Source organism: Macaca nemestrina, unplaced genomic scaffold (assembly GCF_043159975.1).
Source record: "Macaca nemestrina isolate mMacNem1 unplaced genomic scaffold, mMacNem.hap1 Scaffold_64, whole genome shotgun sequence".
Classification (NCBI taxonomy): Eukaryota; Metazoa; Chordata; class Mammalia; order Primates; family Cercopithecidae; genus Macaca; species Macaca nemestrina.
The window spans coordinates 278,223-349,380 of record NW_027257805.1 but is presented as its reverse complement, the minus strand read 5'-3'; the positions used below and the strand labels follow the sequence as shown (position 1 = coordinate 349,380).

General features: G+C 48.8%; 1 long non-coding RNA gene across 1 annotated transcript; it reads left to right on the top strand.

The window, feature by feature from the left end:
* The first annotated feature begins 34,374 nt into the window (after positions 1–34,374).
* On the top strand, positions 34,375–66,020 carry LOC139361577 (uncharacterized). Its single transcript, XR_011619132.1, has 3 exons — positions 34,375–35,731; positions 58,900–59,017; positions 59,744–66,020. It is a non-coding gene; the product is annotated as an uncharacterized lncRNA (long non-coding RNA).
* The last annotated feature ends 5,138 nt before the right edge of the window (positions 66,021–71,158 follow it).

Here is a 71,158-nt window from a genome sequence, read left to right as displayed (position 1 = left end):
CCGGGTAATTTTTGCATTTTTAGTAGAGATGGGGTTTCACCATGTTGACCAGGCTGGTCTCAAACTCGTGACCTCAAGTGATCCACCCGCCTTGGCCTTCCAAGGGGTTGGGATTACAGGCGTGAGCCACCGTGCCCGGTCTGTCTGCCTCTTAGTTAGAACCTGTGTATTTTATGTTTTACATTTCACTTTTCTGGGTCAGAACAGTAGTGTTTCTTTTTCGTAGTGTTGCTATGAATGTCCTTTACGATTAGGAGACTGGGTTGGCTGCCCACTGGAGAGTGGTATCACTGGGTCACGGTCACCATCTGCTGCAGCAGCGTCCAGAGTGTTTAGAGTCTTTCCTGGACGTAGACACCCTTTTGTCTGACATTCAGATAAAACCAATCACCACATTCAGATAAAGAGGTCAGAGCTGGGAACCGTTAGTGCACATCCACCTCTCCCGAGAGTGTTCACGCCTCTTCCACGCGGGGCTAGGCTGCTGCTGAGCATGGTTCTGCTGGCTGTGGCTGTGGCCTCTTTCCTCAACCACAGCCATCGCAGGCCTGCCACAGTTTTTATTCTTCTAGAAGAGAATAGGCAACACAAGAGAAGCAAGGTATGTTAGATATGAAACCGTTAAAAATTATTTCCTCAAACATTGTATATATTTTTTGCCCATACCTAATTTGATAGCAATTTTAAAAAGATTAAAATGAAAAAAAAAATTCCCCTATATTAAGTCTTTGAAAGGCATCCAACTTAGTTTTCATACAATTATTCTCTCTTTGGAGTCATACTTTATTGGTTTCAGTAATGTGTAACAAATGCACCAGCATAAACAGATTTAGGAGCAAACAACTGCTTCGTAATTATAGTTCAGCTCGCGGGGCCCGGCTGTGGGGGTGCAGCCTGCGCCTGCCTGTGCGCCAATAGGGCTGGTCACCTTGAGCATCTGGGAGTGTCTGGGTAAGTGAGGTCTGGGCAAGGCAGCATCCACACACCTGCGTAGTTCTCACTTTGTCCACGTTATCCGGCAATGCCACAAAATTATCAAGTAAGTGTTCTCCAAGCGCATATTCAGTTAGTGTTTGGAAAGTGCATAGGTACCTCATACAGCACCTTTAAAAGGAACTAGGAGCCCAGGAATGAGAGCGGGTGTGAGGCCTGTACTCTCTTTGCATAGATAAAATATGCATGTGCATATCTGAGGCCAGAAAGTTAGATTGGGGCCAGAATGTGGAAGTCCTTACCTGTGGGATACTAGGGAACCACTGAGGGTTTCGGAGAGAATCGTGTCTCTGATGTGCGGCATGCCGTGGAGCCGGGGGGTGACAGGGCAGGCTCATGCAGGGCACTCGCCGTGGCCGGAGGAGGAGAGAAGGCAGCCAGTGAGCTGAGCAATTCGGTGCCTGGGTCAGGAGGGGAAGAGGGAGTACAGGAAGGCGGATGAAGCTGCGAGTCTGCACCCCGAGGTCGCCGTTGCGCTTTGCCGGAAATCAGGAGAAGCAAGTGTGGACCTGACTCAGAGATACTTAGAGACACCACTGCAAGCTGCAAGTTTGGAAATACAGGAGGAGGCTTGGGGAAAATCTGGAGCAGGGAGCATTTGGGAGCCTCTTAGGTAGAAGTGCAGGTCAAGTAGCCAGAGTGTGAGGCGTGCATGTCTGGAGAGAGGAGGCCAAAGGAAAGCCCACATTTGGAAATGGAGGAAGGGTTGGAAGACCCAGAGAAGGCCCTGCTTAGAGTGCAGAGAAGAGCTGGATGGCGCAGTTCACGAAAGCCCAGAGCCGAGAGTTTCCAGGAGAAAGTCCCAAGTGTTGCTGAAAACCAGGGGGCAGGACTCCAGTTGGAGCCTGTGAGGGGAGCCTGGCGGCCCTGATCCCTGAGAGCAGCCAGAGCCTGGGTGTCATGGTGGAAGTGGGTGGGAAGTGCAGGAAGCAGGTGGAGATGGTCCTTCAAGGCCTGGTGCTTCACACAGGTAGCCAGCTGTGGACCGAGACACAACTGGAGAGGGGCCTGAACCCGGAGCATCTCCAGGTGGAGGAGGGAGCCAGGAAGGGCAAAGGTATCTGGAAGAAAGGGGGCAGGCATGGAGCCAGGTCCCCAGGGAGGCTGCAGTCTTCTTTCCCTGTTCATGGACTGGTTGTTGGTTATTTTGAGTTCTCAAAGTCGTCCACTCGGTGCGGTCCAGAGAAAGTTCCCAGGGTCTCAAGCCGGAGCAGGCCTTGTGCTTTTCCGAACACTGTGCGTGTTGACTCAGGGTTACCGTCAATGGCTAATTCTAGCGTGTCTTTTGTTGAAGTCTGCAGAAGAGCCTCAACCAGCGCCGGCTTTTGAAGAACTTAGAAAACTTGTGTTCTTCTGATTCTGGGATTTTTGCCTGAAATGCCTCGTATATTTTTGGCTAGGTGTTGTTAGCACTTGTGTTACAGCATTTGGAGCTCTGTATTTTTGTGATGTGCTAGCTGTGAGGATGTTTAAAATTAGATTCCTAGAAATCAGGTTATAGGAGCTCTCGGCCATGCTTCATGGGTTATGTTTTGACCCCTCATAGTGGACCCCGTTGCAGTGGCTATTCTTAGTATTTGTGGAACACCTGACTGGTGATGCTAGGAGAATGTGATTTGTTTTCTTTGTAAGTCTAAAGTCTAACGACCTTGTAGAGTCTTTATACCTATCTCTTATAAATCAGCTTTAATATACTTGAAAATGTCCTCATTGTGCCCTTGAAAAGCAGGCTCACATTTTAAAAGTCATCCTTTTAAAATCCTTTTCTGCAGCCTGTGCCCTTTGTCTGTTTTGTTACCTTCACTGCAACATCATGAAACAGGGACAAGGGCTATAATCTATTTCATACACAGAGCTTGAAACAGGGACAAGGACTAGAATCTCTGTTTCATACACAGAGCTGAACTGTGCTGAGCGACCTGCTATGCTGACGTCTGTTTCTGTCATGAGAGGGAACCCAGGCCTCTTGACTTTTCCTTTTGTACATTTTCAAAAAGAATACTTTTTCCTCTCTTGGGTCCATTCCATTGTGGGATTCTCTCCTAAGGCTGTTTCTTTGCGTTCCATTTTGACAATTATGATTTATTTCTGAGATGATGAAAGGGCAGTGAAAAGGCCTGGGAAAGAGAAAGCAGGAAGAGAAGGAATTGTCTCATGATTTTAGTCAGAAGGAAATCACTCAGACAGAAACGCTATTCCAAATGGGTCAGATCCCAGGAAGTGGGATTGAATAAGTGACATGATATCGCACAACTGTTTTACATTCTTGCTGTTGCCAGGGGTAACGAAAAGAACGAGTATATTCATTCCAAGGTCAAATATATATCTTTGCTGACTCTGACTATAATTAGCAGAATTCGTTCAGTTCAAGTTTGAGAATACCTTTACAGAAGAGGGTCTTCGTGCACGTGTGCCTATTTCTATTTATATGTTCACACGTATTGGAGTATAAATGTGTGTGTGCTGTGTGTGAGACCTCATTATTTGAAACAAGAAATGTGCAGTAGAGCTTATTAATTACGGGAAGATACATTTGGGGGATAAACCACTTTGTTTAGAATTGAATAATGGGGTCTTTGAGGGATGTATATATGTATGTGTGTTTGCATTTATGTGTATGAAAGTGTGTATTGCATGTATATGTGTTGTGCATGTATGTGTGCCTTTGTGTGTAATGTACATGTGCATGCATGTGTATATGTGTGCATGTGTATTTGTGTTGCATGTATGTGTGTGCATGTGTTACATGTTTAGGCACGACTGCACATATGTGCAAGTAGGCATGCATGGATGCTCATGTGTATATAGTTATACATGTATATTTGTGCATGTTATGTCTACGCACTTACGTATGTATGTGTGTCAGAATGTGTATGTATATGCATGTGTGTTTGAGTGTTGTGTGTATGCTTGTGCGTGTGTGTTTGAGTGTTGTATGTTTGTGTGCGTGTGTTTGAGTGTTGTGTGTATGTGTACGCATCTGTTATGTGGTGGTATTATGTGATTATGTGAACGTGTGTGCATGTGTGAATGTATGTATTGCATATAGGTGTGCGTGTCCATGTGTGTGTGTGTGTGTGATATGTGTCTGTGCATGCATGCATGTGCACATTTGATTTGTGAATCCTCTCTGGGAGGGGCATGTTCCTGGAGACAGTGCATGGGATCCTCCGCTGTCCTCTCAGGGAGAGAGACATTGTGAAAGTTCGAGCCATTAGGTAAACATGCCTGATGTTCTATAAAATATATATTTAAATATACCACTGGGGTTAAATATATGTTAAATGGGTGCAAAGCTGTTATATTGCATTAAAAGTCATGTTAGTACTTCCTGGTTAAAGGCTTTGTGAATGATTTCCTGTACATGGGACATAATACACCACCCAGAATTACAGCGGGTCAATGGTATTTGCCAGGAGGTCTGGCTTATGATTGGTATTTCTAGTTGCAGACATGCAGGTTGAGCTTTGCTGGACTTAGAGGAGGGTCATTGACTCTGCCCACTGAATGATACCAGCGTCTCTGCTGCTTCCTTTTTCTGCCGGCTTCATCCAGAGCTGGGACAGCTGCTCTCAGACGCATTGTACTTTCTTCTACATAAAAATCTGCAGCATTTGTTAGCAGTCCAGTAGCAGACCGAGTGGCAGGTCCAGGGGCAGGTCCAGCGTCAGGTCCAGCATCAGGTCCAGCGGCAGGTCCAGCATCAGGTCCAGGAACAGGTCCAGCAGCAGGTCCAGCGACAGGTCCAGGGGCAGGTCCAGCAGCAGGTCCAGTGTCAGGTCCAGCGGCAGGTCCAGCCAACTTTCCACATGGCCCATGTGAAAATGTACCCTCTCCCTTCCATTTTTTAAAGCAGTATCATTAGTAGAGCCTACTGCCATTTCTCCTTGAGCTCCTCACAGTGGATGGTAAGCATTTGCTTTATTAAAGCAAAGTTCCGTGCTCTTTGTGCTAAGTCCCCTCTGCCTTTCTGTGAGAGGCTAGAATTGGGATCGACCCTCAGCTGTGCCAGAGCCTTGGTACATGTCTCAGTTCTGGAATCTACTCTGTGCTTGTTGCCTTCCATCCACCGACAGCCGTCTGTCTTCCTGTCACTCCTTCAACATGGAGTCCAGCAGAGTGCACACAGGTGAGCCTGTGTGAATGCTGGTTTTGTAGGATCTTATCGGGACCTTAGTCATCTTTTCACTAGGAAACCAGACACTGCAAAGGACTTAAAGAAAAGCCCAAAGAAGCCGTATCAGTAGAATCATAGAGACAGAATTCTACAACCATAGGAAATGGCATTGATTATCATGAAATGTGCATTTATGTGAGGCATAGTAAAACATCACATTTCTTACTGGGTAAGAGCTTGGAAAAGATTATGAAAGTATAACTGACTCTACTCTTGTATCGTAGAACATGGTAAAATGATGCAAGGTATTGTATAGAATGGAACAAACAGAATATAATTATATAGAGTAGCGCAGAATAGAACAAATAGCATAATGTTATATAGGGTAGCATAGAATAGAAGAAACAGTGTAACATTATGTAGTGTAGTATACAATAGGAAAAATCGTATTACATGGTCTAGAATAGAACAAGTGGGATAGTATTGTAGAGTATTCAGTTGAACTAATGACGTAGTATTGCATAGCATAATACAATCTAGATTAGAACACACAGCATAGTATTAATATTACGTAGTGTGGTGTGGAATAGTAGAGTCGCATGGCACAGAACAGAGAGGATAGTGTTCTGTAGCACTGATGCAGGAGTTTTGCTGTTTAGCTCAGCTAGGTCCAGGTTCTTGTCTCATGACCAGGAAGAAACAGGCACGGGGACATCGAAGAGTGAGTGCAGTGGAACTCGTTAAGCTAAAAGTTAAGCTCTCAGCGAAAAGAGGGGTCCTGAGAGCAGATTGCTGGTCGCCCCCTTCCCAGTTGACTACAAGGGCTTTTATATAGAAGCTGATGGGGCTGGTCTCGCTGTCTAAGGAGCAAATATCTGGTGGTTCCACCCCATTCCCTCGTGTGCGTGGGGACATTTAGTCTGCTGTGAGCATGTTTAGGAGGGCCCCCCCGTGCAAGTCCCCCTATCTGCACAAAACATGGGCTGGAGGCTCTCTGGGACCCTTCCCTTACTGTCTGCCTAAAGCAAGCTGGCTAACTCCTTTCTGTATAGAAGAAAATAGAATAGAATAGAACAGATAGTACAGCATTTTATAGTATGGAGTGAAGCTGTAGTATTCTATCATAGAGAATGGAATAGTATAGAATAGAACAAACAGATCGTACTAGTGTAGTATAGAATAGTAGCCTCAGGCAGCACGGAGCAGGGTTGTGCTCCCTATGTACAGAGTGTAACCACCAGGAGAGCGTTCTTCAGTGGGGCGTCACTGGCCCTTCATATTTCTTTGGTTCTGCGGAAATGAGGAGAGGAAGTTAATAGAGGGGGAGGAGGTTGGCTTTCTTACTTTTAAGGCGCTCATTACTTCTTGGGGATCATTTGATGGTCCCCTTTGGTAGTATTCTGTGAAGCAGTCTCTGTACTCTGTGTAGGGTGAAATGTGGGGCAGTCTGTGGACTCTGTGTAGGGTGAAATGTGGGGCAGTCTGTGGACTCTGTGTAGGGTGAAACATGAAGCAGTTGAGAAAGGATGAAGTCAGAAGTAGCTCAGCAGAGATGCACCAACTCTTACCTGGGAGACTGTGGAGCAGTCTGTGGACTCTGTGTAGGGTGAAATGAGGTGTTTTGTGTGAATTGTTGTCTCATGCCTGGCACATGGCAGAGCCTCCGTGGATCTTGCCGTCGTGAACCCTCTGATAACTTCTCTACAGTGCCGTCCACGCTATAAATACCACACACTGTGGGAAGTCCAGGCCTTTTCAAAGGCTGGGTTTCATTTTAACAAAATTGTTATGCCCTGCTCATTTGGAATGGCCAGATCATCCTGCACTTCTGACTTCACCTGTCCAGCTGGGTACACCTCCCTGCGTGCTGCCAAGGTTTACGGCGGAATTCCCTGACGCCACTACCCTCACTGCCTGCACCTGAATCTGCTGTGGGGTGATTTCCTTATTGGACTTGTCTGGGGACCTCCTGAGGGGTGGATGGGTGAGGACTGGGTTATCTGGGGAAGGTGTTCATGGCATTCCTGTTTGCAGTCTGTGTCTCTGTTGGAAGAGATGCTTTTAGCACATCCGTTAATCCAGACGTGATTAGCAAGGAGTGTCTCTCCCAGGTAAGAGTTGGTGCATCTCTGCTGAGCTACTTCTGACTTCATCCTTTTTCAAGTCTGTTACAAAGAGAACTTTGGTTTCTCAAGGTTTAAGAATTGATGTCAAAGAGCAATTTAGTGTTCTTTTTGAGTCACCAGCCTTGCTGTGGATGATTCATGAGTCTTTGGTGGTTAGGGCCACAGCACAATCGGTGGGCCGTCTGTTCCCCACCCTGGTGGATACTTTCTCACCCAAAGAAATGTATTCTGTTAACATGTCTCAGTTAGAATATTTTAGTAGGAGACAGAGTTATGGCTCTTGTTTTAATTTGTAATAGATGATTACTGTAGCAGGGTCAAGGTTGAGACTTGCAGTGTAGCTCATGGAAAACATTGATTAGAAACACCCAAAATATATCACCAGCTTTGTTGCTGCAGCTCCAAGGGACTAGGAATGCATATATATTTTTTCTTTTGTTATTATTTATTGTTTTTATTTTTGAGACAGAGTCTTGCTCTGTCACCCAGGCTGGATTGCAGTGGCATAATCTCAGCTCACTGTAACCTCTGCTTCCAGGGTTCAAGAGAATCTTGTGTCTCAGCCTCCCAAGTAGCTGGGATTACATGTGCCTGCCACCATGCCCAGCTAATTTTTGTATTTTTAGTAGAGACAGGGGTCTCACCGTGTTGGCCAGGCTGGTCTTGAACTCCTGACCTCAAGGGATCTGCCAACCTTGGCCTCCCAAAGTGCTTACATTACACACATGAGCCACTGTGCCTGGCCACCATGATCATTTTAAATGTGGCACTCAATATCTGCCTTTTTTTTTTTTTTTTTTTAAGAAGTGCAAATGTTACCTCTCACACCTCTATTCTGTTGCTGGCCTGGGCTGGCCAGCAGGGTTCCCAGGCTCGAGGCCATGTCTGAAGTGTTGTTGGACAGTGTGGATCTGTGACCCCTTGGTCTTTGGGGACATGGGGCACCCCGAGACACCCACAGTCTTGCGAGGGCTTACGGCTCTGTGTGTGGCTGCTGTGAGGCAGCCTTCGGTGGGGAGGAAGGAGAGCAGAGCCCATCTGTCCTGGTGCGGAAAATGCCCAAGAAACCAAAGAAATGGTACAAAAAAACATCATCTGCCCTGGTGCCATTTCTGTAAAAAAAAAAAAAAAAAAAAAAAAAAAAAAAAAAAAAAAATTCACTCTGAATGTGGTTCTGTGCTTGAGGAGGATAGAAAATACCTGGAAAGGCACAGAAAGTGTTCTTATGGGGTCAGCGCCGGGAAGTGGGATGGGAGGCTTGGGAGTGTGTGCAAAGGAGGAAGTGGCATATTTTATTCTAGTTTATTTGGTAGAGCAAGTGATGAAAGTGAAGCTTGAGTGATCAGAGCAGCTCGGCCTGGCCATGGGTAGATCCCAGCGTGTCCCGCCTCCCGCCTGCAGCTGCAGCTCTGTTTCTCAGTCACAAATGAGACAAGTGGCCTGAGGTTGTGGGCCGAGGAGGGGCAGCTCGGTGTCCCCAGCACCTGACTGTCCAGGCTGCTCTTGGGCCAGCCTGAGGGAAGGGGCGGAGGAGAGCTGGGAGGGTGCACAGTGCGTCCTCCTCCCCCGCCCTGGGACTGAGGTAAGCCCAGGCTGCTGTCAGGATGGAGGAAGATGCCCTCAGGACGGAGGAAGAGGCCGATGGAGTTTGGTCAGCAGCCAGTGTGGTCTTTCCCACAGGGGATTCGCAGTGCCCCAACTAGCAGGAAAAAACTCTGCTTTAGTTTTTAAATTTTGCTCATTCTCTTTATCGTGCTGGTCATGGTAAGATTTGGATATTGTTGGTAGGAATCAGTGTCAATTGCGTACAGTTGACTCTTGTCCAACACAAGCTTGAGCTTTGCGGGTCAACTTATAGGTGGATTTTTTCAACCAAACTCAGGGAGAAAATACAGTGTTCTGCCACGTGAAACGCATGTCGGAGGGCTGATTCTTTGTACACGCAGAAAATACAGTGTTCCTGCCATGTGAAACGCGTGTCGGAGGGCCGACTCTTTGTACACGCAGGTTCGGCAGGTCCACCTGTGGGGCTTGAATGTGCCTGGATTTGGTGTCCATGGGGTCCTGGAACCGACTCCCTGAGTCCAGTGAGGCTGGCCCCGGGATCGACTCCTTGAGGACAGCGAGGCTGGCCCCGGGACCGGCTCCCTGAGGACAGCGAGGCTGTTTCTAGTAGCAGGTGGTTTATTTTGTGTTTTCCCCCTGGCTCCACACCCCGTTCTCAAAGACACGGCTGTCACAGGGGGACCAGCTGGGGCAGGGGAAGAGTGGAGGGCACCTGGTAGAAGTGGCCGTGGACTCTCTTAGGAACGATAACCGTGACACCTACCGTAGACGAAGATGTTGTTGGTCTGCACTCTTCTCGTGTTGGTCTGGGGCATACAGTGGCCGTGGGCTGGTGTGGTCCACAGCCCCGGTCTGGGGCATGCAGTGGCTTTGGGCTGGTGTGGTCCACAGCCCCGGGCTCCGTGGTCCCTGACCCTGAAATCCCATCCGGTCCTGTGTCACCTTGGGCCAGCTGTCTCCTGAGGGGAAGGGAACAGGGAACAGCCCTCCCCGCATGGCCTCCCCAGCACCACCCACCCCCAGGACCTCCAGTGTTGACCCTGCTGGGGGCTCCTCTCTCCTGGGGGGACCTTGTCCCAACAAGAGGACTCCATGGGCTGCAGGAGGTGTCGAGCTATTTTCTCTCCTGGAACTGGGTTGCTGGCAGCTCCCAGATGCAGGAGGAAAGGCTCAGAAGTGCCTTCATAATAAGGAGTTGTTGACGTGAACTTTGGACAGCAAACACTGCTTACATTTCCTTTTCCATTTTGATGCGTTAATGGTGTGCGGCAACACCGTGACACACGGGGATGCAGGTGATGGGTGACCCCCCCGCAAGGGGGCCATGCACCTGTTTGATAAGAAGGCATGCTTCTCTTACTGCAAATAAAAACTTTTAATGGTTTTCTGCCAGAAAGACCCTGTCCTTTATGTAGGATACATAGAGGATCATTTGGCCAGGGATTGGGGATTTGGGGTTAAACTAAAAACAAATTAATTTCATTTTGTAGCACTCTGAACCCATTTGAGTTAATTATTCATTGAGAATTTGAATAGCACACATTGTTCTGACTTCCAATTTCCCCCTAATGAACGGCATTTGCTGTAACATGACAAAACCTTTGGTCTTAGAATTACTGGGTAATGTGGAAAAAGTCAAAGTTGGTTCTCTGTTGTTTTGCTTTAAGGAAATTATATTACTTTGCAGCCACTTAGTTTTCTCCTTTCCAGTAAGAAAAATTGCTTTCTTACTACCTGAAAATTCGTGAAGGTCAAGGGGACACAGGCTGCAGTGCATTAAAAGCCACCATCAAATGTGGACGTGGACCGAGTTTTCCCCTGTTCTCTCCCACCATCAAATGTGGATGTGGACTCAGTTTCCCCCTGGTCTCGCCCATCATCAAATGTGGACTTTGACCCAGTTTCCCCGTGTTCTCGCCCATCATCAAACGTGGACGTGGACCCAGTTTCCCCCGTTCTTTCCCACCATCAAATGTGGACGTGGACCCAGCTTCCCCCTGTTCTTGCTAACCATCAAATGTGGACTTGGACACACTTTCCCTCTGTTCTTGCCCACCATCAAATGTGGACACGGATTCAGTTTCCCTCTGTTCTTGCCCACCATCAAATATAGATGTGGACCTAGTTACCTTCTGTTCTCACCCACCATCAAATGTGGGTATGGACCCAATTTCCTTCTGTTCTTGCCCACCATCAAATGTGGGCATGGACTCAGTTTCCCTCGGTTCGTGCCTACCTTGCCACCATGGCTCATTTCACAATCACTCAGGAAAGGAAGAAACATTATTTTTAATAGGCATGAAGGCAGTTGTTTTTAACCTAAGGAACAGGACATAATTCCAGCAATGGGAATGACCAGCCGAGTGGGTCTGTGTGAGGTTTGGAAGAAAAAAAGGATTTTAACTTCCCCTCTCTGTGTGTGCCCACCTCCCCCAGTTGAGGGTCACAGATTTAATTACTTTAATTTTGAGCTTAAAATAATTTGACAACCTAACAAAAACTACTACAGTCCTATAAAATTCTGCTGTGTGTTTGGTTTTTCAGTTGCTTTTCTGAATATGGTAAATGAATGCATTATGAGTTGTTATTTTAGTAATTGCTGTAAAAATTAATGTATGTTATAACCAAGTGTTATAAAGTTAATTTAGCACCAAAATAAAGCTAAAGCTGCATTGATTTCCCAGTGTAGTTGTGCATAACAACGGCTCCATGAGGCAGGGGCTGTGACCCTGCAGTCTGGTGGAAGCAGGTGCCACCTGGCTGGTGCGTTCGCTGCCCGTCCCCTCTTGCTGCCAGGCAGCTTTGCAGTTTCCAGGCTATGCGGGAATTGAGGCCGGTGGTCAGTAAGAGACGGTGGGGAGTTGGGTGGTGCAGGTTGGCGTGGGGTGGAAGGAGGCGTGGAGAGCCTGGGGAAGCCTGGACAGCAGCTCCGGTACCTGCACAGGGGGGCAGGGTGCAGCGGCACGGGACAGTGAGTAGCTCCTGGAAACAGCCGTTGGGGTTTTTATAGATGAGTCTGTCTTCAGCTCTGCATCCCTTTCCTGCTGAGTCCGGGTGGAGGGTGGAGGCGTCGAGCGCTTGTTTCTCCAGGTGAGGGCCCATCGGACACAGCCAGTGTTTCCTGGAGTCCCCTCACCTGGGAACGTGCCCCTGCTCTTTTCAGAACAAAACAAATCTTAGTTAAACTTGACACATCACCTTTCCAGAAGGTGTTTAAGTCTGTATGCCTGTTAAGTCACCTAACTTTAAAGAGTAATGATACAATATGCTTCTTTTTTGGGGAGAAAACCGAGCTGATTTAAAAGATAAAATCAGAGGTTGGGGTCGCAGCATTTTGGAGGAGACTTGGTTTATGTCCTAGTGGGCAGCAGTGTTTCCTCAACTGTGGTGTTTGCTCTATTATTACATTACAGAGGTGACACTTCAAGCATAGGGAAATGGAAGGCAAAACAGCGCCCCCATTCAGAGATAAACGTTATCAACATATTCATGCACTTCCTTCTGCTGTTTTTGCTCTTCACTTTTTGTTTTAAGACCACGTTCGTAGGATGGATATATAATTGTTTATGGTGACTTTAAAAGCACCTTTCTTGCTAAAAAGAGTATTTTTTCAGTCTGGAAAATTTAGACAACATGTTTTGTTTAAAAATTAATTATAATACCACCGTGAAGTCATCAATGTTTTTATACATTTTCTTGGTCTCTTTATGGACTTAATAGATACAATTTAACAAATTGGAAATAACGTAATATTATGCATAAAATGTTTCTTGGCATTAGAGATGGAGCAGAGAGGAGGCACAGGGCTTCCCGCTGGCTGAGGTCCTCCCAGGGTGTGACCAGCAGCCTCCCAAGTTTAGGGTCTGCACGGAGTAAGATTTCTAAATTGCCTTACACCACAACCCCTGCAGCCACGCGTCCCTTTGATAAGGGGGTGTACTCTGATAGATTTTTCAAGACAAGAGTTTGCTGGATCTGAGGCTGTTTCAGCTGCTTCTGGAGACGGCAGCTCTGGGACGTTTGTGCCAGCTCTCCCTCAAGACCCCACGGATGCCACATCCTCATCTTTTGGAACCCAGTGTTGTAGAGGAGAAATCTGAAGCCAGTTTGATTTTTGCTTCTTGGTAGGAAACTGATGTTTTCAGGCTTTTCCCCTTTATTTCCATAATGAAGATGATGTCCCACCTCATCCAGAGCTGTGTTTGTTACCTTGTCGGGAATGTCCAGCCCTTATGTCCCCCTTCAGGCCCTCAGTCCCTTTCTCAACTTCCTCGCAATCCTCCCCATCTCATCCATCTTCACTGTAATTCTGTTATTTTTTTCATTTTTGTGCTCACTTTCCCATGCGACTTTTGTTCTTGTTTCACAGATGCCCGTGCCAAACTTTATGTCTGGGGCTCGAGGGCCGTGTTTTATTCTGTCTGCCTCTGCATGTACTTTTGAGAAGTGGGGTTGGAGGTTGCCCCCCAGGTGCTGTTTCAGCTGGGCCTGCCCAGACTCTGTGAATTGGGGACGTCGGGCAAATCCCATGTGGCTCTATGGTGGGCCGTGCCGCTGAACCGTACGTCTGAGGTTTGGGGGCCGTGTTTCATTCTGTCTGCCTCTGCATGTACTTTTGAGAAGTGAGTGTGGGGGTTGCCCCCTGGGTGTTTCAGCTGCACCTGCCCAGACTCCCTGAAGTGGGAACGTCGGGCAGAACCCGTGTGGCACTACAGTGGGCTCTGGTGCTGACAGAGCAAGAAGCCGCACTCCCAGGACGTGCTTGCAGCTGTGGGCAGGACTGGGATTGTGACAGGATCATTTCCTTCTCTAAAATACATCTCAACAGTTATCCAGAGGGTTGGCTGTAGGCTTTCAACAGCTTCACTCTTCTTAGTTACCAGGAGACAATTCACTAAACAGAGTTGCTGTCAGGGTTTAATTAGGAATTTCTGCGAGAGGCTGGTGGTACAGCTCCCTCTGCAAGCCTCCTGCAGCCTACCCGTCCCCACTCTTGGGCCCAGCCACCTGCATTGGTCTGTGGAGACTGCACATTCTCTGTTCTCCTAAGGGGCTCCTGGACTTCGGGACAGCCTTGGTAAGTTGATGTGTAACTCCCAGTCTCTTCTCTCTTTAAGTAAGTACGTTCATGGAATCCTGATCTTCGAAATTGTTTCATCTTTGTAAAACAGCCATAGTTTCCTAAGCCACCTTGTGTCTGAGTGTGAATCACTTGTTATTTTTCACTGCAGAATGAACAGAACTGGAATCATAAGATTTAGAGGGTGATGAAAAGACAGAGGTTAGCATATTCCATTTTCTCACCTTTTCCTTACACTTTTTCCTTAAATGCACCCCTCGTATGTCTGTGAAGTTCTTCCCAATTCTGTAACGTCACTCCATCCGCAAGTGGAACATTTGTGAACAGTAACAAGTATTGATGTATACACCTCTGCAACCCCGCTGGAATTAATGCTTTTTATTTATGAATGGATGGTCATCAGATGGCCAGAGGGATTCCCTGTGAATTGCGGGGGTCCTCATGCCTGCTTGTGAGTGACATGCACATGGCGAGGGCTAGGGAATCTGAGTCTCTGTGATTCGAGTAGTGACATCGTTTACGCAAGGCAGGTGGATGACTCTTTGAGCTTGGCATGCTCCTGGGTGGCACAGCACAGCTGACATGGAGTGGGGCAAGGGCTTGTTCCACGAGTTTCTGTGTTTTTGTTGTTGTTGTTGTTGTTGTTATTTTTTTTGAGATGGAGTCTCTCTCTGTCACTCAGGCTGGAGTGCAGTGGCGCGATCCAGGCTCACTGAAAGCTCCACCTCCCGTGTTCACACCATTCTCCTGCCTCAGCCTCCCGAGTAGCTGGGACTACAGGTGCCCACACCACGCCCTGCTAAATTTTTTGTATTTTTAGTAGAGACGAGGTTTCACAGTGTTAACCAGGATGGTCTCGATCTCCTGACATTGTGATCCACCCGCCTTGGCCTCCTGAAGTGCTGGGATTGCAGGCGTGAGCCACCGTGCCTGGCCTGTTTTTGTTTTTTTGAGACGGAGTCTTGCTCTGTCATCCAGATTGAAGTGCAGTGTCATGATCTAGGCTCACCGCAACCTCCACTCACTGCAACCTCTGCCTTTCAGTTCGAGCAATTCTCTTGCCTCAGCCCCCCTAGTAGCTGGGATTACAGGCATGTGCCACCATGCCTGGCTGATTTTTGTATTTTTAGTAGAGACAGGATTTTGCCATGTTGGTCGGCTGGTCTTAAACTGTTGGCCCCATGTGATCCACCCGCCTTGGCCTCCCAAAGTGCTGAGATTACAGGCATGGGCCACTGCACCCGGCCCTGTGTTTGACTCTTAAATCTTCTTTTTCTTTTTAATATTTCTGTTTCTGGACGGCCACTCAGTGGATATGGAGGAAGAGTTCACAGATGTCCGTATTACATTTCTTACTTAAATTAGCCTCCCTTGAACACTGCTATAGGGTACAGATGCATGAAGGGCTGAAAGGGTGGTTGCGTCCCAGTAAGTGTGAGCGTGGAGCTGGTCTGTGAGACCCCGGTGCCAGTGAAGGCACCCGTGTGAGATGGCCTGGGATGGGGGTGTTCAGAGCCCTGACCGTGGCACACACCCTTCAGCTTTGATGTTTCAGGCCATTGCTCTGGTCATCAGTGAGCAGAAGGTCTAACAGCAGTGATATTTATCACTAGCTGTGTTGGCCAATGTGTTAGGAGGGTGAACCTGTTTGACTTAAGCTGTTTGACGGGTTTGCATTTAAATAGACAACTGGTGACCTGGTGCCTGGACGCTTGCTCTGTGACTTGCCCTACGTGGCTTCTCCCTCTGGTATGCGTTAGATGAGATGGGCGTGTTTAGGGTGGTGTGGCCCTAGACTAGAAATGCAAACCCTGCCTCACCCCAGATCTGCCCCACCCCAGTGTGACTTTTGGAGGTGGAGGCCCAGCATCCTTCACCTGCCCTCCAGGGTGATGCTGAGGATGCTGAGGTTTCAGAGCGCTGCTTTGTTGGCACTCCAGCAAGTCCTGCTTAAAGAGGCCAGGATCTGAAATGGCAGGTTACCAAATTGTATAGCAGAAAAATAGAAACGTTTCCTTAGAATGGGCGTAGGAAGAAAAATGATTTCCTTCACCATATCTGGAAAAGATTTCAAATTAGCAGGCACTATTTGGAATTATTAGTGGTCTCCTGTATTTCTTATCCTTTTTTTTGTTTTTTCTTTTTTCTTTATTTTGATACAGGGTCTCATCCTGATGCCCAGGCTGGAGTGCAGTGGTGCAATCTTGGCTCCCTGCAACCTCTGCCTCCTGGACTCAGGTGATCGTCTCACCTCAGCCCCCTGAGTATCTGGGACCACAGGCACGATACCATACCTGGCTATTTTTTTTTTTTTTTTTTTTGTAGAGACGAGTCTTGCTATGTTGCCCAGGGTGGTCTCAAATTCAAGCATTTGTCCTGCCTCAGTCTCCCAAAATGCTTCTGTACCCCTGACCCAACAAGGAAGGACAAGAGGCGTGAGCCACACTCCTGGCCTCCTGTCTTTCCTTGTTGGAGCAGGGATGTAGAAGCACTTGCCGCAGCTGACTTGAGTATATCTCGTTTTGCTTTGTTTTCGTCACAGGTAACCTGGCAGTGCTGTGCACCAGTGCTGCTGGCCAGCTGTTTTTTCGATGGACTGGCAGAAAATCAAACTGAGACCCGGGTTCCTTTCTCCCCGGGTACTGACCAGGTGGGAGAGGAAGGACGTTATCTGAGTATCAACTTCATGAGGGCTGGTGGGGAAACGTCAACTTTAAGGTGCCTGGGATCTAAGGCATGGAACCCAGAGTGCAGCGGAACATAGGGGATGTAGCCTTGGGAGCAGAGACGTGCGGGCCAGTGCCCTCGTTCCTGGCAGGTTCTGAGTGCAAGAAAAGGTTAGTGACCCAGCCGAAGTCACGGAGCAACCTGCCAAGACCTGCCTGGATGTGTGGCTGGCATCTGTGCTGGCCCCAAAACTGCCCATTTGGGGATTCCTTGCAGTTTCAGACCCATCTAGGGGTCCGGAGAGGGTCCCAACCATGACCTCAAAGAACGAGGTGTTGCCTTGAGATCCTCCAAGGTGAGGGTAGGAATTTTTTTTTTTTTTTCAATTAGCAATAATTTGTTGTGAATGATCTTGGACCTATTTTCCACTTCTTTGTATAGGAAGAGAGACAGAATAAAAAGTCTCAATGTGCCAGATGCCATGTAATGAAGTCGTGGGGTTAACATTGTTGATTATTATGTAACATCACGTTAAGTGGAACATATTCACACGTGTCCACAGCGTGTGCGTGTGCCCAGTCCGATGAGCACGTTGGGTTGGGGTCGCTGCTGGTTCATGCAGCCCCTCTGGGTGGTGCTTTCTCTGTGACTTGCCCAACACCGTTGCTGCTGCCTCTGTTGGAGTTCAGCCTTGACCGGCCTTGCTGCCACCAGGTTCTCGGGGCCTGTGCACCCTCTTCCCCGCGCGCACCCTCTACCCCGCGTGCACCTTCTTCCTGGGGCACACCCTCGTCTCCGCGAGCACCCTCGTCCTCCGTCCTGCCCACCCGGGGTCTGCTGTGTGTTTCTACTCAGCCCATGCCTGCCTCTTGCTGTGAGCTCAGTTTATTGAGGTGCGGTGAGAAACCAACAGAGGGGAGCAGTGTCCCAGCTTGTCAGGGCAGGAGGGAGCCTTGGGCATCTCTTCCCCAACTCTGGCGACCCACCCTTCGCGATATAGTGCTGGGGAGAGAGGTGAGTTCTAAAGGTAAGACGGCCGTGATTTCCTGAGTCTTAATTACCTAACACTGGGTCATCTGCCATGTCGCCTCATCGAACGGCACCTCTAGAGACAAAGCAAAGCCTCTGGTGGCCGTGGGCGGGGTGGCCATGCCTGTCTGTGGGTTCTGTAGAACCTACCCAAAGCCCCTCCAGCCGTGGGGATGTTCAGGCACTTGCCGCCTGTAGGAAGTGTGCGTTAGCCACGTGGTAGGTGCGGACGCCTGGAGGGATAGGCACAGGCCCACAGGCGTGGTGAGTGTGGGAGATTTAGCCACGTGGGGACGTGTGGCGGGATAGGCACAGGACCACAGGCGTGGCGGGTGTGAGAGAAAGTGCACAGAGTGCCCAGCAGATGGCGTGTGGTCAGCGGAAGCCGTGAACACAGGCCGGGCTCGGGAGACACATTTGGAAATACACTTTAAGCAACATCAATGGATAATGCTGCGATTTGGTTTCCTCCCGTGGTCCAAAACATGTTCTAGAGATGCCGCTGCTTTGTGTGTACCTGAGACAAGGGTCTAAATGTATTAGGGCCTTGATGTAATCTGTAAGACAGGTACAAAATGCCTATTTCAACGAGGCACTGAACAAGAAAGCGTGCTCTATTCAGTGCAATGAGAATGCTTCATTGTCATAAGCAAAGTAAAATGCCTCCAAGGCGAGCTTGCCATGTGTTTAATGACCTTGGACACGAGCCTCCTCAACCTGCCAGAAAGTGCTTCCAGCGTGGCTTCATGCAGTGGTTTCATGCAGTGGCTTCAGTGGAGAATGTGCATATGTGGCTGATACTGAGAGCTGCGCAGCACCCTCCCGACCTGACGCATCCCCACGTGTGGGCCATGAGCCGGGCATCCTGACCTGACAGGTCCGCATGTGTGGACCATGAGCCGGGCAGCACCCTCTTGACCTGACGGGTCTCCTTGTGCCCATTGTGGGACCTCCGTCAGTCAAACAAGTGACACATGTCAAACTGAATGCAGGGAAGAGGGTCCAGGATTGCACGCAGGCTCCATGTCTCATCCTTCTGAGGCCTTCTGGGAAGCCAGGAGGGCAGTGGGGTCTTTTGCGTGTTTCCTCCTGGTGGCTATGAATTTGTACCAATGGCTTTTTGCAAAAGGGCCCGGAGGCGGAATCAGACCCTGTCTTAGAAAGGATGACGTCTTCACGGGCACCTCTTTCCGCCACTCTAGTGCTCCTGTGATTTTTCAATATGTGCACCCTGCAGACTTCAGCCTGTTGGTGTCTTGGGGGAATAGATACCAGGATTGTTCCAATGTGTGCAAACCTGAAACAGGAATTTCTCTGCATTAAGTTGGTCACCAAAATGGGAGGTAAGGGGAGAGGGGAAGGAACTTCTTGGCCTCATCAGCCCTTTTCTTGAAACTCACAGTCAAACTTTGTCAAATTCTAGATGATGGTGCTTTAGTCGATGCATTTATGTATGTTATGTCTTGTTTTCTGAGTATGGTGCTTCGAGAATTTAAATATTAAGGTGAAATTGCCATGCACGGTTGAATTGGCACCATAATCTGACTCTCTGTAAAGCCTTTTGGTTTTCTGTTAGAGTGACTTACCATTTTTTGAGTTAACTGAAACAAACTCTGCTGTCAGCACGAAGGAACCACTGTATAGTTAGGACATCCAATTAAATAGAATTCTCCTAAATAGAGCGTGCTCTTTTCATAAATTTTAAAAATTCATCTATTCATCAAACACATATTGAGTACTTATCACCCTGGTTGCTAGTCACTGTTCATATACATTTTTAAGGAATTACTTCCACCTAGCTCTGAAATAACATTGTATTTAGAATTTAGCCCAGAGGTGATTAAGCATGAACTTTTCTCAGCAGTCTTGTTTTCATTTTTACTTGATAACATGTTCTCAGACTCGGTGCCCAGCTGACGTTACTGTGCATTGCCCCAGGCACACACCTGGCCGGAGCTGTGTCTCTGGGGCTTTAGAGCAGGAAGGAAGGGCTGCCAGGTGTCTGGCCCTTCCATGTTTCCCTGGGGGAAGGATTAGGCCTTGGGCAGGAGTCTTGGCTTGTCTTACTGGATTAGCTGGTGTCATTCAGTCAGCTCTGCCTTGGTGTTAAGCTCTGGACTGACTCTGACCTCTGAATGGCAGAGGAGAGGATGGCGTTTTAGAATCAGTCATGCAGACCGGGGCACCCAGCAGGTCTCGGATAAAAAGTGGTGGCAATTGATCACTTCCCTTTTTGGGAGAACTGTGTGGATTGACTCAGACCTCTTTCTTTTGATTTTATCTTGAGACTTTGCAGAAGCAAAAATGCCTTTAAAAAAAATTAAATGATGGGCTTTTGTAATGTTTGTGTCTCCCCAAGATTCACAAGTTGGAATCCTCACCCGCGAGGAGATAGTGCTAGGAGGGGGAGCTTTGGGCGGTGAGGAGGTCGTGAGGGTCTCATAAATGGGATTTGTGCCCTCAAAAAAGGGACTACAGAGAGCTCCCTCGCTCCTTCCATGGTGTGCGGACCCAGTGAGAAGCGCCGTCTATGAACCAGGAAGCCCTCACCAGGCAAACCTGTCAGGCCTTGACTATGGACTTCCCAGCCTGAGACTGAGACTGAGAGCTGTGAGAAATGAACTTGTGTCATTTGCCAGCCCCTGCCCAGCCTGTGGTGTGTTGTTAGAGCAGCCTGGGTGAACGAAGGCAGGTCGTGAATTTTCTGTCATGCTTTCTGGCTTCAGATACTTGCTAGGGAGATGTCACCATCTTACCCAGGTGGAAGTGTCTGGAATCAGACGTTCCGTTATGATTTGACCTTGTTCTTGCCCCACGCCTGTGCCGTTCACACCTCCAGGTGTCTCGGCTGCCCGCGGCCCCTCCAGACGTTTCTGATTCGGGGTGTGGTGCTGGTCGCGGCCGTGCCGTCAGTGACCAGGAGTAGGAGCTCGCGCCCCTCGTGAAGCAGCAGCCTCACCCGGAAGCTGCCGAGAAGCATTTGACAGAAGGTGATCGCGCCTCGAGACTGAAACTTCCTGTTTACAGGGAATGGAGGTGCATAGTAGGGAATTTAATGATGGCCCTAGAAACAGATGCCTCTGGGGTAGAGGATATTCTGCAGGACAATGCAATGATCTTCTCGAAAAGTGAAGATCACAGATAAAAGGGGTGCGAGGCTGTCCCTGACTAAGACGGGGAAGGAGAGTCACTCAGCACAGTGTGTGGCCCGGATAGAAAAGACGTTTTCGGAACGATTGTGCTACCTGAACATAACCTGGACAACGATGCTCTGAAATCATTCTTGTCTGCCGATGATGGTACTGCGGCTGCAGAGGGGCCTTTATTCCTAGGGAACGTGTGCCTGAGGACTCGGTGAGGCAGCAGGAGCCTCTCACCTTCAAGTGGCTCCAGAGAAGAAACAAATCTGTCTCTCTGTCTGATCTACAGAGAGAGTGAGAAAGCAAATCTAACGAAATGTTAGCAGTTGTTGGAGCTCCACGTGGAGAAAACTTGACCACTCGTTGTACTGTTCTTCCACTTTTTAAATATGTTTGAACATTTTCATAATGAAAATGTGGGAAAGTAAAAATAAATCTGGAAATTAGAACGGAAGTGAGCCCAGCCAAGTGCTCTTGGGTTCAGCCGGGAAGAGCCAACGGTCCGTTGGTGTTCTCTCGACTCGTCGTGGGGATTTCCTCCTCCTGGGTTCACCACCTAGTTTTCCTTGTGATAGTTATTTTATACATAGCTATGAGCATAGGTGATACTGAAAACACACGTTTAGTGTGGTTTGTCATTAAGAATTTGGAGAACTGGCTAAATAAACCACTTGTACAGAGTTGAGATGAGCACTACCTGCCTCAGCGTCTGTGGCAACAGCTTCATTTGGGTGCAGAGCTTGGCAGAGGTTTGAGTGACTCTGTCTCGATGGTCCTCTGTCAGAGGACAAGGTTAAGCATCACCACCGAGGGCCCTGTTGAGCCTCTGGGCTGGAAGTAACCTCCCCCGGGCTGGTGAGGCAGCCTCTGAGGGCCTTTCCTGACAAAGCCCTTCACTGAGCTGCAGTTTGGCCATCTCTGCCCTCACCTCCCCGACTGCAGGGCCTCGAGGTCTCACCACCTCCAGCCTGAGCACCCAGAGCCCAGGGGCAATTTCCCACCTTCCCTGGGGGCTCAGGATTCTGGCTCCCGGGGCAGTGCCCGCAGCTGGGCCCCTCCTCCTGGGCTGGGGGTAAGGCTGGTCATGGCCTCCTGCTATGTCCCACTGACCACTTCACCGCAGCTGCAGCCCTCACTGGGTGGCCCCTCCTGCTTCTGTTGGATGAGGAGATGCAGGCCTTCACCGAGGCTTCCTGGCCTCGCCCCTGCTGGCCCCAAGGCTGTGCCGCTTCCCCCTTCCCAGCCCCTGGTCTCTGTACAGTGTCTGTCCAGGATGTCTGTCCATCTGTCCTTGACATTCTGTCCAGAAGCAGCCACTGTCATCTTAGTTTGTGAGGGGCGAGCAGAGCCCAGGTGCGGTCGATGTGGAGATGCTCATGCACTTCAGTGTGCAGGGAAGTGAGTTCCTTCATATCTACAGCCTCTGCACAGCCAGCTGGGAGCTCACCCCATTCACAGGTGGATGTGCCTTGTTTTTTGGCCCAATCACCTGCATTAACTCAGAAGAATCACAGTTCCCTGCTTTTCTGTCTTTCGTGACCGTCCACCTCCCTCCTCTGCCTGGGGCTGAATGGTGGGGTCTGTCGTGGGTTCGTGGGACCCTCTGTTCTTGTGCGGCCACCAGGAACTGTTATCCGGGCTGATTCCACAGGAGGAGTTTGGGGTGAGCTCCTGAGCGAGAGTTGGGAAGACTGACGTCTGTGTAAACCTTGCTTGTTCATGGTTATTCCTCTCAGTCTTCTTAAATTGTGAAAAATTGGGGACCATTTTGAAATATGGATTTAGGTATGGATTGGTGAGGCGAGAACGTTGATCTAATTGGGTTTACGTTGTGTGTGATAATTTTACACTATCCTTGGGAAAAACTGAAGATGTTGACAGGGTCATGAGAATCGTTTCTTTCTTTCTTTCTTTCTTTTCTTTTTTTTTTTTTTTTTTTTTTTGAGATGGAGTCTCACTCTTGTTGCCCAGGCTGGAGTGCAATGGTGCAATCTCGGCTCACTGCAAACTCTGCCTCCTGGGTTCAAACAATTCTCCTGCCTCAGTCCCCCAGTAGCTGAGATTATGGCGCTCACCACCACGTCCAGCTAATTTTTTGTATTTTTGGCAGAGATGGGGTTTTGCTCTTAAGGGCATTGTTCATTAAGTATTAATTGGTGGCCTGCCGTTGAACTAATGTTAGTGTAGTGCTGACATCATCAGCCATGGCAGAAACTTACTTGGCATCCCTGGAAAAGAGGGCAGGGAAGCATAGTGCCCTGACACCACCTCATTCTCCAGTGCTACTTCCAACTCTGAGCTGATGGTCATTATGAGTGGATCTGTCCTGGACAATTAGTTTAGTGCAGCTGCCTTGGACAGTCAGGTTAAAAGTAACAAACCGCCACAAAACTCAGCTAATAAAATGTGAGGAGAGACATGGGGCACCAGGAAGGGGTGAGGCCTGTCTCCCTGTGTGCCATCTGTGTGGAGCCTCAGTACCTAGGGGACAGCGTTTACACAGAGCCCCAGGTTTTTATTAGCATTTCCCTGAATAAAATGTCACTGGTGAGCTGCGGACTGGGAGGCTTCTTCTGATGATTAGGTTTCGTAATGTGGGATCATCAGTAGGCAAGGTGGGCCTGAGGGCCATAGGATCTGGAGACTGTCCAGGGCTGCTTTCTGGGGATGACAGGCTTGTCCCTTCAGCAGTCAAGACACCAAAGAGAGTCTTTCTGAGAATAAAAGAGAGAAGCTTTTAAGGAAAAAAGCAGTTTCTCTCTCTGTTTGGGAGTTGAGTGCATTTTCCTACATTTACTCGGAGATGTTCCTTGGTTCCCACCATGTGCCATCGCCCCGCTATGGGGTAGGGTCACCCCACCTCGTACCTAACCCAGGAAAACTCCTTTGTAGTTATTTCAGAGGCTGTGTGCATTTCTCTTGCCTCAACGGGTAGAGTGAGTTTTTCTTCCTACTGTTTTTAGTCAGTTTTCTTAATCTAGCCTGTTACTGGGATAAGTTCCAGAGACGAGCAGTTTTAAAAACAATCTTTGTACGTTGCGTAGAGAGCAGTCCACCTGTAACCAGTTTGTTCCTGGAGGTACCGCAGCGGCCTTGGTTACGCGAGGGCCCCGTGGCTCAGGATGGGCCGAGGAAGGAGTGCGTGAGCAGTGGGCACTGGCCGGAGGCAGGGGAGGCGTGGCCACCTGTGGCTCGAACTCCCCCCATCCACTCTACCGCACCGCTGGGACGTGAACATTCTCGCCCTGGACGTTTTGTCTGAATGTTCAGTGCCCAGGCTCTTGGGTACACAGGCGGCCCCGGGTTTTATTTCAAAAGGGTGTCACGAACAGTGAAGTAACCCACGTGCCTAAGCTTTGATTGACATGAAGGAATGTAGAGGCTGCTGAAATCCTGGTCATTTTAGAACAAAGTATTTTATTAACAGTTTTCTAAAAGAAAGAAATCATTAAAAAATTGATCCCTGTTGAGGTAGAAGGATCTCGTCCTCATGCTCCTCGGTTCCTTCCAGAATCAGCTTCCAGTTCAGCTGCAGAACAGGTTCTGGTGGTGGCTGGAGCAGCCCAGGCACGTGCCGTCCGGTCTAAGTTCACACTGGTGTCCGTGTGGTCTCCAGTTATGGTGCGGGCCGTGGGGTCTGAGTTCACACCATTGCCCATGTGGTCTCCAGTTACGGTGCTGGCCATGGAGTCTGAGTTCACACTGGTGCCTGCGTGGTCTTCAGTTAGAGTGCTGGCCATTTGTGCCTTTCTGGGAAGTTAGAAGGAGGATCATTTCATCACGTCTCTGTCCTCCCACACCTGATCTATGCTGGGCCACCGTGAATTCTTCCTTTTAACTGTTTCTCTCATCACGGGCAACACTGGTGTTCTGTGGTCAATGTTTGCCATTTCTGAAAACGGATTCTGTGTTTCTTTATATAATCACCTGGTCTCTTTTACGAATTTCGCTTTTCTTTAAGAAAATCATCGTGCTTTTATCTCTTCAATGTCAACTCTGTTCCCTGACACAGGCTCTTACCAGCTCGAAAATTAAAAGTAATCTTTGATTATACTTAATACTTTCTAAAGTTTTCAAAAGTTTATCAGCATGTGGGTTACTGAACATTGACTGTTTATTTAATGGAAAATTAGATTCTAAGTAGAGTATTAGAGTGAAAATGATCTTTTGATTTTATTAAAATATTCAGGTAAAAATATTAAAATGTCTTCGCCAAACTTCATGCCTGTGTAGCGTGAAAACATTAAGCTGCTCTCTGCTCCCGGGAATGCATGAGTAGAGTATGTGTTTGAAAGCGTCATTCCAGTCTTAAGTTTTAGGTATTCTTAAAGGGGTTGGCTGGAGAAGTGACATTTAGCATTGAGTGAACGTTTGACAAAGATTTGTCTCGATATAAAAATAGTTAAAAACAATCTTTAGTGTTTCCTGTCAGGGTTCACCCATTAAAGAATGGTCTTGTAAAAAACTCATCGAGAGTGTCGGCGCCCAGAGGTGCTACCTTGCCCACAGTTGTGTCATCTGCTGTCACCAGGCGACACGCCCAGCGTTTAGCTGCACGTCAGATGTGGCCACGGGGCCACAGGACATCCCTGCGGACGGATGTTCTTATGCAGATTAATGAGGATGGAGACCGCTGCAGAACTGTAAGCCCCCCAGGGGCTGACGGAAGCCTGGGAATACCCGAGACACCAGAGTCGCTGCTGCCCTGGGTGGAAGGAAACCTGCCCTGGAAGATGGGAAATGCAATAAGGAGAAAGTACCAAGGTACATGATGCTGTGAAAACGGAGATGTTTTAATTAAATTAACAATTAAAATCATTTTAATTATGTGAATTATTTGAATTCATGTTAGTTCTTTTTAGGAAATTAATACTTAAAGCAAGTTTGTTTTCTGAATTGTTTGATTTAATTGAGTCAGCACAAGGGTTAGCATTGATATCTGACCCTCTTCCAGGGTTGGGGCAGAGGAGACAGGCCTCCCACCCGCTTTCCCCTGGAGCTCAGCCAGAATTTCCCATTGAGGAGCCCTCAGCTCCCTGAGAGCCAGGAGCTCTTGCGGAGAAGCCGCTGTCGGCATGCCACCCGCTTTGATGGCCCTGCTCTGCCATCCCTGCGCTCCAAGGGCCGGACCCTGCCGCTGCCTGTGCCAGACGGGTCTCAGGGAGGTGCCAGCCAGGGGTTATGCATGGCGGGGCCTGGGCATCGCTGTCCAGATTCCGTGGCTGCCGGTTTCATTCTCTCGCTGTTTGTCCCCCTAGCAAGACTCATGAGGTTCCTTGAGGACAAGACCCCCTCCTGCCACCTGGTCTGTTTCCTGAACGTTCTCTGCACGAGTACAGCCCCGGGATGCAGCCCTCGGGAATCAGGGTGTCGGCCATAGTAGGGCGGGTCGCTCTGCTGGGCACCATGATGGATGTTAACCGCTGTGCTTCACTTTGGGGACGTGTTTAAGTACAAAAGTAATTTTAAAATTTCACCGTTATTTCAAGACAGCTAAGAGCCTGTTAGCACAGAATCCCTGGTCTGAATGAAATCAAACGGTTCTTATTAATTATTCATGATGCCACGAATATGTAGCCTTATTTTTTATAATTGCCAGTCTGTATAATTAACCTTTCATTTGGTTAAAGTACTTAACACTAAGTAGAGCTGTAATTTCAACTGTTTATAAAGCATATGGAAGAATGTTTAAATGTTTAATTAGAACCACTTTTTTAAGTTTCATAGAGAATTTTTTTTCTTGTCAACAAGGGTCTTTAATTATTTAAACCAAAAGAGAAAAACAGACCAGAAAAGAAAAACAACTAGTAAAGCTCGGAACTGCGAAGGTGGCATCATTCCGTTAGTCTCGGATTTTGCTTCCTGGGTTTGTGACGTGGTCAGAGTCCTTGTCTTTGATTTCCTAACACAAGTTGTTAAAGTTGGAAGTGAGTGTGAAATTGAGTTAGTCTAGCTTTATTCTTTCACGGATGAGAAGTGAATTATCTTCAGCAAGGTGGGTGCAGGCGTGGTCCCCGGGGGTCACTGTGGTGAACAGGCCGCCCTTGTGGGGAGCCAAGTTCGTCATCACTGGGGCAGAGCCCAGGACACTTCCCCAGCTGGCCAGCCTCTTCCTAGAACCTCACACATTGCAAAGGATGGAGTCCAGATCTATACCGTGAAGAAACGAGGGTGGTTACAGAAAGCACCACGATCTCAGCTGAGTGGCTCTGAGCACCCCAACGTTGGGGCACCTCAGCATCCTGTGTGGCTCAGGCTGTGCCCAGCAGGGAGGCCGGCCCGATCGAGCTGCGGTCTCCACCCTGAGAGTGAGGGCTCCTTCCCCCAGCGCGAGTTAAAGCATCATGTGTCCACCTGTGCAGTGGCTGGTCCCAGTGGCCCTGGAGGGCTGAAACCCTGGGTCCCGCCACTGGTCCGGGGCATCCGTTTCCCCTTCCTGCAGTTCCTGTGTCTGTGTGTCCAGGGGGCTCCGATCCCTGTCTTAGGACCATGGCTGAGGGGTCAAGTTCACCCGCTTTGGAGCTGGCCCGGATCTTGGTTCTGTGGATCCTCGCTGTGTGGCTCTGGAGCAGTTCTGTCCTCAGGAGATGGATCCTCACAGCCGCCTCTTGGGGCCATGAGGAGAATTAATAGGACGACCCCCGGGTAGCTGCTCAAAGCCCTGTGCGGGGCCAGCCCTGTGTCTCCACCAGTTCCTTTGCTCTGTGCTCCCCCCCACTGTCACATCGCCAGTCTTTATTTCCTTTTCCTTGGACCCAGACAGCGAATGCTCCGCTGGTCTTGGCAGCCCCTTCTCTAGTCTATCCTCAAATCACTTCCTGACGGACAGCCATGACTAGCCATCGGCGTGACCAAAACCCCACAAAATAGAACCCAACTTTCCTATTAAGCTGTACAGAGCTGTCCCAGCCCCACTTCCCACAGGCTGGCCTCATTCACCATGGGATCCGTGGTTCTCACCTGGGGCTGGGGGTGCCCCTGGCATCTGGTGGGGAGTGTCAGGGATGTCCCTCCAGGCCCAGTACAGTCCCCCAGCCAGTGGCCGGCAGACAGCAGCACCCAACCTGATGTCCCTGTGGCTTCTGGTTCCCCGAGGCTGGCTGTGCTTTGCTGCCTCTACATGCTCTCAGACGTGTGCCCTCTCTCCACCTTCACTGGTTAGCAGTGTTCCATCCATTAGAGCTCAAAGCACTGCCTCCCGGCAATGCAGCCCCTTCTCCTGGCCTACCGTCTGCCTGTGCCCCACGGTCTGTACCGTGTCCTCACGGACCGATCAGAGCGAGGCTCCCAGGGATGGAAAGGTTCCTGCTTGTGTCTGCTTGTGTCTCTGTCCCGCCTTCTCTGGACCCGGCACCGTGGCCTTTGCCGACAGAGGTCTTGGGTTGATTGTCAGCGAAGCAGACAATCTATATGGCTCTAAATGGCTGTGAACATGCTTGATTGGGTTATTTTAAAAATAGTTGTATATGTAAACATTTGAGTGTGACACAGGTGGATTTTTGGGCTAATGGTCTTGTTCTTCAGGGAGTAACCACAGGCCCATGCACAAGGACCATTTCCAGCTGATTTATGGAACGCTGTTCTACCTGGTTAATTTTCAACGTTATCTCAGCCTGAGAGGTAGGTCAGCATGTGACGAAGTTCACTGGTTTGAATCCTAATCTGCTCCTTAGGAGCTGCACCTTCCATGCCTTCGTTTCTTCCTTGGTTAGGTAGGGAAGGTATGAGCTACCTCAGAGTTGTGAGTGAGGCCTGCATCGAGTGACCGCATTAAAGTGACAAGGACTGCACCCGGAGTGTTGATATTTAAAGACCTTTAAACATCGCGATGCTGCATTTTGGTACCCAGGTAAAACAGCAAAGTTCTTTCAGATGCAGACACAGACCCTCGGTGAGGTGGGGGGCTGATGGCAGGAGGTGGACCACCGACCCTGTAACGAGGGCGTGGTCTGTTCGAGGCTGAACGAAGTGCACATCATTGCATGTACCACGGAGGTCCCTCTCGTGAAGTCCTGGAAGGGTCCATGTGGCTGAGCCATGTGGTCTGTCCATGACGTCTGGCAGGAGCAGAGCTTTCGGGTGCAGCCTTGCTCTTGTGCGCACAGCCCTCAACGGTCTCAAAAGTCTGAGGCTTAAAGCAGGCTTGGGGTTTCCTTACACCTCCTGGACATCTAATTTGCCTGGCAAACATGTTTTTCTTGGGTGTAAAGGTGAAGGAGTGGGTGATTCTGGTGAAAGTGTACTAATTACTGCACTTCTGGGTCAGTGGCGCTTGGTTGAAGACACTATCTGCCCTGGATGGACATCTCTGGGATGGTGAGAACCGGTGGCTGGATGTCGCGGGGTTGCCAAGAAGATGCCAATTTTTTCCTTTTTCCTGAGTAACAACACCCTACTTTGTTTAGGGAAGCAGCACACCCAGCTGAAAATCCAATTCTCTTGTACGGCGGAGCGGCTGGTGACACAGGTCCAGATGCTGGGATGCTGATGGGGGGTCCTGGAGTGGGAGGTGTCAGGAGGCTTTCCTGACCCACAGCAGCCCTGGGCCCTTGTCCGGCCTTCTTGCCCGGGGCAGGACACCTGGAGGGAAAGCAGCTTCGGGGGCCCGAGGGCCAGAAGGCAGAGTCCTGGCGTGTGAGGCAGGCCTGGGCCAGGCTCCTCGGAGGATGTCACAGACCTGCTGCCCATGCAGGGACCACCCACCTCTGAGCCCCACGCAGATTTTCCTCCATAGCCGAGTGAAATCCTGGTACAGCGAGTGAGGCAGTCAGAGGCACCTTTTGTGGAAGGAGGACAAAGCTGGAGAGAAAGAGGTTTTCCTAAAGGCACAAGGCGCTGATTCTGCGTTAGGGATAATTCCTAGGAGTGTGGTTGCTGGTGGGTGGAAAACTGTAGCCAGAGAATAAGTGGGAATGGCACTTGCTGGTATTTAACTGATTCGTTCACGAATGGTCCGAACCGTTCCAGTGAAAAGAATATTTCGGACACAGAAGTTTTCATCCTGCCCGACAATGAGCATGACCGTGGGCTGTTCCATCCTTCCTGGGCGACAGTGAGAGGGTCTCAGGCCCTTCCGGCCCTGTGCTGGCATTTCCCCAGGGTGTGTGCCCCATCCTGAATAGGCTGGAATGCCTCTGGGTGCAGCTGAGCCTCTTGAAAAGGGAAGAGACATGTGATGTGCTCTGGCTGAACAGGAAAACGAGGGAGGATAGGGAGAGGGGCCTGGAGGTGAGGAGGATGGTGAGCAACACTGGGGACAGAGGACGTAGGGTAACACCAGGGACAGGGGGACGGAGGGTAACGCCAGGGACAGGGGCATGGAGGGTAACGCCGGGGACAGGGGATGGAGGGTAACACCACTTCTCCAGGTGCCTTTGGGGGATGCTGCCGCCTCTCGCACCCCAGAGTGAAGTCAACAGGATTCTGTCCCGAGGAGCCCCAGAGCCTGGCAGCTGGGATTGTCGCAGTATGAACCACTGTTCACTAGCTCTGCACCATGGGACAGGCTCCCTGGTGTTTCCACCCTGGTTTCCCATCTGGACAGTGGGACCCTGAGTGTCCCCGTCCCAGCTGCGCCCAGAGCCCTGGACTCCAGCGTGTCGTCGGCACTCATTAGCGTTTCTTTTGTTGTGGTCCGTGGACGAAGTGGCTCTCTCTTTGTGTGTTCACAGCCCTCCTGCTCACTTTACCTTCTGGGAACACTTTTTACATAGCTTCGTATGTGGGGAGGACTCGAGTGATTAATGGAATGTTTCATCAGGTGCAGTTCTTCTGTTTCCCAGTTTTGACACAACATTTGGTGAAATTTCCAGGGACTCCTGTGGTCAGCCTCACGGTTTCACTCTGTCGCTTTCTAATGCAGTATTCTTTGGGAGTCTTTTCAATTAAGCGCCATCATTTAAAAATAAGTTTTATAATATGCAGTTTCAGGTTAATTCTTTACCTTTGTGTCTCAGGCAGTAGCTACCTACCTGTGAGTAGTCACAAAGGTTCATGCAGTTTTCTCTAGCTGTCCCTAGCTCGTAGCTCAGCAGGTCCCTTCAGATGAGTCAGCCAGCTGTGTACCTGCATGTTCAGGATACTTGTCAGGGGCCTTCCTCAGAGCAAGACCGACGCTCACCTCATCCTTGGGACTTTGGAGCCCGCCCTGGAGAGACTCCAGCCACGTCCAAAGGGGCCGTCCGGGTCCCACAGGCTGGTGGGAGTGACTTCTGAGCCACTCCAGACCACACTTTGTGTTCCTACACCCCACAAAGCCACTTAAAGTGCCATGTTCTGGTGCTGTGTGCCTCACCAGTGTGCCACACAAGCCTGCACGGGGATCTGAGCGGGCGCTGCCTTCCTCAGGCTATGCTGGAGTTTTGGGGCAACTGGAGCACTCCTGGCTGTGATTCTCGCCACTCTCTGGGCTTCCCTAGAGGGTCTCACCTGCAGCGTGAGGACCACATCGGCAGCCACTGAGGAGTCGTCAGGTGCAGCGTTGGTCCCACTCAGTCCTTCTTGACTTTGGTGAGAGAGTAGACAGCAAAACTTCAGCTGGGAGCCCCAGGCCTTCTCTGCTTGGGGCCCTGGGACTGACATAGCACAGATCCTGCCATCCACGTGCTGGGGGCCCCGCCGTGCGGCTCCCTCCTCTGGTCAGGGGCTGCACCCTTGGGCTGTGCAGCTCCTGGTTCTCACACTCAGGGGCCCAGGGAGGGTGGTGGATGAAGAGAGAAGGAGAAGGGTGGCAGTTTGAGCCCAATTGTGTTGGCTTCATCTTCCGCCTCTTGTCCCTAAGTACATTGGCAAACTTTTCCAGGTGAAAACTCAGAAGGGATTTTTAATGACTGGAATCTGTGAATTCCATGGAAGCCACGTCTGTCCACCTCTTTCACCCACCTCATTTCTCCCCGTTGGGGCTGATTTTGGCAGCGTTCATAGGGGCAGGGACGGAAGGGGTGGGGGCCAGCCGTCGGCCCTGTGTCCCTCCCTTCCTCCCCTCAGCGCCACAGCATTTCGGTGTCATCCCCTTCCGTGCACGCGTCCTCATGAAAACCAAGTGCGGCTGGAGGGAGATGCCTGCGCCCACTCCCGTGACCTTCCCGGCCAGCCTGGCTGCAGCGGCCCCTCGGCAGGCATCTTTCTGGTGCTGCCTCCGTGCCCCTCCCATCACCTGATGCTCGTGTTCCTGAATCTTCACGCCTGTGCTCTGTGCAGCCACCTCACGGGCTCCCTGGGAAGGAAGACAGTGTCTCACGCCGGTCAGAATGCTCTTCTCTGTCCACTGAATAGTCCAACACAGAATCATTCCTCTGTGATTATTTGTGCTTTGTTATGTAGAACTGGAATAAAGAAAAAGTGAATTTAGACATTACAGCCATCAGGTTGAAGCTTAGTAATTGCATTAGGGAATTAAATGGAAACATTTGAGCTTCTCGAGTTCTAATTCCACATCTTCGTATCCCCATCACCCCATACCCAGTGTCTAACAGAGCTCTTGGTCTAGGAGTTTCTTGATAAATGCTTACTGAATTGAACTGGACTGAGCTTAACATTCCCACCCAGAGTTAGAAGCCAGTCCCTGAATAAATTGCATTTAGAATATGAGTTTGACGTTACTGTGGTAAGGGGTATCCTACACATCATAATTCCTAGTCAATATCGGGTATTTAGTCAAATAGACTCAAGTATAGAGAAGCATAGGCCCATCTGGCAAAAGGGCAAGGCACGCTGCTTTAGGTCCAGGTCCCCAATATCAACTATGAAAATAAAACGTCAACTCCAATGACAGCCCTGTCCTCAGCTGGTCACTGTTTATGCTAACAATTATAAACAGCTTGAACTTGCTGTCCTGAGAGGCAACACACCCTCCATTCTCTCTGCAGTGTAGCTGCCTTGGTGGATGGAACATGCCCCTCCTCCCTCCCTCTCCCTATCCCTCCCTCTCCCCTCCTCTCTCCCTCCCTCTCCCCTCCTCTCTCCCTCCTTCCCCCCTCCTTCTTCCTATCTTCTCTCACCTTTCTCCCCCCACCTTCTCTCCTGGACAAGGGGCAGAAGAAAGGAGACCTCCGGAATCTTCTGCTTCATCCAAGCAGCTTGGGGGCAGCATCAACAGCTGCAATTTGGCTGCCCCAGCAGGTGCCTCAGGGCAGCCTTTCTAATGGGAATCCTGGAATCATGTCTTTCCTTAATGTGTCCTAAAGGCTGGAGGACATGAAGTGAAACAATGCTCCATGCTCAGTCCTGTGATTTTGTGTAATTATTGGACTTACTTTGAAATTAAACTAAATGATACCCAAGGTAGAGCATGAAAAAAAAGAAAAAACAGGCTATGGTGTTTGAAAAACAAACAAAACCGTTTGGTTTGTTGGTTTGTTCTTAGACCTTCACAGGCTCCTAGGTCACACGTTTCAGTTTCTTAGCAAGTGGCATTCTCTGCAGAAGCTGTGTCAGTCTGTTTGATGATGTCAGCCACAGCAGAAAGAAGCACTCCGTAGGCCCCGTGCTCAGCACCTTGGCGTGAGCTCCTGCCATCTTCTGTTCATGCTCATCACAGCTCTGTGCAGTGGGCATCCTCCTGATCCCTGTGGGAGGATGGAGGATGGAGGCGGAAGGGTGAGTGATGGCAGGATCACATGAGGGGTCTCTCCCGAGGTAGGGAGGGGAACTGGCCCAGGACCTTAGTGCCCATCGCATCCTTCTTCCTCCTCCTCTGCCTCTCTGTGACTGTTTGACTCAGGCTGCAGGGACAGACATGAGTATGTGCAGAGCCTGTGTGCATCCCTGGGAATGTGTACTCATATTGGCAGGGAGGGATGTGAGTGTGTACAGAGCGTGTGTGCACACCTTGGCGGTGTATGCCGGCATTGGCAGGGACAGATGTGAGCGCGTATGGAATGTGTGTGCACACCTTGGGGATGTGTGCTGGCATTGGCAGGGACAGATGTGTACAGAGCGTGTGTGCACACCTCGGGGTGTATGCTGTTGTTGGCATGGACAGACGTGAGCGTGTACAGACCGTGTGTGCACACCTGGGGGTGTGTGCTGGTGTTGATAGGGACAGATGTGTACAGAGCGTGTGTGCACACCTGGGGGTGTGTGCTTATGATGTTTTGTAACCGGCAAATACGTGGCCTGTTGCATCGGGCGGCCCTGCGCCCATGCTGAGCCCGTCAGTGGCCCTCGGGTTGGGGTCTCCATCTGCCCAGACAGCACTCGAGTGGCTTGAGGTTTCAGATTCTTCCTCTACGGATACTTGGGCCTCCTCAGGACCAAACATCAGAACCAGCCAACTGCAAACTACAAGAACGTTCAAATGCATCTTCAGTAGGAAAAACAAAAGCAATTGGAAAAATTTTCCAACGTGACCCCGTGGTTAAGCCGTTAGATACTCCAGCCAACAGATTGAGTCACTTTAAAATTCACACCAATTAAAATGGTTGTGAGAGTTGCAGAGCTTTACCGCTAAACCTTGAAATAATTGAAGCATTCTGCTCCACTTGCTTACAAACTAGAGTTGGGGATACCTTTCAGTCCAAAGTAGCAACCTTCTAACTCCAGCTTAGATGCGAGGCTCCCACTGACACAGGAAGAGACAGTGGCCCTTGATTATTCTCCTGTGTTCAGATACTGTGTCATTTCTTTTTTTCTTTTTTTTTTTTTTTTTTTTTGTATCCTGATCATCACTTCTGCTTTTCCAATTCAAACTAAAGGGAGTTTAGTTCTGTTTTGGAGAAGCTGTGGTTAGTGGTTTCTTTTCATGGTTTGCTTAATCTCTTAAGTCTGGTGCTTACATTACCCAAATAGACTTTTCTTTAGTACGACAGTGCCATAACCCAGGGCTTCTCCCTCCATATCTTCTCCCCAGGAGGCTCCCTAGGAATGGGTGCTGGAGATCCAGCCCCTCTCCATGTGCCGTTTTCTTTGAGTCCAAGGTAGCTTTGGCTCAGAGAAGAAAAGAGGCCTCCGGGTTAGGTGCCTCTGACTGCTTGCTTGTGAAATGTTTAATGATAAGGCGACTTCCAAACTAATTTACACATTGATAGTTGTAGCTTGAAGTATCACCGCAGTCATAAGAACAAGAAACACTCCCATAAAGTAGATAAGCAGAAAAAAGCCATAGAAGTTTAATAAAGCGCAAATAAAATGGTGTTGTAAGAATGTCCAGTGGGAAATGCTCTCAGTCCAGCCAGATCCAGCTGTGGCGTCAGTCCAGCTGTGGCGTCCTCCTGTAAAAACATTCAGCCACGTGTGGCCCTGATCGCAATCACTACTCTGAATTGTGATCCAGAATGTTGTTGGGGGCCGATGCCGGGACTGTTCCAGCAGTTGAGTCTGATTGGGCGTCACGGTGGTGATGTGCTTAGCGCGGCCAGCTGGGCTGAGTGGTGGCCACCCGTGCACTCGCCACGTGCAGCCGTTATTCTGGTGATGGGGTTGCATGCGGCGCGGCTTGTCCACCTGGGCAATTAAAGTACTGGGAACCCAACCGCGGGCGGGTGCCTCCCGACATGGGAGCTGTCTTTTTTATCCAGGGCCCTGTGGCGCTGCAGACCCCTGCCGCCAGTCTGAGCTCACAAGGAGGTACCGGAGGGCTCTGCTGGGGCATGGAGGTCCCTGAGCAGGTGGTCACTTATTGCTTGTGGAGTGGTCCATGGCCTGTGAGTTTATTCTCGGGGTTTGTGTGGGCGAGGTTAACCAGTTCACAGCTGGGCACTTACCCCTTACACAGGTGACACTAGTTAAAGTGGAATCTATATTAGCTCACACGGGAGTGTGTGAGGAGCTGGGAGGGTGGGGAGGCTTGGCCCTAGCACTAGATCCCGGTCTCCTGACGTTTCTGCGTCTTCCAGTTGAGGGGCCGTCAGAGCCGCTGTGGGTCCTGAAGACAGGGGGTGCCATATGGACCAGGGGATGCAGAAGCCTCTAGAGGCTGCGGGAGGCAAGGAGACGGTCGCTTCCCCAGAGCCAGCCCTGCCGCCACTTCGACGTTAGATGGTGGGACCTGTTTTGGACTCCAGCTTCCAGAAATGTGAGAAAATAAGTCAGTGTTTAGGGCGCTAAATTTGGGGTGATTTAGTGGAGAAATAGAAAACTAGCCCACAAAGGTGCACGCATTGAAATGTGCTCTGTCCAGGTGTTCACAGTGGTGTGAGGGGGATGGCATCGGGGTTCTGGGAACTGTGCAGTTTTACTGAAGGAAGGGGGCTCGCCACGCCTTTCCTCATATAACTGAAGGTATGTATGCCTGCCACACTGCCCAGGAGACAGGGACTAGAATTCTGACTTTATTTCTTATGGGAACCAAGCCACAGTCAGAACACGGTGAGGGCTGAGACGAGCTTCCTACAGCCTGAACTGGGAAGAGGAATCGCAAGTAGTTTGTGTTTTTCTACACAGACCTGTCCTTTTCAGGTTTTGTTAAGTTTTGGAAAAAGGGAGAAGCCAGGCACACCTCGGCGAGGGACAGTGTTTCTGGAGGTGGTGCGGCTTCAGCCTGAACGTGGCCGTGTGGTTGGGAGGCTCAGAAACTGCCCTCCAAGGGCACTCATCTATTCCTTATTGCAGTAATACCTTGTTTACAGAACTCCACAGAAATTACAGTGCGGGAGGCTTCTGGTCTGGATGGGTTTGGACCGAGGTCACGGGGTGTTGTCCCAAGTGCTAATCCTGATCTGGCAGAGGCTCTGTTCCCAAACAATTATTCCACAGTTTCAGAGCCTATATCTGAGTGATAGTCTTTTAACTTTGTTGCATAAAAGGAAACAAAGTATGTCTTGAGGGTCCAAAAATCCATGTGGTAATCATGGCTGTAAACTCATACCTGGGGCTTTGGGATGGAGTGAAAACCACCGTCACCTGGCGTGGACGCTGCGTGGTATTTTTAGCGTGGCGGCCTGCTCGTGCCTTGAACTCTATCTGCAGTGTGAGCAACAGCTGTGCATTTGAGAAATGTGGACAGGTCAGCTTGCTCCTCCAGGGGCCTGCAGGCATCCGGGTGAGGGGCCTGGGATGAGGCCACATCAGTGGGAAGGAGCTTGGTTGTGTCAGCAGATATGTCTGTCTCTACAGGCCCGCAAGCCAGCCAGAACCCAGTTTTCCTTTGGTCATCTAATGCCAGAAAAAACCTGTTTCTTAGAGATTCTCATAATTTATATTAATGAACCATTTCACCGTACATAAAATGTTATAAATGCATGAGGCTTTACAACTTGGCAGATGTGTAACTCACATGTCGTTGTATCAAACTGTTGAAGATATTTGTTTCACTTGAAGGTTTTTAACATTTTATGTGCAAAGCAAATGCCAGTAGCATTTTGAAGGAGTATTTTGGAATTTTAAACACAATGGGATAGTGCTGGGTCTCTGGGATACTGGTGAGGTGGACGTGACCTCAAGCTCTTGTAGCTTGCAAGCAGGATTGTTAAATTGTCACAAGTGCAGTGCTGGAAAGTCAAAGTGGATTTCTGTAAATGAGGTATTAGTGCAATAAGGAACAGATGAGTGCCCGTGGAGGGCGGTTTCTGAGCCTCCCAGACACCCCAGGAGGAAGCGGGGGACGGGGGCAGTTACCCACCAGAACCTGGACGGTGAAGCTGGGTTTGCTGGTGGCCCTGCTTGGCAGGTCATTACATGCAATAAGAAACAGGTGAGTGCCCTTGAGAGCGGTTTCTCGGCCCCCTTCAGAACCGCAAGTGGAAGACGCTCCAAGGTGGGGGGTGGGGGTTTGGTTAATCCACAGGAGCCTGGATGGTGGAGCTGGGTTTGCTGGTGGTCCTGTGTGGCATGTCATTACATGCACTAAGGAACAGGTGACTGCCCTTGAGGGCGGTTTCTCGGCCTGCTTCGGAACTGCAAGTGGAAGACGCCCCAAAGTGAGGGGGGGCTGGTGGTCGGTTATCTAGTGGGGCCGGATTTGCTGGTGGCCGCTGCGTGGCAGGTCACTGCGTGGAGCGATGGGAGGTGAGTGGAGTGGGAATAGAGGATGCACCCTCCACAGCTACTGCTGGGAGTTGGCTGTGGTAGCAGAAGGGGCATAGAGGGATTCCCATCAGGGGCAACACGACTGGGGTCCCACGTGTGGTGGATGCCGAGGTGTGGCTATATGTAATCTCAGTCTGCACAGCCGTCCTGGTGAGTGGGTTCAGTTACCTTCCCATCTCACATTTGAGAAATCTCGGGGGCTCACATCACAGCTAGGTGGGTTGGAAGTAATGTCTCAGGCAGGACGTTGGCCCCAGAGCCCAGATCTTACCCGCCCCCGCTCTTTTCAGTCCACCAAGCTTGTAGAGAGGGTTGTGTGGTGGTGGGTGGCGGCTGAGAAACCAACACAGTAGAAGGCGGGGAGGAACTAAACCAGGCAGGAGACACAGGCAGTGCTTGGGAGGTCTGCAAGGGGTGTGGGTGTGGGAGACACCTCTGGGCCAGTGAACCCCGTTCTGTGCTCCTGGCTTGCCCAACCTTGGCCCTCAGCCACATGCTGCGTGCTTTAGGTGAAATCTCAGTCGCTCGTGTGGTGCGGGCATCTTTTCTCCCTGGCTTTGCCTCTCTTTAAATCACGGAGTCTCAGTGGGGATGACGGGGCGGATGGTTGTCCGTGGAATTTGCCCTCCACCTCCCCATCCTTGTCCTGTCCTGTCTGGCCTGTTACCTGAATCTGTGTCTCTTCAGAGCCTGCAAATGAGTGGAGGCCACGACAGCCTCTCGCTGACCGACCTCTCAAACTTTTATTCATCAGAATAGTGTTAAATGCCGATTCCTAGGCACCCCCCTTGGACTCTACGCCTGCCTAGCATGGGTACTTTGGGGGAAGGTACAGAGGATTGCTGGGCTGTTCCAGGGGGGAATTTGCATTGTTGAATGTCTATTGTGTTCCTTCCAGCACTCTACTTTCCACGCACACGTGGCATTAAACCTGGAAGACCTCTGGGTGCTGTGCTGGTGAGGAAGCCCCGGCTGGACGAGGGGCTGCTGGGGCTCGGACTTGATTCCTGGGCTGGGGGCTGCGAGCTTATTCTCTTCAGTGGGTCTGCTGATGGGATGCCCTGAGAAGTCCTGCTGTGCACTCAGGGGAAGGTGCAGAGACAGGCTCAGAAAAGACAGACCATGGATTTAAAAATTCCTACTGGAAAATCTTTTATGAGCAAAGTAATTTGCATCTAACTGAAGACAATCATTGCTTGAATAATTGGTTTGTTTACAAAGTTGGTCCTATGAACAGATTAAAGTTTTCATTCATGCCTTATCTATAATGTGAATAGGAGCTATTACCGCAACTTAAATTAGCTTTAAATTTCGTATCAGATTGCAGTCCAGATTACAAACGGCTGCTTGATAATCTAATTGACAAAACGGAGGAATTTAGTGCTTGGAACCCAGAGTGAAGGGAACAGAATTGCTTTGGTTTCTCAAAAGGGTGTTGACTGAGTGGTGACCTGGGGTGAAGAGAAGTGGCTAGAGTCATTACACTCGAGGAGATGATCTGCCCCCGCCTTTCTCAGCTGTCTTCTGGACAAAACAAAGGGTGATAAATGGAAAAAATTCAGCACTGAGTTCGTCTATGCCCTGAGCTTCTCATACAGTCATTAATGGGCTGTATCTGTGAAGCCTCCATACAGGCACAAAGGAATTAGGCTAGAGTAAGGCGGCCGGCGACCTCTGGCGTCTGGACCGCGTGTCACTTCCTAAAGCCCTTTTGGGTGAAATGACAGTGGCAATGTCGTTGTTCGGAGGAGTGTAATCTCACGTATGAGATGCAGATTTTAAATGATGCAGATTTTAAACACCAAAGTCAGGAAGCTTGGTGGGAGTGGCTGTCTTCCAAGTGGTTTTCTGTGCAGCCATGGATGAGGCGTGGATGTGTCATCTGTTGGTGAGATCCACTGGTGAAGGGGCTAAGCAAACCATGGAGGTCGGGGGGGTGAAGCTGCATCTCTTCTGGCATCCCAAGTAAATACCTGGGATCCCATCTCCAGCCTTTCAAAGGACACAGACGAATATAAAATGCAGATGGGAGAGTTCATAATTTGGGCATCTCTGTTCTTTTGAAATCAAAGTGCAAAGAAAAAGTTTTGCCTTGAGGTCTTAACCCATACTTGTTTTTCTCCTGAGGTTTTAAGATTTTCTTAACTGCTTTTCTCTCCCCCAATCCTTGAGGAAGTTCTATCTTCATATCTTCTTAAAAGGTATGGTTAAAAGATATGGTTAAATTCAACACTGAAATATAAAAACATGCTTTCATATTTTTCTTGAAACTGATGTATCTGACATTGGTGAAGAACTAACTGGGAGTATTGGTTTATTTTTATTTTTTTGAGACAGTCTTGCTGTGTTGCCCAGGCTGGAATGCAGTGGCACGATCTTGGCTCACTGCAGCCTCACCTCTTGGTTCACGCCATTCTCCTGCCTCAGCCTCCTGAGTAGCTGGGATTATAAGTGCCTGCCACCATGGCTGGTTCATTTTTGTATTAGTAGAGACGGGGTTTCAACATGTTGGCCAGGCTGGTCTTGAACTCCTGACCTCAGGTGATTCGCTCACCTTGGCCTCCCAAAGTGCTGGGATTACAGGCAAGAGCCACCACACTCGGCCTGGGATATTCTTGATTATAATTGTAACATATCCCTTTAATAAAAACAAAACAGAACAACAACAACAACAAAACAGCTGTCTGAAAAGTCTCGAAATTAAAGAGCTCACTTGGACAGGGATTTGGACACCAGTTGAATGGCCCAGCACACCATAGTTACATGGGCCACTCGGCCTGTTAGGTCCTTAGGGTATTTGAAGTCATATGGATATTTGCATTTCTGCCTCTGGATATCGTGTTAGTATTCGGCTAGTGTTTGAGGGCCAGGCTCAGATCCGGGAAAACAAGAGCCCCTGCCCTCACGGCACTTCTCTTCCATGTGTGTGTGTTAGGAAAATAGAAAGCATAAGATATTTTTTTCAATGAGCTGGGAAGATGGAAAAACAAGCTTAAGATGTTTACTTGTTCAGAAGAAGGGAAGTGCAAGGAACACTCAGCTTTGTTGCTGCTGAAGGAGGCCCCTGGTGGAGGCTGTTTCAGAGGTTGGGTTTCTCTGAGAAAGGTGGTAAGAGGCCAATAGGATGCCCCATCTGGTTTGCCAGAGATGGGGAAAGTTAGTATCCCCAAAACAGCTTCAGCATTCTGGCAAAGCTTTGGAAAACCAGCTACGGTGTAGGACCTTGTTGGCCGCTGGGTAGAAGGAAAACATTGCTGGTCCTGAGGACTGTACTGTTGTTCCACTGCTATAAAGAACTATCTGAGGCTGGGTAATAAGGAAAAAAAATGTTTAATCGGCATACAGTTCTGTGGGTTGTACAGGCTTCTACATCTGGGGAAACTTACAATCAGAGTGGAAGGTGAAGGGGAGGCCGGCATGTCTTCACATGGCTGGAAGGGGAGAGAGAGTGAATGGGAAGGTGCCATGCACCTCCAAACAACCAGATCTCAGGAGAACTATCATGAGGACAGCGCTTGGGGGATTGTGCTAAACCATTAGAAACCACCCCCATGAGTCAATCACCTCCCACCAGGGCTCACCTCCAACATAGGGTTAGAGTTCAGCATGAGATTTGGGTGGGGACACACAGCCACACAATGTCAGGCTTCCCATTCTTCTCCTGCACGTGCTTCGCAAATGGTTCTGTCATTGGTTTTTGTTTCTGTTGATACATAATATACGTACATATTTTCAGAGTGCATGTGATACCTTGATTCACCCCTATATTGATGAAATCTGTGTACTTGGGATGTCTTTCACTTTAAATAGTTTCTTTTCCTTGTGCTGGTTATGTTAAGTTATTCTCTCCTAGCTGTTTTGAAATACACAGTAGATGACCCACTGCCATCCCCCTGCTGATTTATCAATAGTAGGTCTCGTGTTCCCATTAGGCTGTGTGTTTGTGCACATTACCAGCCTCTGCCCATCCTGCTTATGAGTGGGCTCTGCTGGGCCCTGTTGACCACCTACTTTTGGCCTCCATGAGATCTGCTCTCAGCTCCTGCTTATGCGCCGTTTCCTTGCTTGACTCGTTTGCTTAACGTAATGTCCTCCAACTCCATCCATGCTGCCGCGGATGACAGGGCTCTCCGCTGTGTGGTGGAGTATTGCTCCTGTGTGTGTTCGGGCCACGTTCCCTTCATCCCCTGTTGGCGGGCACTCAGGTGATTCCAGACTTTGGCTACTGTGGATGGAAGCTGAGAGCAGTCACTGGCTTTATACTCGGGGGACGTGAGCCACTTTGATGTTCTCAAGCAGCCTATCCCCAAAGCCCTCCGTAGAATGCCGCATTCGTTTGTACTCATGGCTTCTTCCACTAGGATGAACAGCTGGGAAGGGGCTTTGAGTGAATGCTTGGGTTTCTGTCTTTAATTGGTACCCAGCTACACTGGCCAAGTAGGGGTCCCAGTGACCCTGGACACTACCTCACATAAGGTCCAAAGATGCAGTTAGGTTCTTTTTTTAACGCGCGGTGGCTCACGCCTGTAATCCCAGCACTTTGGGAGGCCGAGGCGGGCGGATCACAAGGTCAGGAGATCGAGACCACGGTGAAACCCTGTCTCTACTAAAAATACAAAAAATTAACCGGGCGCGGTTGTGGGCACCTGTAGTCCCAGCTACTCGGGAGGCTGAGGCAGGAGAATGGCGTGAACCCGGGAGGCGGAGCTTGCAGTGAGCCGAGATCGCGCCACTGCACTCCAGCCTGAGCTGGGCGACAGAGCGAGACTCCGTCTCAAAAAAAAAAAAAAAAAAAAAAAAAAAAAAAAAAATGCTTTTGACCTGGGTAAGCTATGGCATTATCAGTTAGAGTTTTTTCATATTGGAAAGGTGTATATTTTATTTTCTAAGAAGGAAAGAAATCCTCTTAAATACTCTAACCACAGATTAAATCATGTCAAGGAAAGAGGTACTATTTTGGGGGAAAATTACCCCTTCATGTCAAAGATCAAGGAGATGACTTACATTGTTTAATTGAGTTAATTATGAAATCTTAAGTGGTTTTAAGAAGATGAGCTGTGGATCCTACAAGACATGAGACTGATACTGATTTAATGTTAGTCAGCCCTGACAGAATGTGGCTAATATTTAAAGCTTGCTCCAGTATTGCTTGATAGATTGTAAGTTAATGTAAAGATCTGTTTGACGCTTTTATTTTACAAAATATTATTGAGAAAAAGTTTGACAGCCAAGGAACGGCCTTCAACCAATTTCTTCCTAATTTCTATCACCAGAAAATTTTGTCCTGTTAATTCCAGAATTTACTTTTGGAAAGTTCCCGTAAGGAGAGCAGAGGTATTGGTGGTTGAATGGTGACTTGAATTTAGGTGAAGATCGTTAAATATTTCATAGTCATGTTTGTCTTGGTGGTTTTAGCAATTTTATATTAAACTTAGAACTGTGAGTCAAACCAAATCTGTTCTTTTGCTTTTGTGATACTCCTTTGTATGACTATACTGGTAAAGAATGATAAAATGTGTATTGGGTATTTTTTCTGTGTAGATATTAGGATTTTTAGGGGAACAAATTAATCATTCTTCTAATATACACTGCTGTGTGTTGGGTCCTTTGTATATTAGTTGAATCACTCTAATGAGGACCACTTGAAAGTCTGTTTCTATAGCAGATGTTTTATATGTTGACTTGTGTTATGCAAAATCCTTCATCCTCTAAGAAGACTAAGCAATGGGTTGGAGGAGAGATTTAATCACCCATTAGGTCTATTCCGAATGCTCAGAATTGAATGCAAGTACTAATTATATTTTTGAAGTGAGGTGTGTGTGTGGTGGACTCCTTTTTAGGTCATGGGAGGGAGGTAAAGCGAAGATGAGATTTGCTGATGAACATTTGTGCATATGCTAGTGGAGAAGTCATATGACTTGACTGCACCTGCGTACTCTGATTTTGGTTTCGTTAGTGTCCGTAGCCACAAGCCTCAACTGCCTCTGGGACCCACCCTGAGGGGCTGTGGTGAGGGTTATTACAGAGTCGTGCGTCTTAGTGAAGGGCACAAACGGCCTTGTGGGCCTACTTTGGCTTTGTTTGAACCTCTAGATTGTTAAACTAAGTTTAACATTTTGAGGATTATAAATTGTGATTCTTGTCTAAGAAGAGGTTTCTGTTGTCTCTGAAGACAGGAGCCCCAATACAGATGGTCCCTGGCTCCCAATTGTTACATATCTGATTTTTTTTTTCAACCTTGTGATGGTGTGAACTAGTCACACTCAGTGCATTGTTTGGCCCAAGATGGGCTGCCTCTGGATGAACCCGTTGTAAGTTGAAACTATGATGTCAAATGCACTTTCTATTTAGGATATTTTCAGCTTACGCTGGGTTTATTGGAACAGTTTCATCCCATGGTAAGTCAGGGAGCATATGTGCTCATAAAAGTGGAGACGATCTCATAGATACCGTGAGATATAATGTCTCTGATGTTATAGAGATACGATGAAAACAATCAAGTGGGACTTGGAAGCCTTGGAGGGACTCACATGGGCGGCTCCTGGAATGCAATCTTGAGCGCCACTGGCTTCTGGATGTGACATCTGTACCTTCTGCTTAGCCCAGTGTGTTATCGGCTGCTCTCGAGGGCAGAGAGGTCCAGCGTTCCTGTGTTTAGGTATTTGAGCTGCCTTAAGAGGCTAGGTCAATTCTCACTGGTGTCTTCAGGGCTTTAGGCCTTCTGAACAAGCAGGAGGAAGCACGACTTTGTAGAGCTTTGGAAATCTCAATGGACTTCAGGGCCATCCCCTTTGGCAGGAGAGAGCCCCACTGGAGGCGAGCAGGGTGCCGTGCGGGCCTCTGCTGGGCCCAGGCATGTACGGACGTTGTGAGGGCCACAGGACACAGATCGGTCTTGGTTCACAACTGGTGTCGATGGCCACGCAGCATTTCTGCCAGGTACATGAGTGCGGGGACTTGGGTTTTGGGGTGTGCGTCCTGGTTGCCTAGTTGCTTGGAAGACCCCCATTCAGACCCCAGCCTGAGTCACCGTGACAGGCCTCCTGCTTCACACGCCACACGGAAGCCGTGGCGTCGGTCACTGACGTCCACCAGGTGTCAGATGTGCGTGTGTATCTTCCTTGGTCTCGGGATGTGTCTTGTTTTGAGGTTATAGTAAACGTTCTTTACAAGGGGTTTTGGATTTTTTATGTTGTTTGCAAGGAGGCAGCAGGGAGTGCTTGAGCAATGAGATCCCCTTTCCAACCAATACAATTTCAGATCCCAGCAGGTAATTAAGGCAGCGGAGCTGTGGGATCACCTTTCCAACCAATGAGAATTCAGATCCCAGGAGGTAATGACGGCAGCGGGGCGGGTGGCAGAACCCTGAACTGTGGCTGTTTCTGGTGTCTTGCCCCGCGGACAGAGCGTGCTGGGGCCTCTGTGGGGTGAGTGGAGCGCATGAGCTGGGTGCTGCTGGGCCCTGGCTGGCTCCCCAGCCCGGGGTTTATGCAGGACTCGTTAGACAACTTGGAACCCAGAAAGCAGCACGAGGAGAACGGGATTGTGCCTTTCTGGATCCTTGGTGCTTCCCAGTCTCAGACACTGAGTAGGCTCTGAGGGGTCTCGCCGGGAAGACTTGCACAGTCGGCCCCCAGGATGGAGTGGGGCTGCAGCGGGTCTTGCAGGAGCTGGAAGTGGGGGTGAGTGTCTCGCAAGCGGGACCTTCAAGCGGGCCCAGCAGGATGCATCTGTGGAAATGGTGCCACCTAACGCAGGGCTGCGGCCAGCAGGACCTGAAAGGCTACAGCGGGCTGTGTTTCTGCTCTCTCTCTCGAGTCTCTGCACGGTTTTCCTTGGTTTTTGTCTGTTTGGAGGACGCTTCCCCCTTTCTTGCGCTTACCTAGCCTTCTGAGCTTCTTTGTTGAGTATGACAAAGCCCTGAGAAGGCATTTTTATCGCATAATTGTGTTATCCTGGTGGCTGGATAAATGACCTGCAAATGTGGGTGACTCAGTAGCTCTGAGGGTGTTCAATATCCAAGACAGAGGTGGGAAGGAAATGTTCAGGCAGGCATCAGAGGATCTGTTCTCTGCTTTACACTGGGGCCCTGGTTTGCTGACAGTCTTCACACTCGATCCAAAATGGGGGATAATGAAGTCTCACGGATTCGGCTTCAGCTGAGAGTTGCCTCCAGCACAGTCTTGTGTGAGTAACAGTTTCTGTGTTTGGTGCGAAGGGCGGGCGTCAGTCAGTTGATCTTATTTGTGGTGGTGCTTATGGTGGGTTTTCCGTAAGGAATGTAGACTTTATTAGCTTTGGCAAGGGAATCCTGAGTGATAAACTGGAAGAATGTCTCAGGAAATTCTGGAACCTGCAGTGAATCTGGAATCTGTATGAAATTGAGATTTGGATTCTCACGATTTCCTAATGCTACCCCGAAACCCAGTAGTTGAGACAGTCGTAGAGCTTCAGTTGTGCTGCCCCGGTTCCCCATTTTCAAAGGAACACGTTGCTTTCCTCTAGAATGTTCTGAGCTCTGAGTGCTGCCGGCAGAGTGACCAGCTCTCTGCATCAGAGGGGAAGCCAGGGCTGCGTTCACGGCGTCGCGGCAGCCGGGAGCTGACCCTGGACCTCAGGCACGTGTGATGCTGACCATTTTCTGTAAACTCCAAGGGTGTAGTGGTCTCCTTGGCCGCTTACAGTCTTCTGAAGCTTTTGATGTGTCTGCACTTTGTAGATTTTTCAGAAGTAGACAGCCTTTTCCCACACCCTTGGGCTGAGTTTCCTCAGAGGCTGGTGTGTGGGAAGCACCACACCCACATTCTGACAGGGAAGACTCTGGTGCCCAACTGAGGTCAGAGTGGAAATTTGTTCTTCCTTCCCTCCAGTCTGGTCCAGCTGCTCCCTGCTTGGCCAGAAGAAAATCATGCTTATTCAAGTCGTAGGCAAACCCCCGAAGTCAAACATTTGTCTTTTTTCTTTAATATGCCCATTTAGTTTATATGGAATGATAGCTAGAGAAATGCCTTTTAGGGGAAAATTAATTTCCTTAATTACAGAGAACTTTTTGGATAAAAATCAGGAGGCTATTTTGTCATAAGATCTAGTTAAATACTACAGTGGAAAGCTCCTTATATTTGATCTTACACTTGGGCCCTGTGTGCGTGTCCGCATGCTCGTGCTCATGACGCCAGGCGCAGATGTGAACTACAGGCACAGTACATACTTTCTGGTTGCTTCTTTGAACGTCTTATTGCTTGACCTCTCCGACTCAAATGTTGAGTTATGTTGATTCTCTTCAGAATGTTTATCCCTCTGTCTAGGGTCGAGTCGTCTTTCAGGGAGGAACCGTCTTCCTCATCTCTGTCTCCTACAGTATTGTATATTTAATAGTCAAATATTTATAGGTTACAAGGGTGACTGATCTGTTCATTAGGAGGAAAACAATGCCAATTTTCACATCATTAGAATGGACTTGTTAAATGATTGTTAGTATAATGAAGTTTCCATGGCAAAAGAGGCTTTGCAGATGTGAGTGTAACGGACAGTGAGATGGGGGAGGACCCTGGGTTGTCCAGGTGGGTCCAGTGTCTTCACATGTGCCTTTTGAGAAGGCAGTACGAGGGTCTGCCTCAGAGGAGGAGACCTGAGGACGAGATAGAGGCCAGAGGGCTGTGGGGGTGAGGGCGAGTGTGGGGCAGGGGCAGGGTCCGGAGGGGTGCAGGACTGAGGCCGGGGCAGTGGTAGGAGGGGTGTGGGGCTGTGAGCCAAGCTGCATGGTGGCTTCTATGAATTGGGAGACTCCAGGCAGGAATACAAGCTACTGACCCCTTGACTTCAGGCCTGGGACTCCTGACTTCCAGGGCTGAGAGGAGGTTTGCATTTGTGGTAGTTTGTTGCAGCAGCAATAGGAAGCTAATGCATTGTATCTGTTCTTCACCTCCAAACCTTTGAAAAGTAACCCTGTTGTATTGGCCTTTTGTGTGCCCTAAATTCTAATGAGATGGTTTGTAGGAAATAATGGACACAAACGATGGCAGAACACAAAGTTGGACAGAAGCAGTGTCTTCTGTGGTTCTGTAGTTTGGGTCTGGGAAGTTAGATTTCGGTCAGAGTGTGTGGTCTTGTTCAGCGTATACCTGGAGTACTTGTTCAGAGCTCCTGGGGGAGTGGTCTTTAACACTGTTAGGATTAAAACTCCAAGCACATCAGGGCCAGAGTTCCTGAGTCAGTGTTAGGCGACCTTTGAATAAGAGTTGGCATGTAGAGTCTGCCCACTTTACTAGTATGAAGCAGCAAAATCTTTTTTTTTTTTATTTTTTGAGATGGAGTCTCGTTCTGTCACCTAGACTGGAGTACAGTGGCGAGGCCTCGGCTCACTGCAACCTCCGCCGCCTGTGCTCAAGTGAGTCTCCTGCTTCAGCCTCCAAATTGCATGATTTATTTTCCTGTTTTATATACTTAGTATGTGAAAACTCTGCAAACTTTATTAATACAAATGACATGCCAGAACTTAGGAGAATCTGGCATTTTCCCATGCAAATTAGTAGTGATGTGGAATTCCTGGGCTGATTTGGTTTTATAAGACATGGGGCAGATTCTTTGCCTTATTTCTGTGGAACTAACAATTGTTAACCACCCAGCACTCTTACCTCCCCCAACAGCTCAGGTGAGGGGGTGTTACCCCCACTGTCGTGATGAGAGGCAGGAGACTGAGGCTTAGATGAGCAGGTGACACATTACTGTCCAGCCCCACCCACCCTGTAGTTTCCTGCCATGGCTCAGCTGTCTTCCTGCAAGAAAGGACAGACACCCTGGTGCTGGGTAGAATTCCTTGTGAACCCCTTTCCATCCTCCAGGGAGTTCTTGCTTTACAGTGGTGGCTCATGGGGAGTCCTCTGGCCCACTGAGAAAGTGACTCATGTTGTGACATTACTGTCTCTGTCCGGCTGCTGTCGATTGGGTGATTTGTAAAGAGACATTTATTGCTCACAGCTCTGGAAGCTGGAAAGTCCAAGGTCAAGGCAGTCCAAGGTCAAGGCACCTGCACATCTGGTGCCCCAGGGCCTGTGGCTCACAGACGGCAGCATCTCAACAGGTGTTGCGTGGCAGCGGTCGTCTCGTCAGAACTCACGTGGTGGAGGAGCAGGAGGGCTCCTCTAGGCCTCCCAACAAGGACACCAACCCCAGTCCTGAGAGCAGGACTTCCCAAAGGCCCCACCTCTTAATGTATCCCGTCGGAGATGGTTTCAGCATGAGGTTTTGGGGACATTCAGGCCAGAGCCATTGCTCTGCTGTGGTGTTAGGGCTGCATGGCATCATTACTGCAGCAGAGCCACAGCTTCTTATCTGCATTTGCTGCAGGAGGAAGACGCAGGTGCCTGTGCAAGTTGGGGTTCGGTGCAAGAAGTGGAGACTCTGGGAATCTTTGCAGGAGGAACTTAAGGGCTTTGAGAACTGACACCTTAGGACTGTAGTTTTCTTCAGACTGTAAAAACCTTGGTGTGTGACAATACTGAACATTGCCTGAGCCCTGTGATCCTGTAAAACAGTGATTGTTAAGACATTCCCCCTCCCCACAACTGCGCCCCCACTTTTACTGCAAGAAGCCCCTTCCCATGTGGCTTAGGCTGACTGGCGGATGACCATTTACCGAGGACAAGACCAGATACAGGCCTTCAAACCCCACTTCTCAGCCTTATAAGTGATTAGCTAAACTGCCTGTTCCCACTGATCAATCACTTCCCACCTTGAAATGGTTCTTCGTGGTGCAGTTGCGACTAGGGGGGTGGACTTGTCTTTGACTGTCGCCTTCCACGGAGGACAGTTAGGGTGGGCAGGAAAGAATTCTCTGCTACAGGTCTGCATTCCTGGCTGTTTCCAGAAGTGGGATTTCTGGTGCCCTGGAGTGTGGGAATGGATTTCTAGTGTCCCAGCTTCAGGTGGAGTTGAAATTGAGTGAGGCAACCCACCACACCCATCTGGAGCCAGGAACTAGAGCCATTTTTAAAGTGGCAGTTTCTCCATAAGATTACCCAAAAAATGCGCTCAGCACGTTTCTTTCTTTCTCATATGCATTTGGCCATCTAAAATGGGAATGGTGGTTTTTTGAAGCATGGATGTAGTTTTAAATTTTGAGTATTGTAAACCTTAATGTAGCTTCTTAAAATGTTTGCCTGATTATCTGGAGATTTACTAAACCTTTGGAGTGGTAATAATGAGTTGATCTATATGACTTTGCTTTCTATGATGCAATGAAAGTACTCTAATTAAAACCTCTGCAGTTGGGTCAGCAGGCGATTGGCCAAAACAAATTCTGCTTTTTGGGTTTCTTTAACCAAGCAAGGGAGTAGAGTGTAGGCTGAAGTGGCAAATTCATTTCAGAGCACGCCAGAGCCCTCAATGATTCAGCAGCCTTCTCAGGTGAACATGTAACGTGCCGTGAGTCTTGGCAAGCCTGGCTACTGAAGTGTGCACGTGACACCACAGAGCCACACCTAGGAAGATGTGGTTTCTGTAACAAGCTTTGGAAAACCAAAGTTCAACTAAATTATCCAACTTTGTTACAGAAAAAGCTTAGACCAGATGGCCAAAGACCTGATTGTTTCATGGTTGAGACATGGTTATAAAATCGCCCTTACTTGGTGCCAATCAGTGTTGGTCCACAGTGATACTCCTCCAACCTCACTGAATAGTTTGGAGACTGATATGAGACTATGAAAATCTCCTTAAGGTGAAAAGGGCTCTGGGGCACCCGGGAATATCCGCACACCCGTGGCCATTCCCCTATAAGGTGGAGAGGACGGCTGGGTCACGCGGGAGCATCAGCACACCCGTGGCCATCCTCTTTAAGACGGAAAGGGCTGCTGGGGTGCCCTGCAATATCTGCACACCGGCGGCCATTGTGGCTGTCCCCCTTTCTGCTCAGTCACCTCTGTGTTCCCGCATTCAGGCTTTGGGACACTCATGAACAGCTCATCCCCTGGGCTGGTGAGGAAGGAGTGGGAGGTTGTTCTGAGGCTCTGTCACTGTCTGCCCTGTCATGAGCTGGGCAAGGCAGTGGCAGTGACCCTGGAGGAGTCTGGTCAGTGAGGGCTCCGGCAGGAAGTGCTGAGGCTTGAGGTGGCTCTGCCAGTCGTAACCAAATGTCTTCCCTCTTATTTCCATGATTCCTTCTAGTTCTGCACCTTGCACTGCAGAGTCTCTGTGTGTCTATAAATACACATGAGTTACGATACAGGTGTCTCTTTCCCCTCTGTCTGCGGCTGGGCCCAGGGAGTGAAGTGCAAGACCCCCTTACTGCTGGATGCCCACCAGCACGAGGCACTGCCTGCCCTGCTGACGAATGCCTACAGCGAGTCCTGGAAGCCGCCTCCTGAGCACCTGGCCTGTTGACGGTGTATACGGGAGACAACGGAGCTCCCCTTGCCCCACCCTGAGCAGAGACTGGGGAGGCGGCGGCAGCACTGCCCCCATGGTGCATCCTTGGTGCATGCAGGAAAGTCTGTTCATGCTTAAAACACAGCCCATCCTCTCAAAAGCAGGATGACAACCACATTTACTTCTGGAATCTTAAAAAAGGGCCCGTCTCTTTGAGAGAAGAACATGGCATGTATGTGTGTACCTCCTTTGTTTTTTTTTTTTTTTTGAGACAGTTTCCCTCTGTCACCCAGGCTGGAGTGCGGTGGTGAGATCTCAGCTCACTGCAAGCTCTGCCTCCCGGGTTCATGCAATTCTCCAGCCTCAGCCTCCCAAGTAGCTGGAACTACAGGCACCCGCCACCACGCCTGGCTAATTGTTTGTATTTTTAATAGAGAGGGGGTTTCACCGTGTTAGCCAGGATGGTCTCGGTTTCCTGACCTCGTGATCTGCCCACCTCGGCCTCCCAAAGTGCTGGGATTATAGGTGTGAGCCACCACGCCGGGCCGTATGTGTGTACCTCTTTACAAGTCTTGCCTGACCTTCGCATTTAAAAATTAGTGAAAAACTTAAGGATGTAACTGACAAGAACTTTATAGGTTTCTCCAAGTAAAAATTTGGAAAAGTGAAGTGAACCCATAATGTGTTTTATTTCTATGAGTCCCACACTTGGATTTTTAAATGTGGGCAAAACATCTGTATGTTCTTCAGCCTGATTTCCGTGGAATCGTGAATGAAACGTGCTGAAGTTGCCGTGCGGATTTTGTTATGTGGCGGTGACAAGTGGGGCTGGTCATTAAACAACTGGAGGAACCCTGTCCTTTCTGTGCTCCTGTTGGACACTAGGCACGTGCTTGGGTGTTTTCTGTGTGTGTGGACAAGATGACGACAGAATTTCCAGATTCACACGGTGGTATCTTCTCCCTTTTCTGTTAAAACGTGTCTTCTGCTGCTTCTACATAGACCAAGTGTTTCTTTCTCTCGCCTGTCTACATAAACGCTGTTTAACAAAAACCGTATTGTAGACTTGTGAAGCTGAATTCCACATGATCAAGCAGATAGAGATGACTGAGTATACTGTTTTGTGGAAGGAAGGTTTAAAATGATTTTTAGCTTTTTCCCTGAAATAGGGAATACTTTTAACTTTTTCCCTGAGATAGGGAATAATGAAATGGGAAAATAATTAAATTTTCCCATGTAATTGTTAGATTATATTTAATTATTAGATTATTCATGTATTGCAAGGGAAAAAGGAACTAGATCACCCCATGTACCCAAATGAAAATTTAAAGGGTATGAGCGAGTTCATTTGAACTCCTTTAATTTGTTTTTGTTTGTTTGTTTTTGACAGTCTCACTCTGTTTCTCAGGCTGGGTGCAGTAGTGCAATGACAGCTCACTGCAACCCCAACTTTCTAGGCTCAAGTGATTCTCCTGCCTCAGCCTCCCCAACTGCTGGGATTTACAGGCGTTAACCACCACACACAGCTTATCACCTCTTGGAGACTAGCTTTGAGTTTGGGCATTCACTGAACTATATTTTAGTTAATTCTCAAAGTTTGTCACTGTTTATCTTTAATTTGGTAAAAATCTACATGTATTGTAAAATGCGTTACATTTCCTTAGCATTCACGGATTCCCTGTTAGTGGGGCAGAGACACAGAAGGGCAGAAGGCGTTGGGACATCATCAGGGTTGCAGTTGAGTCCTTGCCCCGAACACACTGGAGCTCTGGGCTCTGTGGTCCCACGGGGGTCCTCTGTCCACTGAGGGGGACGGGTTACCTGGAAGGTCCCTCCAGCCTCTGCAATTTTGCCCTTTTCAGGTTAACATCTCATCATTGTCCTGGACAGCACTGCCTTTCGTTCACTGATCCACGAGTGAACAGCTGGTCAGTGGCCAGTGCTGCTTCTTTCAGCTGGGAGGTGGTGATGTGATAACACTTCCGTGGAAATTGGTTCTTGGTGTATTAAGGGTTCAGTTGTATGTTTATTTTTAATCTGCACCTCTGAATTGGTCTTTTGATTGCAAAGAGATTGCTTACTGGATTTGTTTCTGAATATTTGGTGGATAACAGGAGAACCTTGCTTATCTGTGTGTTCATTTAGTGTGTTTTTGCCAGGCATTTATATGATAGTGTTAGCCCTCAGCCCACTTTCTGTGTGTGGTGGAGTCATTGAAATCATTTATGTGAAGTCTCTCCTCTTTTAAGGCCAGAGGACGTGGGGTGGTGTCTCCCTAAACTAGGGGGAAATGGCATTGTTCTGCCCTCCTCCCTGGGAATGCTGGTGTTTCCAGGTCTCTGAACTTGGCTCCCACACTGGGAGAGTAGCTGTGGCTTCTGGAGCCCGTTTTGTGCGGGACTGACTCCTTCACTTGCTTTATTCCCCACTGCCTTTGCTGCTTTATGACGCAGGGATGAGGGAGTTGGGCCCGGGGGCCTTGCCTGTGCCTGAAGGGCCCGATGCAGAAAACTCCTCATGGGAAGGATGTTCCTTGAGGGCAGCTTTTGGAGTCTTTTCCTACTTTTAACTGAGAAGCAGCTATTCACATGGTTCTATTCTGCTGGTGTGTTTCAAAATAACTGGTGTAGAGTTGTGAAGATGTCCGAGACACCCATGATCCACTCCGGGCCAGTGCAGGACATTGAGCTCAGAATCCTTCAGACCATTCAGATGCCAAAGATTCTTGCTTGGTTATTCTCAAACTTATGAGAATCTAAAACGCGAGCCACGGTATGGATTTTCTCTTGAGCCCCCATGACTTTGCCTTGTATTTTGGGCATGAATGACTTCATCAAGGGGAAAGAATTTGAGGAAGGAGCCTCTGAGGCTAGAAGGGGGGTGGGAAGGGGCGGGGGGAAGAGGAGGGAAAAGGAGCTATAGAGGGAGGAGCCAGGCTGGGGCTGGGGCGTCTCCCCATGATGCTCCCCCACCCCTGGCGCGAGGCCCCAGAGACTGACTGATTTTCCCACAGGAAATGTGTATGATTGCATGTCTGTTTTGTGGGCTGGCCATTTGGATTGAGGGAATGTCTGTGTTGTGATTCCTTATTGATTCGAAGGTTGGAAAGGTTTGTGCTCAATACAGGGGTCTCTTGGTGCGATGGGAAAATGTGATCGCAGCCGCATTCGGGGTGGGGAGAGCCCTCGAGGCCCTCAGTGGTGGCCGGCGTCAGCCTTCGCTTCCCTGGGTGAGCTGCCCTCAGGGTGGGAAGGGAGGTCCTCGGTGGTGGCCGCTGTTGGCCTTCGCCTCCCTGGGTGAGGGCTGCTCCATCCCCGGCTCTCCGACTCCTTGCCTGGCACCTTCCTCGTTGGAGGCCGTGATCCATCAACTTTGTCCACGCGTGTCCTGCAGACTAATGCTGACTGGAGGTTCAGGAGTGGTCAGAAGAGGCCAGAGGAGGCCCTCGTGATGCGAAGCTAAACGTTTAATGATGGCGCTGTTGAGTGCATGAGCCGCGTCAGCCCAAGAGTCTGGGTAAGAGGGAACCCCGCGGGGTGGAGGGAAGACTGGACAGATGGGTGCTTTCCTCGGCCCCTGGGAGCCCGGCCAGGTCCACGCTCAGACCTCCTGGTTTCTCCCATATTTCCATCAATAGCAAGGGAAGGACTCGGGGCAGAAGTAGTTCAAGGGCCTCTAAAGACTTATGTAATTGTTAATAGGCCTACTTTTATGCTTTCTTATGTATTAAGAGCAAATCATGATACCAACTCATTTCTGTTTGAAGAAATCTTTACTGCTCTCATTTTTGTGGCAAGCAACATTGATTCTTTGCTTAGTGAGCGTTAGTGCCCTCCTGCCCAGTGCTGCTGCCTGGCGTGTCCTCGCACACACCTCTGTCCATTGGTCTCCGTTCACCTTTCCGCCTAGAATTGTAGGAGGGGCGCTGGGATCTTAGGGCTAGAAAAAAACTCTGAAGACCACTTTTAGGGGCGGCTTTTAGTCAGGGCTTCCAGAGAGACAGCCAGCCGGGTGTGCGTGTGTCTCCAGGGCGAGGCTTGCTGCAGGGGCTACAGAGTCCAAGAAGCCCCAGGACCCACAGGCTGCAAGCTAGAGTCCTGGGAGGGTGTGGCTTGAAGACTTGAGAAGCGGAGGGTGCAGATCCCACCGGGGTCTGAGGAGCTGAGACCCAGAAGCACGGGCTGCAGAAGACGGATGTCACTGGCCCATCAGCCAGACAGGTGGAGTGAACCCAGTTTTCCCCGCCTTGCTGTTTTACTCGGGCCCTGGGGGGATAGGGTGGTGCCCCCCACACCGGCGAGGATGGGTCTCCACTCAGTCCAGAGGCAAACATGCATCTCACACAGAAATAATGCAGAACCAGCCATCTGGGCACCCCGGGCACGCTCAGGTTGATGCACAAAACCAACGCCGCGCGTGGCCCTGACATCTGCGTGTTCGCATCACTCCACACACATTGCTCAGTCATCGCCTCGGTGAGTTTGTAAGCTCGTTGTGTGGTTCTGGGGCTTTTTGTCCTTGGTGATGACAGGCTCCCCACTGCCCCAGCTCAAGTATGGAAGGTGATGGCACCAACGGCTCCTTGTTTCTCAGACACTTGAGTGGGTGCTCTGTGCAGCCAGTTTCACCTGCAGCAGCATCTGTTCCCTATGCCGATTCCATTCGGAGTATGTGCCTCCCTTCTGTTGAGGGTGCAGCCTTCTTTCAGGGAAGAACTGTGTCCTGTTCGCCTATATCGCCTGTGGTGTATCTCATGGCTGAATAAGTAGCTATAGGATACCTCGGTGGCTGAATGATAGGTTCATTGGAAGGAAAACTTTATATTTTTTTTTCTTTTTGGGATGGAGTTTCACACTCAACGCCCAGGCTGACGTGCAATGGCATGATCTTGGCTCATTGCAAACTCTCCCTCCCGGGTTCAAGTGATTCTCCTCCCTCAGCCTCCCAAGTAACTGGGGCTACAGGCTTCCGCCACCATGCCTGGCTAATTTTCGTATTTTCGTTAGAGAAGGGGTTTCACCATGTTGGCCAGGCTGGTCTTAAACTCTTGACCTCAGGTGATGCACCCACCTCGGCCACCCAAAGTGCTGGGATTACGGCCATGAGCCCCTGCACCCAGGAACTTAATACCGTTTTTTTTTTTTTTCCTTTAAATCGTAATGGGCTTGTTAAATGCTTACGTGTTTTTTTTTTTTAATTTATTATTATTATACTTTAAGTTCTAGGGTACATGTGCATAACGTGCAGGTTTGTTACATATGTATACTTGTGCCTTGTTGGTGTGCTGCACCCATCAACTCGTCAGCACCCATCAACTCGTCATTTACATCAGGTATAACTCCCAATGCAATCCCTCCCCCCTCCCCCCTCCCCATGATAGGCCCCGGTGTGTGATGTTCCCCTTCCCGAGTCCAAGTGATCTCATTGTTCAGTTCCCACCTATGAGTGAGAACATGCGGTGTTTGGTTTTCTCTTCTTGTGATAGTTTGCTAAGAAGGATGGTTTCCAGCTGCATCCATGTCCCCACAAAGGACACAAACTCATCCTTTTTGATGGCTGCATAGTATTCCATGGTGTATATGTACCACATTTTCTTAATCCAGTCTGTCACTGATGGACATTTGGGTTGATTCCAAGTCTTTGCTATTGTGAATAGTGCCGCAATAAACATACGTGTGCATGTGTCTTTATAGCAGCATAATTTATAATCCTTTGGGTATATACCCAGTAATGGGATGGCTGGGTCATATGGTACATCTAGTTCTAGATCCTTGAGGAATCGCCATACTGTTTTCCATAATGGTTGAACTAGTTTACAATCCCACCAACAGTGTAAAAGTGTTCCTATTTCTCCACATCCTCTCCAGCACCTGTTGTTTCCTGACTTTTTAATGATCGCCATTCTAACTGGTGTGAGATGGTATCTCATTGTGGTTTTGATTTGCATTTCTCTGATGGCCAGTGATGATGAGCATTTTTTCATGTGTCTGTTGGCTGTATGAATGTCTTCTTTTGAGAAATGTCTGTTCATATCCTTTGCCCACTTTTTGATGGGGTTGTTTGTTTTTTTCTTGTAAATTTGTTTGAGTTCTTTGTAGGTTCTGGATATTAGCCCTTTGTCAGATGAGTAGATTGCAAAAATTTTCTCCCACTCTGTAGGTTGCCTGTTCACTCTGATGGTAGTTTCTTTTGCTGTGCAGAAGCTCTTTAGTTTAATGAGATCCCATTTGTCAATTTTGGCTTTTGCTGCTGTTGCTTTTGGTGTTTTAGACATGAAATCTTTGCCCATGCCTATGTCCTGAATGGTACTACCTAGGTTTTCCTCTAGGATTTTTATGGTATTAGGTCTAACATTTAAGTCTCTAATCCATCTTGAATTAATTTTCGTATGAAAAAACTGCTTTAAAGTTCATATGGAACCAAAAAAGAGCCCGCATCTCCAAGACAATCCTAAGTCAAAAGAACAAAGCTGGAGGCATCACGCTACCTGACTTCAAACTCTACTACAAGGCTACAGTAACCAAAACACCAGGGTACTGGTACCAAAACAGAGATATAGACCAATGGAACAGAACAGAGTCCTCAGAAATAATACCACACATCTACAGCCATCTGATCTTTGACAAACCTGAGAGAAACAAGAAATGGGGAAAGGATTCCCTATTTAATAAATGGTGCTGGGAAAATTGGCTAGCCATAAGTAGAAAGCTGAAACTGGATCCTTTCCTTACTCCTTATACGAAAATTAAATGCTTACGTTAATATTTATTTTTAAAAATGTTATCTGTGACCTTTCAGCTTTTCATAGCACTTCTCATGTGAATATTTTAAAAAGGCCCTTTAGTCGTGGGGGAGAAGGAGGTTATCCCTTTCAGCAGAGGGAGATGGAAGAACAGGCCCTGGTGGGTCTGAGCACAGGCAGTCACCCCAGCCTTGGTGCTGGCTTAGGTCTGTTCTCCGTTCACCGTAGCCGCATCCACTCTCATTGTCAGCTTAAAAATAAGCTTTTTCCTCTTTCTAATCGGAACAGTTAGTTTGTTAACCATCACATTAAGGTATCGAGAATGATGGCTTTCAGGCCTCAGATATGACACAAGTAATAAATGCAGCTGACCCTGAACAACATGGGTTTTGAGCTTCGAAGGATCACTTATGTTAATTTTTTTTCCAACCAAACCCTTATTGAAAAAACCTGGCTTTGTGGAGGGCCGACGTTTCCTACATGTGGTTCCATAGGGTGGCCGTGGGGTCCTGTGGATACGTAGATTTGGGTAAACTCGGGGCATGTTCTGGAATCCATGTCCCTGTGTATACAGAGGGACAATTGCAGCTTTTTAGAAGTTTGTGTCCTGCCTTGTCCTAAAAAGGTTCCAAGGTGGATGCAAAATTATTTCATTCCTTTGGTTTTCTTGGTGGGATATTGATGTTTATTCTTCAGTGTCTAATATCCTGAGTGAACAGAGTTACCGCTTCAGGAACAAAGCCAGTCTGGAAACACATATTGAGATATCCACCTTTTCTTCATGGTTTCACAAAAGGCCATGATCATATTTTATTCAGTTGAACTGTAGGAAACTGCCAATATTTGCTGTTTTTGGCCTACAAAATGGCAAGTTCGTACGATATTAAAAACAAAGGCTTCCTGGATGGGGAAAATAGGAATCGGTAAGAACCTGAAGTTCTCTGTCATGGCCTCTGAGTCACAGGTAAATAAACCTGCGTGAGGGGGAGTTGACTGTACAGTATTTTCCTTCTGTTTTGATACTGTCAGAAAAAGGTCAGTTCCAATGTGTTGGGTCCCTTTGCCTCAGCTTTGCTGCAGAAGGGACTTGCCATTATACCTCTTGTTCCCAGTGCCCAGGAGGCTGATGCCACATAGAAGACCTGCAGGTCGGTGGATGTGAAACAGGCATCGGACATGCTGTGCACCTTGGGACGCATCTGAGAAGTGTGTGCTTGCAGCAGATCTGAGGTGAGGGCGTATTCCATCTCCTCTCCCTTCTCTGGCTTTACAGGCCTTTGAAGTCGGTCCTGGAAAGTGAAATTAGTTAATGCTGATTTAAGCTCCAGGTCAAAGCCGGGGGGCCAAAGAGACCCGCCCTTCACTAGTGGTGTGAAGCATTGGGCCCTCCCATCAGGAGGCAGCAGGGACTCGAGAAAGCCCCACATGCCCTCCAGTTCCCTTATGTTGAAATTTTTTGTACTCGGCCATGGCGGGTCATTTTGGGAGGTGAGTAGGGGATTCACATGGGGGTGTGCAGTATTCTTAGGTGTCAGGTGCGAGAGTTGAATTTGTAGAAGCTGTGCAGATAGGAAAGGGCCTGGCAGGGAGTGCTGTTTACACGGAGCCGATTTAACGCGAGGTCTGTGCTCTGCCTGGGTCCGTGTCTGACTGCTGTCTCCCAGTCTGCAACAGGACGTTGACGTGACTTGGCGCCATCGTCCCACTCTGTGTAGATGTCTGAGGATCTGTGCGCAGCTGCTCTGTGAGAATGCGTTGTGATAATGAACTGAGAAACAGTGAACAAACCCTGAATTGGTTAGCACTGGTTCCACGGCCACTTCTGCCGTGGTTGGAGTCATTCATAATAAAGTGTGCTGGACTCCTTTGCAGAGCTCTGAATTTCAGAGGCCCTTCAACTTGGCAGCTAACCAGCTGCTTCCTTCAGAAGACATTTGAGTCCCCTTTACCTGCCAGGGTGACCCTGGGAGTTTGAAGATGAGTGAGACAAGCCCTCCGTGTCTTGTGGATTTTACTGTCCAGAGGGGAGACAGATGTGGATGGTGAAGGAGGCCCTATCAGAGGTCATCGCATGTCAGTTTTATTTCTTCAGCACTTGCTGTGTTCAGGCGGTGCCCCGGGCCATGTGCAGAGCATCTGGGGACCCTGCCCATGGCATCCCAGGCACAGCTAGCATCTGCGCCATCTTCATACTTGGCCTGAGTTTTGAGGAAGTTACCGAGGACGGCTTCTGCCTTTGCTGGAGAGAGTTGGAAGTCAGGGCAGCCCTCCACAAGGAGATGATCGCCAGCTGATTCCTCAAGAAAGAGAGGTGGTCCCCACATGGGTAGAGCAGGGCAGCATGTACAGACCTGGATGTGGGTCTGGGGCATGTGCATCTGAGTGGGTTCTGCTGGGAGACAGCAGGGGTGAGGTGTGAAGGCAGTTGGAATTTACAGGATAAATTATCACTAAGGCGATGCCTGGAAAACATAAAATTGGGACTCTCTGGGGTAAACGTGGACTTAGGGTGACCCTGGGCGTGGGTGTTTTCAGGCTCTGAAGGCAGAGATTTAGGAAATTGGGGCAGAGCTAAGCCCCAGACGAGGATGAAGACCACCCTTGGGATGTTGAATGAGACAGGGGTGGAAACCCAGTGAATGTCCTGGGGGGTCAGTCCAGCAGGCAGGCAGCAGAGGAGACCGGTGTCCTCAAAGGCCCCTTGGGCCTGCCTCTCAAAGTGCTGGGATGACAGGCATGAGCCACTGCTCCCTGCTGATACTTTTAAAATTTCTAAGCTACTCTCTCTCATACCCACTCCCGTATTTTTTTTTTTTTAGACCAGGTTTATGGGTATATTTTTTCCAAGGGAATCAAAAAGTTACCTGTTTGAAGTACAAATAACACCGTGTTTAAAAACCGAAAATGCCACTTTGCATAGAAGTTTCCAAATACCCAGTTGGTTTGAGCCTTGCATTGCAGTGTCACTACCTGCTCTTAAATTTCTACCCGATGTATAGATAGCGAGACAGGGACGGCTCGTACATCTTCAGGTTTCAATTCTACTACCTTGGGCTATATTTTCATTTATTTTGGCACAACTGTGGGTGTGGCAAGCAATGCCAGGGTATTTATTTTGAAGCGTGTCCAATAACAGTTGGGAAGATTTTCACATTTTTAGAATTTTCATAGTAATAGTTATAATTTACAAAGAATTTAAAATTGTGTAGTCATTATTTTGCTTTTTTCTAGATGTGCCCCGAAACAGGGTTGCTAACTATCATTCTACATCACAGGATTAATAACAGTACCCTTTTGGAGCAGATGCCTGTAATCAAGGAATTCGGCCTAGTCAGTTCACTTTAAGCGTGTTTAAAAGGTTGTCTTTATCCTAGTTGGCACCTGTGGCTATAGTTTGTTTTCACTGCTGAAGAATATTCCACGATGGAAGCCGTAATTCATCTGTTTTTCATATCGGTGGACATTTGGATTATTTTGGGAGGGTGTGTATGTCTATTCAGCCTTCATTTTTTTCAGGATTTTTTGTAGAAGATAATGTAACAGTGTAACATCCTCTGCTAGGGAACCAACACGAACCCTGATTACAGCCACACTGACTCTCACACAGACTCTCAGGCCTTGTTACCAACACACAGAACCATTTTCTTAAGTTGAAACACAGTAGCAGAACCTGAAGCCATGTGAACGGTTCCTCCGATCTTACACTTGGAATTCACTTTTTATTACTATGTCTGCTAATTAGGAAGCATATCAATTATACAGAAATCTGAGAATGTAAAATTATACGTTTATAACAGAAAAAACCTTATTTAATAGCCCAGAACACATGGCTATGTTTTTCCCTCATGCCCCGTCACTGTTTTCTTTGCTTGAAATGGGAAATGACACTTGAATGCGGTTTTCTAGCGACTGTTAGCCTGGCATAGTTCTTCAGAGACAGAGGATGTAAAGCACATGGAGAATTTCTGTTTGTGGATTGTGATTTCCCGGTCGCCTCATTCAGGCTGCCGCCGCCTTCCCCTCTGGCCGCCTGCATCGTGGGACGTCTGAGAAAGGTCCCTGTTTCATCCTCTGGAAATTCTGAAGAGGAAGGAGAGGAGGGTGTGCAGGGTGTGGTGCATTTGTGTTGGTCTTCCAGCTTTTATTTGGAGTCTCCGCTACCTTGGTTCCTGCCTTTATGTCCCTAGCTCGTGGCTTCATCCTTGTGTCTAACTCACAGGCAGACAGATGGAAAGGGAAGTTGTATTCAGCCAACAGCTTGATCTTATTCTCAAGGCTTAAATCGACTGGGTATTTGGAGACTTCTGTGCAAATGGGCATTTTTGGTTTTTAAACACCATGTCTTATTTGTACTTGAAATGGGGTAACTGGTTCTCTTGGAAAAAATATAGGCATAAAGCTGGTTCTTAAAAAAAAAAAAAAAAAAAAAAAGGGAGTGGGTGTGAGAGAGTGGCTTAGAAATTACACCAGTAATGGTCGGGAGTGGTGGCTTATGCCTGTAATTCCAGCACTTTGAGAGAAGGAGGCAGGTGGATCCCCTGAGGTTAGGAGTTCGAGACCAGACTGGTGAACATGGTGAAACCCCGTCTGTACTGAAAATATGAAAATTAGCCGGGCATGGTGGCAGGCACCTGTAATCCCAGCTACTTGGGAGGCTGAGGCAGGAGAATCACTTGTACCCGGGAGGCAGAGGTTGCAGGGAGCCAAGATCGCACCACTGCACTCCACCCTGGGCGACAGAGCAGAAACTCCATCTCAAAATAGAAAAAAACCAAAAAACTAAACAAAACAAAAACCCGGTAATGAAAACCTGATTGCATCATCTGTGATGGAGATGGCGGATTATTTCATTTTTAGTGACAGGATGAATTGGATATGTTTGCAGTATTGATTTGACAAGGGAAATGGTGAGAACCAAATGTGCCGCCCAGCTTGGGCCTCGTCGTTGGCAGAAGACCATGGCGGGCAACAGACTGGAGATTCGGAGACCGAGGGGAGAATTCTCACGCCTTGACACTGGTGCAGTGTGTGCTTCTGGACTCCTGCTGGAGGGAGCTGCCCCTTTGCCTTGCAGGCTTTGGTGCAGTGGAGACCTTAGGACCTGCCCCTCCTGGCACACCTGTGGGTGTGGCGAGCAGTGCCAGGGCTGAGGCACAGGTGCTGAGCCCGGAACGTGGGACGGGAGAGGCTGCACACGCCGGCAGGCGTCTGCTCCAGCAGCCGGGGGTTTCCGCAAGGGGGCGGGGCGTTGGTTTTCCTCCTTGAATTTGGGTGGAGAGGGTGTCCTGGGGTGCTGTGTCTGCACTTGTGTTGCTCTGAGGTCAAGTTGTGGCCCCGAGTCCCTGTCCCTCTGCAAAGAGAGGGTTTGCCCATTTTCAGGTCAGATTTCCCTTGGGTCCGGGTCTCTAGGAGTGGGGCGCATTCCAAGGGGGCATGAGCTTTTTCAGTTTGTGTCAGGACATTTTAGGCAGAAGGAAAAGCTTGCTAAGATAATCTTACAGAAATGTTTGGTGCAGTGCCATTAACTCGTGGAATAAATGTGTAACTTTGCGTGGTGGCCCTCTGGAAAGAGATGCACTTTGAGTGCACCCTGGTCTGCTCGCTACAAGAATCGGCCGTGTCACCCCGCTTTCCGTGGGTCTGCAGGTGTGCGTGGTCCATTGCCCTGCACTGTGGCCATGGAAGGGAAGATGATCTGGAATGCTGGCGACAGTTATCGGTGCGTGTTGGTGTGTGCTGCTTTCTACAGGGGAGAACATTTCTGTTTAATAAACATCTCATCTCGATGATGACTGCAAGATATTTGAGTCTCATTCAGTAGTGTTTCTGGGTTCCTTCTGTTTTTATCTGCTTTCTAGCACTAGGCAAGTGAAGACATGGAAAGTAAAAACCCATGGAACTTGTAGAGACATGGTGTTGTGTAGGAGCAGACTGTAGCCTCTGGCTCTGTTTAAAGATTGTAGTAAACCTCTTACCTGGCACGGTCAGGGTGTAAATTATCTTGTTTAATCGAAATGTGTATGAGTCAAAGCTGGCGCCTGCATTGTTGATGAAATACCAGATTTTAAGGGAACATGTCAATGTGCTGTAAGATACCAACAAAGTTCCTCACTGAGGTTCGGCGCGGGTTCGGAGCAGCTGGGCCTTAGGTCACCAGGGTCGTCTCTGGGAGCAGATGCTCAGTGTGGGCATTAGTCACTTAGCCTTTCCAGAGCCGAGGAGCAGCTCTCTGTGGTGGTTTTTGAAACCTGTATTTTGAGTCAGTTTGTCCCACTTGACTCGAAGTTGCCGCGCGATTTCAGACCTTTGCCTCCACCATGCGCTCGTTTTCTTGTCCCCTGATAACTGCCTCGGTTGCCCCGGCCTGACATTTGAGCCTCGTCGTTTATGGACACAGGTTCCGTGGTGGGGCAAAGGCCGCGACTCCGGCTTGCACAGTTCTGTGCCTCTCACCATGGCTTATCACATCACTCCCGGGATCTCCCGTTTAGAGGAAGAGTGTCCCTTTCCTGCAGGCCCTGTGTGGTGTGGAAACCACCCCTACCTACCTTTCTCCTGTTTGAACTGTACCGTGAAGCTATTTCTGTTCTAGTCAACCGTCAGAATTTAAGGAACAGTGATTTATGTAACTTATCACACGCTTCTGAGCAATTCTTTATGAATTTCATTCTGTTGTGAAATTATTGCAGTTTTCATGGCTATGCTGGTCTCACGTTGTGGCCCTTGAAATGAATTCCCTTCCCCATTGTTTGTTAAGGTTGTGCCTGGGAGCTGTTGAGGCCTCACCTCTGCTTAGGGCAGTGGCTTTGCTCTCCTGACAACAGGAAGAATCTTATTTAGAGCACTTCTAATGTAGTTTTTGCTTCCAGACAGAGTTACTTTTTTTCACAGAGACAGCCACTAAAGTCATAAATTATGCTCAGGATGCACACACACGGGTCAGCTGACAGAGTGGAGTCAAGAACAGATCCAAAGACGCAAAAGCAGTTCAGTGGAATTTGAGTCTTTTCAACAAATGGTGCTGGAATTATGGGACAGCCGTATGCAAAAGAGTGAAAACAGGGAGTAATTTCTGTATGAAAATTAAGGTGGGTCATAGCCCTGAATGTAAAATACCAAACTACAAAACCTGCAGAAGAAAGGGAAATTGTGGAGACCTAGGGTGAGAGCTCTTAGCCATACCATGATCCATAATCAAGGAAGAAAACAAGTAGGTAAGACTCATCAAAATTAAACTTCTAATATAAAAGACACCCCTAGGGAATTGAAGAGACACATTTTCGATAGATGGGGAGAAGATGTCCACGAACCATGCAGCCGGCAAAGGACTCGTATCCAGAATGCACAGGACTCCCACGGCTCATGACAGAGAACAAACCACCTGACTTAAAAGCGGAAGAGACCTGAACAGATGCTTCGCTGAGAAGGACGGGAGGATGGCCCGAAAGCATCTGAAATGACCTTCAGCATGACTGGTTGCACCGAGATGTGCACCGAAGCCGCAGTGAATTTGTTCACACCCCTGCTGGAGCGCCTGACTAAGGTCTTCCGACAGCCCCAGGTGCTGGTGAGGACAGGCAGTCGGGACTCCTGTGCGATGCTGGGGTTCAGCACGGTGCAGACAGCTTGGCGGTTTCTTACAAAACTGAACTCACACAAACGTGGGTCCCAGTGACCCCAATCCTGGGTATTTACCCTAGAGAAACAGAATCTGATGTTTAAGAAAAACTGTGCCCAGATGTTAATAGCGCTGTCTATAGTTGTCCAAAACAAGTTACAATGTGCCACAGCCATATGTGGAATAATAAATACCCAGCAGCCCCGAGGCCTGGCTGTTGATCACAGGACACCCTGGGTGCACCTCCAAGCACGATGCCCAGGAAATTGTGATTTTGCGAGTGTTTTGCCACAACGCTCGCAAAAGATAGACCGGAGTCATGGGAGGACACGGAGAGGGTGGTTGCTGAGAATGGGAGGGTATGCTTATGAGGCCCCGTGAGTGGGTTTGGGGCTGTTGGACTGTTCTGCTTGTGTGATGATGATTATGGGAATATTTGTGCCGAAATTCACAGAACTGAACACTGTCCACTTTACAGTAATTTTTAAAAAGTGGTAATATGCTCATTTTCGGTACTGTTTTTAATGGAAGATGGAGTTTGCAGATGATTTGTCAGGGCAAGCCTGTTTCAAGAGTTTGTAGACAATTCGTTAGGGGCCTGTCTCAGGGCCCTTGGGTTGGGTTGGGTTGGGTTGGGTTGGGTTGGGTTGAGTTGGAAAAGCCTTCTCTGTTGTGGGCAGTAGTACGAGGCGTGGAAAGGATATTGCCAAGGAAACATGTAGAATCCTTTGAGGAAACGTGTATTTCTAACTTGCTATAAGATAGAATTGGAAATTGTAATGGTTTTGTTTTCTAGAGTCTTGGTAGAATAGGGAAGACAGTGTAATAAAAGCTAATTTTGAAATGAAGAATTTTAAAGATTTTCAACAGCAATTGCTCTAGGAAGTCACCCTGGAAATGTTTTTAAAGATGTTCAATAGCAATAGCTCTAGGAAGAGTCACCCTGGAGTTGCTTCTTGAGCATTGGTTTCCTGGCTGTATCTTCCAACTTTCATTTTTAAGTTTTGCTGTGAGTTGGGGATGTGTGGGAATAGCCATCCCGGCCCTGCAGGGGGGTGCATGTGCCCCGAGGCCTGAGGCACTGTTTCAACCTAGCTTGCAACATGGGGACTCTTGTCAGTGGCTGGAGTAAGAGTACCAGCCTGGCAGGCTGGGGGGAGCCCCAGGGTGGTCTGGGCACTGTCCTCCCTGCCTGCAGGATGGCAGCTGGAGGAGCTCGAAGGCTGCCTGCCTCGTGGCTGTCAGCGCAGCAGCCCCTCCTGGCCCTGGAGCAATCTTTGGGTCCATGAGTCTCTGCACCCGGACTTGCCTCCTGGGACCTCCGCCACAGTCCTGAGGGCCCTGGTGCCACTTTCCCGGTGGGACCCAAGCCTCAGGCAGCTGCGACCCCAGATTCGGTTGCTTTCCCTGCCATCTCATTGCAGCACGAGTGCTCATCTCACTCAATGTAGAACCTCAGGTTCCTTCAAGATCCCCAGAGATGGAATCTCCCAATTTAACAAGATAGTTGGTGACAAGATTTGAGCGGCACTGATTTAACTCAGCTTCCAGAGTTTAAGTTCCCAAGACACAGTCCTGCTCCTTCCCTGGCCTCATCCTGTGTGGCTGGTGTGGATGCGGGGTTTCCGGAGGGTGGGGCTGAGGCAGGTCAGCAGCCAGGGGGATGGCTCATTATTGATCGCTCAATGCCTTGATGATAACTAGGATTAATGACCTTTATAGGGCTGTAGGTTTGGAGTATATATATATGTGTGTGTATATATATACATATTTAAACGAGGTGGACACGGTTATCACTGCATTTTTCTGACATGAAACTTGGAGAGCAGAGGGTTTAGGAAACTCCTGAAGCCACACTATCAGCGGGACTCGGGCGGTCTGGCCTTAGACCCTGCACTGTTTGCCCCTCACCACGCTGTCAGCAGACCCGGGTGGTCTGGCCTTAGAACTCACGCTGGTCGCCCCTCCCTGCCACGTTGTGGGGTTTTTCCTGCTTCTGGGCAGCATTTGATAGCTTGTGAAACAAGACCAAGACTTACTATGAGTGGATTTGCCATTATCTGAGATCCAGAACGTTTCCTGGACCTGGCGTTGCCGATGTCACGTAAGGGAAGGTAAAAACATTTTCATTGTGGTCACTGGGGCTCCTGAAATGGTATTTTTCCCAGTGAAAGTTTACTCATAAAAATCTTTTAACTCAATACTATGTGAACAGGAAGAAATGTGTTGGGCTCTAGTTAAATGTCTCAGAGCCACAGAAGTAAATGAGGGCACCTTCCGAGCACAGCCTCCCGGAAGAGGCCAAGGACGTTTGTCTGGAGGGTTTGCCATGAAGTAGGACTTGGGCAGGGCTGGTCTGCCTAGGGAGGCCTCTGCCATGATGTAGGTTAGTTGAAGTAGTTGACGGGTGGTGGCTTGAGGTCGGTGGTCCCCGAGGAAGCCCCTACCAAGGCCGGTTTCCGTGGGATGGAAAACTGCCGTTCAGTGGCTGTAAACTTGGCTTCACGGGTCTGACATACAATCCTGCCCTCGGATACTTGGATCCCAGCCAGGTCAGATGGCCCTGAAAGGACATTCGGACTGTGAGGGCTGCACCCATTCTCAGCATCTGTAGGGTCTCCTATGTATGTGTGTGTTTCCATTTTCTTTTAGCACAATTTCTCCCAGTGAAGTCGTGAGAAATAGAAGGAAAGGTGGAATGAAGATGTGATTGAGGAAAGTGTGGTGTGGTCTTCGACCTTATTTTGCCTTGGTTGGTGCTCAAGAACTCCACCTGACCTCAGAGCTGAGCGTTTCTGCCAGGAAGTCCTGCCTTTTATCCTACCTCGAGGCCTGTTGAGACACTCCAAGAAGCTTCGTTAACAAATTGCCTTTTCCTTTTACAGCAGTTGGATATATTTGCAGCAAAACAAAGGAATAACCCCCCAATATGGTGATGAAATGCATTTAAGTATAGATAGCATTCAGTCTTGAAGGGCCTGGGATTTTAATCATCTTTGGGTCATGTAACAAGTGGTGTTGGTGATTAAAATCTCCTGACAGCTTTGTTCTGCCACGTTCCTCAGTTTTGAATGATGATCTTCCTGGTGTTGTACCTTGGGAGGGGCGTTTGTGTCAGTAGAGAGCAGAGTGGTGGTTCCCAGAGGCTGCGAAAGGACAGAGGTGAGGCCCCTGAAGGACACTGGTCTTCCTGGTTTAGGGGTTTGGGGCTCAGCCACCTTCCTGTGTCCGTGTAAATTATACCCAGGATCATTTTCACTCGCCCCACTTTAGCTGAGTATTGGAGCTTCAGGATATGTGTGCCCACGTCACCTGGGCTGTGATCCTGGAGTTGGGTGAGACTGATTCCCGGGTTTATAGAATTACTCTGGGATTATTGAAAACAGAAGCACTTGAGGCATTCATAATGCTATTTCCTGAACGTAATTTATGTTCAGTTTTTCAGAAACATTTATCTGAGGAAGCATCTATATTTTTGTTTTCTGCCACTCAGTGCTAGAAAGAATTGTGCAAAACTCAAGTAAGTGGCATTATTCCTCTCCCTCCACCATGCAAGCAAGATTAAAGGTACCTCTGGCTCCCCTCAATCTTCTCATCTGCAGGGTGCCTGGCATGGCAGTGTGCTGCCTTCCGTCTTCTTTTTGGGGAGAATTAGTTGTGTTTGTGTGTACTGCTCAGCTCAGCCTCGTGCAGTTGTGTGGCTGAGGAGCTTGGATGCTAGGTGACCCTCCCAGGCCTGCCTCCCACCTCCCTAGGCCTTGTTCTAAACTGACAGATAAACAGTGTGTTTTGGAAGAGGACAGCAGCAGGGCAGGAGAGAGTTTGTTCAGACTTTCTCCTTGCACTGACGTTTGAGCCTTCATCCAGCCTGGGCACTTTTACAGAGCTGCGTTTGTGTGTGGCAAACCATTCCCTCCCAGTAACCGTGCTTTCAGAGGTTTGGAAATGTGACTTAACTCATCTTCAATTTAAAGCATACTATCAAATTTTAGTGTTGAAACTGATGTATTTTATGGCCTTTATTTGATTTCTCTTGATTTTTTTTCCCATATGAGACAGGGCATCTTAAGGGACACAGCCTGGTGTTGGCCGCCTTTCCTAAGGATGGAAGTGAATTCTGAAAGCCCTTTATGTAGGCAGCGAAGGCCTCTTTTATTTTGGCCTAGTCAGGTATATAATTCTTTTTCTCTTTGGTTTTTTTGAGACAGGCAAAAAAAACCTTTTTGTTGCCCAGGCAGTGGTGTGAGCACAGCTTACTACAGCCTCAACCTCCCAGGCTCAAGTGATCTTCCTGCCTCAGTCTCCTGAGTAGCCAGGACCCACAGGCACATGTTCCATGTGTCCCCATGCCTGACTTAGTTTTGTATTTTTTGTAGAGATGGAGTTTTGCAATGTTGCCCAGGCTGGACTTGAACTCCTGGACTTAAGCAGTCCAGCTGTCTCAGCCACCCAAAGTACTGAGATCACAGGCATGAGCCACCGTGCCTGGCCAAGTGTGTTTCTAATTTCAAAATTAAGAGGACACCCATCCAGTTAATTACATCTCTATTGGAACATGCTGCTTATAGTGCATTAGGAAAAATCATCCAGAACTTGGAAAAGGAGCTGGACAGACACAGCCCTTCGAGCTTGTCCGATGAACCCCTGGGGTCTTTAACTATCTGGAGGGATGTACCATGTCAGACTCACTGTTGACCGGCTGAAGCCCAGGTTTCCTGAGGTTATGTGTCAGCTTGTAGTACTTTCTCTGGCAGAGATGCGAGTGACTTCTGCTCAGTGACAGGCTCATCTCAGGGACTTCATGGCCTGAGGGACGGCAGCCTGTTTGAGCTGATCGAGCAATCTCGCACTACCCTTATTTTCTGAAACGCCTATGAGTGACTTCTCACACGGTCTTTGAAGCGGCTTCATGCCCGCGCTCCTTGGTAATGATCGAATGCTTTTTTTGACCCCTCATCCCTTTCTTTGGGGTGTTCCAGTCTCAGTTCTCATGATGTGTTCTGCTTCTGCAGGAATTTCTGAAGCTGCTGAGTGTAGAAAAGCACTGAGGAGGCTGTGCTCCCACCCCTGTGAGCCTTCCAGGCGTCATCCTCTCCCCTTGGTGAGGCAGCGTCCATGACACACCGAGGAGGCTGTGCTCCTGTCCCCCGTGAGCTTTCCAGGCATCCTCGTCTCCCCTCCAGGAGGACAGGAGGAACCTTTCAAACCCTTCTTAAACTTGTTTTCATGTCTTTGTTTTAACAGTTTTCTTTGCATCGTCTCCCTTATCCAGAAGTGAGGGTGAACGCCGAGTTATTCACGGGAGTCAAGAAACCACACGCAGCCCAAAGTGACGTTTGTTTCCCTGAAATGATTTGTGTGTGTTCACCTTAAAATGCAACTCAGTAAAACAGGTGTGTTTTGAGGAATGATTTTAAATTACCTAGGTAAAAATGTGACAGTTAAATTTCATCATCTGTGTGGGTGTCCACAACCCCCTTCTGTGATTGCGTGTGAGTTTGTGACTTGTGGTTATTTTTGAAGAAAGAAAATCTGTTGTTGAGGACTTCAGATGGTGTGCTGGGATTGTGTAGGGTGGGACATCGGGGGCTTCAGTGTGTGGCTTCCTTGAAGAGGTTCAAATTAAGGCTGAGAGTCCCTACTCCAAAATGCTCCAAAACCTGAAACATTCTGAGCTTCCTCATGACACTCGAAGGAAATGCTCTTTAGAGCACTTTGGAGTTCAGGCTGGGGATGGTCAACTGGAAAGTGAA